Raw genomic sequence first — 72,089 nt, 5'->3', positions numbered from 1 at the left:
ATTTTTTACGAAAAACATTTTTTGCTAAAATGTCGTAAGGGGGACCCTGTCGTAAAAATGCCAAAAAACGGACTTGCTTCAGCAGTACAATTCTGGTGCTGTAGTTGTAGGAGATGTCTCAAAACGTCATCAGGAGTCCCTACAAAACCTAAAAAATGGCATAAAATGCTTTTTTTGGGAAAACTTTTTTTTTACAAAAAAAAATTCAAAAAACAGACTTGCTTCAGCAGCACAATTCTGGTGCTGTAGTTGTAGGAGATGTCTCAAAACGTCATCAGGAGTCCCGACTAAACCCGTAAATGTAAGAAAATGTAAGAAAATGCATTTTTTAAGAAAAACATTTTTTGTTAAAATGTCGTAAGGGGGGACCCTGTCGTAAAAATGCCAAAAAACGGACTTGCTTCAGCAGTACAATTCTGGTGCTGTAGTTGTAGGAAATGTCTCAAAACGTCATCAGGAGTCCCTACAAAACCTAAAAATGGCATAAAATGCTTTTTTTGGGAAAACTTTTTTTTTACAAAAAATTTTTCAAAAAACAGACTTGCTTCAGCAGCACAATTCTGGTGCTGTAGTTGTAGGAGATGTCTCAAAACGTCATCAGGAGTCCCGACTAAACCCGTAAATGTAAGAAAATGTAAGAAAATGCATTTTTTAAGAAAAACATGTTTTGCTAAAATGTCGTAAGGGGGGACCCTGTCGTAAAAATGCCAAAAAACTGACTTGCTTCAGCAGCACAATTCTGGTGCTGTAGTTGTAGGAGATGTCTTAAAACGTCATCAGGAGTCCCTACAAAACCTAAAAATGGCATAAAATGCTTATTTGGGAAAACTTTTTTTTTACAAAAAAAAATTCAAAAAACAGACTTGCTTCAGCAGCACAATTCTGGTGCTGTAGTTGTAGGAGATGTCTCAAAACGTCATCAGGAGTCCCGACTAAACCCGTAAATGTAAGAAAATGTAAGAAAATGCATTTTTTAAGAAAAACATGTTTTGCTAAAATGTCGTAAGGGGGACCCTGTCGTAAAAATGCCAAAAAACTGATTTGCTTCAGCAGTACAATTATGGTGCTGTAGTTGTAGGAGATGTCTCAAAACGTCATCAGGAGTCCCTACAAAACCTAAAAATGGCATAAAATGCTTTTTTTGGGAAAACTTTTTTTTTACAAATTTTTTTTCCAAAAAACGGACATGCTTCAGCAGCACAATTCTGGTGCTGTAGTTGTAGGAGATGTCTCAAAACGTCATCAGGAGTCCCTACAAAACCTAAAAATGGCATAAAATGCTTTTTTTGGGAAAACTTTTTTTTTACAAAAAAAAATTCAAAAATCAGACTTGCTTCAGCAGCACAATTCTGGTGCTGTAGTTGTAGGAGATGTCTCAAAACGTCATCAGGAGTCCCGACTAAACCCCTAAATGTAAGAAAATGTAAGAAAATGCATTTTTTACGAAAATTTTTTTTTGCTAAAACGTCGTAAGGGGGGACCCTGTCGTAAAAATGCCAAAAAACCGACTTGCTTCAGCAGTACAATTCTGGTGCTGTAGTTGTAGGAGTTGTCTCAAAACGTCATCAGGAGTCCCTACAAATCCTAAAAATGGCATAAAATGCTTTTTTTGGGAAAACTTTTTTTTTACAAAAATTTTTTCCAAAAAACGGACATGCTTCAGCAGCACAATTCTGGTGCTGTAGTTGTAGGAGATGTCTCAAAACGTCATCAGGAGTCCCGACTAAATCCGTAAATGTAAGAAAATGTAAGAAAATGCATTTTTTAAGAAAAACATTTTTTGCTAAAATGTCGTAAGGGGGGACCCTGTCGTAAAAATGACAAAAAACGGACTTGCTTCAGCAGTACAATTCTGGTGCTGTAGTTGTAGGAAATGTCTCAAAACGTCATCAGGAGTCCCTACAAAACCTAAAAATGGCATAAAATGCTTTTTTTGGGAAAACTTTTTTTTTGCAAAAAAAAATTCCAAAAAACGGACTTGCTTCAGCAGCACAATTCTGGTGCTGTAGTTGTAGGAGATGTCTCAAAACGTCATCAGGAGTCCCGACTAAACCCGTAAATGTAAGAAAATGCATTTTTTAAGAAAAACATTTTTTGCTAAAATGTCGTAAGGGGGGACCCTGTCGTAAAAATTCCAAAAAACTGACTTGCTTCAGCAGCACAATTCTGGTGCTGTAGTTGTAGGAGATGTCTCAAAACGTCATCAGGAGTCCCTACAAAACCTAAAAATGGCATAAAATGCTTTTTTTGGGAAAACTTTTTTTTTACAAAAAAAAATTCAAAAATCAGACTTGCTTCAGCAGCACAATTCTGGTGCTGTAGTTGTAGGAGATGCCTCAAAACGTCATCAGGAGTCCCGACTAAACCCCTAAATGTAAGAAAATGTAAGAAAATGCATTTTTTACGAAAAACATTTTTTGCTAAAACATCGTAAGGGGGGACCCTGTCGTAAAAATGCCAAAAAACCGACTTGCTTCAGCAGTACAATTCTGGTGCTGTAGTTGTAGGAGATGTCTCAAAACGTCATCAGGAGTCCCTACAAAACCTAATAATGGCATAAAATGCTTTTTTTGGGAAAACTTTTTTTTTACAAATTTTTTTTCCAAAAAACGGACATGCTTCAGCAGCACAATTCTGGTGCTGTAGTTGTAGGAGATGTCTCAAAACGTCATCAGGAGTCCCGACTAAATCCGTAAATGTAAGAAAATGTAAGAAAATGCATTTTTTAAGAAAAACATTTTTTGCTAAAATGTCGTAAGGGGGGACCCTGTCGTAAAAATTCCAAAAAACTGACTTGCTTCAGCAGCACAATTCTGGTGCTGTAGTTGTAGGAGATGTCTCAAAACGTCATCAGGAGTCCCGACTAAACCCGTAAATGTAAGAAAATGCATTTTTTAAGAAAAACATTTTTTGCTAAAATGTCGTAAGGTCAAAGTCAGGAGTCCCTACAAAACCTAAAAATGGCATGAAATGCTTTTTTTGGGAAAACTTTTTTTTTACAAAAAAAAATTCAAAAAACAGACTTGCTTCATTAGCACAATTCTGGTGCTGTAGTTGTAGGAGATGACTCAAAACGTCATCAGGAGTCCCGACTAAACCCGTAAATGTAAGAAAATGCATTTTTTACGAAAAACATTTTTTGCTAAAATGTCGTAAGGGGGGACCCTGTCGTAAAAATGCCAAAAAACCGACTTGCTTCAGCAGTACAATTCTGGTGCTGTAGTTGTAGGAGTTGTCTCAAAACGTCATCAGGAGTCCCTACAAATCCTAAAAATGGCATAAAATGCTTTTTTTGGGAAAACTTTTTTTTTACAATTTTTTTTTCCAAAAAACGGACATGCTTCAGCAGCACAATTCTGGTGCTGTAGTTGTAGGAGATGTCTCAAAACGTCATCAGGAGTCCCGACTAAATCCGTAAATGTAAGAAAATGTAAGAAAATGCATTTTTTAAGAAAAACATTTTTTGCTAAAATGTCGTAAGGGGGGACCCTGTCGTAAAAATGACAAAAAACGGACTTGCTTCAGCAGTACAATTCTGGTGCTGTAGTTGTAGGAAATGTCTCAAAACGTCATCAGGAGTCCCTACAAAACCTAAAAATGGCATAAAATGCTTTTTTTGGGAAAACTTTTTTTTTACAAAAAAAAATTCCAAAAAACGGACTTGCTTCAGCAGCACAATTCTGGTGCTGTAGTTGTAGGAGATGTCTCAAAACGTCATCAGGAGTCCCGACTAAACCCGTAAATGTAAGAAAATGCATTTTTTAAGAAAAACATTTTTTGCTAAAATGTCGTAAGGGGGGACCCTGTCGTAAAAATGCCAAAAAACGGACTTGCTTCAGCAGTACAATTCTGGTGCTGTAGTTGTAGGAGATGTCTCAAAACGTCATCAGGAGTCCCTACAAAACCTAAAAATGGCATAAAATGCTTTTTTTGGGAAAGCTTTTTTTTTACAAAAAAAATTTCCAAAAAACGGACTTGCTTCAGCAGCACAATTCTGGTGCTGTAGTTGTAGGAGATGTCTCAAAACGTCATCAGGAGTCCCGACTAAACCCGTAAATGTAAGAAAATGTAAGAAAATGCATTTTTTACGAAAAAGATTTTTTGCTAAAATGTCGTAAGGGGGACCCTGTCGTAAAAATTCCAAAAAACTGACTTGCTTCAGCAGCACAATTCTGGTGCTGTAGTTGTAGGAGATGTCTTAAAACGTCATCAGGAGTCCCTACAAAACCTAAAAATGGCATAAAATGCTTTTTTTGGGAAAACTTTTTTTTTACAAAAAAAAATTCAAAAAACAGACTTGCTTCAGCAGCACAATTCTGGTGCTGTAGTTGTAGGAGATGTCTCAAAACGTCATCAGGAGTCCCGACTAAACCCGTAAATGTAAGAAAATGTAAGAAAATGCATTTTTTAAGAAAAACATTTTTTGCTAAAATGTCGTAAAAATGCCAAAAAACGGACTTGCTTCAGCAGTACAATTCTGGTGCTGTAGTTGTAGGAAATGTCTCAAAACGTCATCAGGAGTCCCTACAAAACCTAAAAATGGCATAAAATGCTTTTTTTGGGAAAACTTTTTTTTTACAAAAAAAAATTCCAAAAAACGGACTTGCTTCAGCAGCACAATTCTGGTGCTGTAGTTGTAGGAGATGTCTCAAAACGTCATCAGGAGTCCCGACTAAACCCGTAAATGTAAGAAAATGCATTTTTTAAGAAAAACATTTTTTGCTAAAATGTCGTAAGGGGGACCCTGTCGTAAAAATGCCAAAAAACGGACTTGCTTCAGCAGTACAATTCTGGTGCTGTAGTTGTAGGAGATGTCTCAAAACGTCATCAGGAGTCCCTACAAAACCTAAAAATGGCATAAAATGCTTTTTTTGGGAAAACTTTTTTTTTACAAAAATGTTTTCAAAAAACAGACTTGCTTCAGCAGCACAATTCTGGTGCTGTAGTTGTAGGAGATGTCTCAAAACGTCATCAGGAGTCCCGACTAAACCCGTAAATGTAAGAAAATGCATTTTTTACGAAAAACATTTTTTGCTAAAATGTCGTAAAAATGCCAAAAAAACGACTTGCTTCAGCAGTACAATTCTGGTGCTGTAGTTGTAGGAGATGTCTCAAAACGTCATCAGGAGTCCCTACAAAACCTAAAAATGGCATAAAATGCTTTTTTTGGGAAAACTTTTTTTTTACAAAAAAAAATTCAAAAAACTGACTTGCTTCAGCAGCACAATTCTGGTGCTGTAGTTGTAGGAGATGTCTCAAAACGTCATCAGGAGTCCCGACTAAACCCGTAAATGTAAGAAAATGTAAGAAAATGCATTTTTTACGAAAAACATTTTTTGCTAAAATGTCGTAAGGGGGGACCCTGTCGTAAAAATGCCAAAAAAACGACTTGCTTCAGCAGTACAATTCTGGTGCTGTAGTTGTAGGAGATGTCTCAAAACGTCATCAGGAGTCCCTACAAAACCTAAAAATGGAATAAAATGCTTTTTTTGGGAAAACTTTTTTTTTACAAAAAAAAATTCAAAAAACAGACTTGCTTCAGCAGCACAATTCTGGTGCTGTAGTTGTAGGAGATGTCTCAAAACGTCATCAGGAGTCCCGACTAAACCCGTAAATGTAAGAAAATGTAAGAAAATGCATTTTTTACGAAAAACATTTTTTGCTAAAATGTCGTAAAAATGCCAAAAAAACGACTTGCTTCAGCAGTACAATTCTGGTGCTGTAGTTGAAGGAGATGTCTCAAAACGTCATCAGGAGTCCCTACAAAACCTAAAAATGGCATAAAATGCTTTTTTTGGGAAAACTTTTTTTTTACAAAAAAAAATTCAAAAAACTGACTTGCTTCAGCAGCACAATTCTGGTGCTGTAGTTGTAGGAGATGTCTCAAAACGTCATCAGGAGTCCCGACTAAACCCGTAAATGTAAGAAAATGTAAGAAAATGCATTTTTTACGAAAAACATTTTTTGCTAAAATGTCGTAAGGGGGGACCCTGTCGTAAAAATGCCAAAAAACCGACTTGCTTCAGCAGTACAATTCTGGTGCTGTAGTTGTAGGAGATGTCTCAAAACGTCATCAGGAGTCCCTACAAAACCTAAAAATGGCATAAAATGCTTTTTTTGGGAAAACTTTTTTTTTACAAAAAAAAATTCCAAAAAACGGACTTGCTTCAGCAGCACAATTCTGGTGCTGTAGTTGTAGGAGATGTCTCAAAACGTCATCAGGAGTCCCGACTAAACCCGTAAATGTAAGAAAATGTAAGAAAATGCATTTTTTAAGAAAAACATTTTTTGCTAAAATGTCGTGAAAATGCCAAAAAACTGACTTGCTTCAGCAGTACAATTCTGGTGCTGTAGTTGTAGGAGATGTCTCAAAACGTCATCAGGAGTCCCTACAAAACCTAATAATGGCATGAAATGCTTTTTTTGGGAAAACTTTTTTTTTACAAAAAAAAATTCAAAAAACAGACTTGCTTCAGCAGCACAATTCTGGTGCTGTAGTTGTAGGAGATGTCTCAAAACGTCATCAGGAGTCCCGACTAAACCCGTAAATGTAAGAAAATGCATTTTTTACGAAAAAAATTTTTTGCTAAAATGTCGTAAGGGGGGACCCTGTCGTAAAAATTCCAAAAAACTGACTTGCTTCAGCAGCACAATTCTGGTGCTGTAGTTGTAGGAGATGTCTTAAAACGTCATCAGGAGTCCCTACAAAACCTAAAAATGGCATAAAATGCTTTTTTTGGGAAAACTTTTTTTTTACAAAAAAAAATTCAAAAAACAGACTTGCTTCAGCAGCACAATTCTGGTGCTGTAGTTGTAGGAGATGTCTCAAAACGTCATCAGGAGTCCCGACTAAACCCGTAAATGTAAGAAAATGTAAGAAAATGCATTTTTCACGAAAAACATTTTTTGCTAAAATGTCGTAAAAATGCCAAAAAACCGACTTGCTTCAGCAGTACAATTCTGGTGCTGTAGTTGTAGGAGATGTCTCAAAACGTCATCAGGAGTCCCTACAAAACCTAAAAATGGCATAAAATGCTTTTTTTGGGAAAACTTTTTTTTTACAAAAAAAAATTCAAAAAACAGACTTGCTTCAGCAGCACAATTCTGGTGCTGTAGTTGTAGGAGATGTCTCAAAACGTCATCAGGAGTCCCGACTAAACCCGTAAATGTAAGAAAATGTAAGAAAATGCATTTTTTACGAAAAACATTTTTTGCTAAAATGTCGTAAGGGGGGACCCTGTCGTAAAAATGCCAAAAAACGGACTTGCTTCAGCAGTACAATTCTGGTGCTGTAGTTGTAGGAGATGTCTCAAAACGTCATCAGGAGTCCCTACAAAACCTAAAAATGGCATAAAATGCTTTTTTTGGGAAAACTTTTTTTTTACAAAAAAAATTTCAAAAATCAGACTTGCTTCAGCAGCACAATTCTGGTGCTGTAGTTGTAGGAGATGTCTCAAAACGTCATCAGGAGTCCCGACTAAACCCGTAAATGTAAGAAAATGCATTTTTTACGAAAAACATTTTTTGCTAAAATGTCGTAAGGGGGGACCCTGTCGTAAAAATGCCAAAAAACCGACTTGCTTCAGCAGTACAATTCTGGTGCTGTAGTTGTAGGAGATGTCTCAAAACGTCATCAGGAGTCCCTACAAAACCTAAAAATGGCATAAAATGCTTTTTTTGGGAAAACTTTTTTTTTACAAATTTTTTTTCCAAAAAACGGACATGCTTCAGCAGCACAATTCTGGTGCTGTAGTTGTAGGAGATGTCTCAAAACGTCATCAGGAGTCCCGACTAAACCCGTAAATGTAAGAAAATGCATTTTTTACGAAAAACATTTTTTGCTAAAATGTCGTAAGGGGGGACCCTGTCGTAAAAATGCCAAAAAACGGACTTGCTTCAGCAGTACAATTCTGGTGCTGTAGTTGTAGGAGATGTCTCAAAACGTCATCAGGAGTCCCTACAAAACCTAAAAATGGCATAAAATGCTTTTTTTGGGAAAACTTTTTTTTTACAAAAAAATTTTCAAAAAACAGACTTGCTTCAGCAGCACAATTCTGGTGCTGTAGTTGTAGGAGATGTCTCAAAAGGTCATCAGGAGTCCCGACTAAACCCGTAAATGTAAGAAAATGTAAGAAAATGCATTTTTTACGAAAAACATTTTTTGCTAAAATGTCGTAAGGGGGGACCCTGTCGTAAAAATTCCAAAAAACTGACTTGCTTCAGCAGCACAATTCTGGTGCTGTAGTTGTAGGAGATGTCTTAAAACGTCATCAGGAGTCCCTACAAAACCTAAAAATGGCATAAAATGCTTTTTTTGGGAAAACTTTTTTTTTACAAAAATTTTTTCAAAAAACAGACTTGCTTCAGCAGCACAATTCTGGTGCTGTAGTTGTAGGAGATGTCTCAAAACGTCATCAGGAGTCCCGACTAAACCCGTAAATGTAAGAAAATGTAAGAAAATGCATTTTTTAAGAAAAACATTTTTTGCTAAAATGTCGTAAGGGGGGACCCTGTCGTAAAAATGCCAAAAAACGGACTTGCTTCAGCAGTACAATTCTGGTGCTGTAGTTGTAGGAGATGTCTCAAAACGTCATCAGGAGTCCCTACAAAACCTAAAAATGGCATAAAATGCTTTTTTGGGAAAACTTTTTTTTTACAAAAAAAAATTCAAAAAACAGACTTGCTTCAGTAGCACAATTCTGGTGCTGTAGTTGTAGGAGATGTCTCAAAACGTCATCAGGAGTCCCGACTAAACCCGTAAATGTAAGAAAATGTAAGAAAATGCATTTTTTAAGAAAAACATTTTTTGCTAAAATGTCGTAAGGGGGGACCCTGTCGTAAAAATTCCAAAAAACTTACTTGCTTCAGCAGCACAATTCTGGTGCTGTAGTTGTAGGAGATGTCTTAAAACGTCATCAGGAGTCCCTACAAAACCTAAAAATGGCATAAAATGCTTTTTTTGGGAAAACTTTTTTTTTACAAAAAAAAATTCAAAAAACAGACTTGCTTCAGCAGCACAATTCTGGTGCTGTAGTTGTAGGAGATGTCTCAAAACGTCATCAGGAGTCCCGACTAAACCCGTAAATGTAAGAAAATGCATTTTTTAAGAAAACATTTTTTTGCTAAAATGTCGTAAGGGGGGACCCTGTCGTAAAAATTCCAAAAAACGGACTTGCTTCAGCAGCACAATTCTGGTGCTGTAGTTGTAGGAGATGTCTCAAAACGTCATCAGGAGTCCCAACTAAACCCGAAAATGGAAGAAATTAGAAGAAAATGCATATTTTACGGAAATAAAATATTTTGCAAAATGTCGTAAAAAAAATTCCAAAAAACGGACTTGCTTCAGCAGCACAATTCTGGTGCTGTAATTGTAGGAGATGTCTCAAAACGTCATCAGGAGTCCCGACTAAACCCGTAAATGTAAGAAAATGTAAGAAAATGCATTTTTTAAGAAAAACATTTTTTGCTAAAATGTCGTAAGGGGGGACCATGTCGTAAAAATGCCAAAAAACGGACTTGTTTCAGCAGTACAATTCTGGTGCTGTAGTTGTAGGAGATGTCTCAAAACGTCATCAGGAGTCCCGACTAAACCCGTAAATGTAAGAAAATGTAAGAAAATGCATTTTTTACGAAAAACATTTTTTGCTAAAATGTCGCAAGGGGACCCTGTCGTAAAAATTCCAAAAAACGGACTTGCTTCAGCAGCACAATTCTGGTGCTGTAGTTGTAGGAGATGTCTCAAAACGTCATCAGGAGTCCCGACTAAACCCGTAAATGTAAGAAAATGTAAGAAAATGCATTTTTTACGAAAAACATTCTTTGCTAAAATGTCGTAAAAATGCCAAAAAACCGACTTGCTTCAGCAGTACAATTCTGGTGCTGTAGTTGTAGGAGATGTCTCAAAACGTCATCAGGAGTCCCTACAAAACCTAAAAATGGCATAAAATGCTTTTTTTGGGAAAACTTTTTTTTTACAAAAAAAAATTCAAAAATCAGACTTGCTTCAGCAGCACAATTCTGGTGCTGTAGTTGTAGGAGATGTCTCAAAACGTCATCAGGAGTCCCGACTAAACCCGTAAATGTAAGAAAATGTAAGAAAATGCATTTTTTAAGAAAAACATGTTTTGCTAAAATGTCGTAAGGGGGGACCCTGTCGTAAAAATGCCAAAAAACTGACTTGCTTCAGCAGCACAATTCTGGTGCTGTAGTTGTAGGAGATGTCTCAAAACGTCATCAGGAGTCCCTACAAAACCTAAAAATGGCATAAAATGCTTTTTTGGGGAAAACTTTTTTTTTACAAATTTTTTTTCCAAAAAACGGACATGCTTCAGCAGCACAATTCTGGTGCTGTAGTTGTAGGAGATGTCTCAAAACGTCATCAGGAGTCCCGACTAAACCCGTAAATGTAAGAAAATGTAAGAAAATGCATTTTTTAAGAAAAACATTTTTTGCTAAAATGTCGTAAAAATGCCAAAAAACGGACTTGCTTCAGCAGTACAATTCTGGTGCTGTAGTTGTAGGAGATGTCTCAAAACGTCATCAGGAGTCCCTACAAAACCTAAAAATGGCATAAAATGCTTTTTTTGGGAAAACTTTTTTTTTACAAAAAAAAATTCAAAAATCAGACTTGCTTCAGCAGCACAATTCTGGTGCTGTAGTTGTAGGAGATGTCTCAAAACGTCATCAGGAGTCCCGACTAAACACGTAAATGTAAGAAAATGTAAGAAAATGCATTTTTTACGAAAAACATTTTTTGCTAAAATGTCGTAAGGGGGGACCCTGTCGTAAAAATGCCAAAAAACCGACTTGCTTCAGCAGTACAATTCTGGTGCTGTAGTTGTAGGAGATGTCTCAAAACGTCATCAGGAGTCCCTACAAAACCTGAAAATGGCATAAAATGCTTTTTTTGGGAAAACTTTTTTTTTATAAAAATTTTTTCAAAAAACAGACTTGCTTCAGCAGCACAATTCTGGTGCTGTAGTTGTAGGAGATGTCTCAAAACGTCATCAGGAGTCCCGACTAAACCCGTAAATGTAAGAAAATGTAAGAAAATGCATTTTTTACGAAAAACATTTTTTGCTAAAATGTCGTAAAAATGCCAAAAAACGGACTTGCTTCAGCAGTACAATTCTGGTGCTGTAGTTGTAGGAAATGTCTCAAAACGTCATCAGGAGTCCCTACAAAACCTAAAAATGGCATAAAATGCTTTTTTTGGGAAAACTTTTTTTTTACAAAAAAAAATTCCAAAAAACGGACTTGCTTCAGCAGCACAATTCTGGTGCTGTAGTTGTAGGAGATGTCTCAAAACGTCATCAGGAGTCCCTACTAAACCCGTAAATGTAAGAAAATGCATTTTTTAAGAAAAACATTTTTTGCTAAAATGTCGTAAGGGGGGACCCTGTCGTAAAAATGCCAAAAAACGGACTTGCTTCAGCAGTACAATTCTGGTGCTGTAGTTGTAGGAGATGTCTCAAAACGTCATCAGGAGTCCCTACAAAACCTAAAAATGGCATAAAATGCTTTTTTTGGGAAAACTTTTTTTTTACAAAAATTTTTTCAAAAAACAGACTTGCTTCAGCAGCACAATTCTGGTGCTGTAGTTGTAGGAGATGTCTCAAAACGTCATCAGGAGTCCCGACTAAACCCGTAAATGTAAGAAAATGTAAGAAAATGCATTTTTTACGAAAAACATTTTTTGCTAAAATGTCGTAAGGGGGGACCCTGTCGTAAAAATTCCAAAAAACTGACTTGCTTCAGCAGCACCATTCTGGTGCTGTAGTTGTAGGAGATGTCTTAAAACGTCATCAGGAGACCCTACAAAACCTAAAAATGGCATAAAATGCTTTTTTTGGGAAAACTTTTTTTTTACAAAATTTTTTTCAAAAAACAGACTTGCTTCAGCAGCACAATTCTGGTGCTGTAGTTGTAGGAGATGTCTCAAAACGTCATCAGGAGTCCCGACTAAACCCGTAAATGTAAGAAAATGCATTTTTTACGAAAAATTTTTTTTGCTAAAATGTCGTAAGGGGGGACCCTGTCGTAAAAATGCCAAAAAACGGACTTGCTTCAGCAGTACAATTCTGGTGCTGTAGTTGTAGGAGATGTCTCAAAACATCATCAGGAGTCCCTACAAAACCTAAAAATGACATAAAATGCTTTTTTTGGGAAAACTTTTTTTTTACAAAATTTTTTTTCCAAAAAACGGACTTGCTTCAGCAGCACAATTCTGGTGCTGTAGTTGTAGGAGATGTCTCAAAACGTCATCAGGAGTCCCGACTAAACCCGTAAATGTAAGAAAATGTAAGAAAATGCATTTTTTAAGAAAAACATTTTTTGCTAAAATGTCGTAAGGGGGGACCCTGTCGTAAAAATTCCAAAAAACTGACTTGCTTCAGCAGCACAATTCTGGTGCTGTAGTTGTAGGAGATGTCTTAAAACGTCATCAGGAGTCCCTACAAAACCTAAAAATGGCATAAAATGCTTTTTTTGGGAAAACTTTTTTTACAAAAAAAAATTCAAAAAACAGACTTGCTTCAGCAGCACAATTCTGGTGCTGTAGTTGTAGGAGATGTCTCAAAACGTCATCAGGAGTCCCGACTAAACCCGTAAATGTAAGAAAATGTAAGAAAATGCATTTTTTAAGAAAAACATTTTTTGCTAAAATGTCGTAAGGGGGGACCCTGTCGTAAAAATGCCAAAAAACGGACTTGCTTCAGCAGTACAATTCTGGTGCTGTAGTTGTAGGAAATGTCTCAAAACGTCATCAGGAGTCCCTACAAAACCTAAAAATGGCATAAAATGCTTTTTTTGGGAAAACTTTTTTTTTACAAAAAAAATTTCCAAAAAACGGACTTGCTTCAGCAGCACAATTCTGGTGCTGTAGTTGTAGGAGATGTCTCAAAACGTCATCAGGAGTCCCGACTAAACCCGTAAATGTAAGAAAATGCATTTTTTAAGAAAAAAATTTTTTGCTAAAATGTCGTAAGGGGGGACCCTGTCGTAAAAATTCCAAAAAACTGATTTGCTTCAGCAGCACAATTCTGGTGCTGTAGTTGTAGGAGATGTCTCAAAACGTCATCAGGAGTCCCGACTAAACCCGTAAATGTAAGAAAATGTAAGAAAATGCATTTTTTACGAAAAACATTTTTTGCTAAAATGTCGTAAGGGGGGACCCTGTCGTAAAAATTCCAAAAAACTGACTTGCTTCAGCAGCACAATTCTGGTGCTGTAGTTGTAGGAGATGTCTTAAAACGTCATCAGGAGACCCTACAAAACCTAAAAATGGCATAAAATGCTTTTTTTGGGAAAACTTTTTTTTTACAAAAATGTTTTCAAAAAACAGACTTGCTTCAGCAGCACAATTCTGGTGCTGTAGTTGTAGGAGATGTCTCAAAACGTCATCAGGAGTCCCGACTAAACCCGTAAATGTAAGAAAATGCATTTTTTACGAAAAACATTTTTTGCTAAAATGTCGTAAGGGGGGACCCTGTCGTAAAAATGCCAAAAAACGGACTTGCTTCAGCAGTACAATTCTGGTGCTGTAGTTGTAGGAGATGTCTCAAAACATCATCAGGAGTCCCTACAAAACCTAAAAATGGCATAAAATGCTTTTTTTGGGAAAACTTTTTTTTTACAAAAAAAAATTCCAAAAAACGGACTTGCTTCAGCAGCACAATTCTGGTGCTGTAGTTGTAGGAGATGTCTCAAAACGTCATCAGGAGTCCCGACTAAACCTGTAAATGTAAGAAAATGTAAGAAAATGCATTTTTTACGAAAAACATTTTTTGCTAAAATGTCGTAAGGGGGACCCTGTCGTAAAAATTCCAAAAAACTGACTTGCTTCAGCAGCACAATTCTGGTGCTGTAGTTGTAGGAGATGTCTTAAAACGTCATCAGGAGTCCCTACAAAACCTAAAAATGGCATAAAATGCTTTTTTTGGGAAAACTTTTTTTTTACAAAAAAAAATTCAAAAAACAGACTTGCTTCAGCAGCACAATTCTGGTGCTGTAGTTGTAGGAGATGTCTCAAAACGTCATCAGGAGTCCCGACTAAACCCGTAAATGTAAGAAAATGTAAGAAAATGCATTTTTTAAGAAAAACATGTTTTGCTAAAATGTCGTAAGGGGGGACCCTGTCGTAAAAATGCCAAAAAACTGACTTGCTTCAGCAGTACAATTCTGGTGCTGTAGTTGTAGGAGATGTCTCAAAACGTCATCAGGAGTCCCTACAAAACCTAAAAATGGCATGAAATGCTTTTTTTGGGAAAACTTTTTTTTTACAAAAAAAAAATTCCAAAAAACTGACTTGCTTCAGCAGCACAATTCTGGTGCTGTAGTTGTAGGAGATGTCTTAAAACGTCATCAGGAGTCCCTACAAAACCTAAAAATGGCATAAAATGCTTTTTTTGGGAAAACTTTTTTTTTACAAAAAAAATTTCCAAAAAACGGACTTGCTTCAGCAGCACAATTCTGGTGCTGTAGTTGTAGGAGATGTCTCAAAACGTCATCAGGAGTCCCGACTAAACCCGTAAATGTAAGAAAATGTAAGAAAATGCATTTTTTACGAAAAACATTTTTTGCTAAAACGTCGTAAGGGGGGACCCTGTCGTAAAAATGCCAAAAAAACGACTTGCTTCAGCAGTACAATTCTGGTGCTGTAGTTGTAGGAGATGTCTCAAAACGTCATCAGGAGTCCCTACAAAACCTAAAAATGGCATAAAATGCTTTTTTTGGGAAAACTTTTTTTTTATAAAAAATTTTTCAAAAAACAGACTTGCTTCAGCAGCACAATTCTGGTGCTGTAGTTGTAGGAGATGTCTCAAAACGTCATCAGGAGTCCCGACTAAACCCGTAAATGTAAGAAAATGTAAGAAAATGCATTTTTTACGAAAAAGATTTTTTGCTAAAATGTCGTAAGGGGGGACCCTGTCGTAAAAATTCCAAAAAACTGACTTGCTTCAGCAGCACAACTCTGGTGCTGTAGTTGTAGGAGATGTCTTAAAACGTCATCAGGAGTCCCTACAAAACCTAAAAATGGCATAAAATGCTTTTTTTGGGAAAACTTTTTTTTTACAAAAAAAAATTCAAAAAACAGACTTGCTTCAGCAGCACAATTCTGGTGCTGTAGTTGTAGGAGATGTCTCAAAACGTCATCAGGAGTCCCGACTAAACCCGTAAATGTAAGAAAATGCATTTTTTACGAAAAACATTTTTTGCTAAAATGTCGTAAGGGGGGACCCTGTCGTAAAAATGCCAAAAAACCGACTTGCTTCAGCAGTACAATTCTGGTGCTGTAGTTGTAGGAGATGTCTCAAAACGTCATCAGGAGTCCCTACAAAACCTAAAAATGGCATGAAATGCTTTTTTTTGGGAAAACTTTTTTTTTACAAAAAAAAAATTCAAAAAACAGACTTGCTTCAGCAGCACAATTCTGGTGCTGTAGTTGTAGGAGATGTCTCAAAACGTCATCAGGAGTCCCGACTAAACCCGTAAATGTAAGAAAATGCATTTTTTACGAAAAACATTTTTTGCTAAAATGTCGTAAGGGGGGACCCTGTCGTAAAAATGCCAAAAAACCGACTTGCTTCAGCAGTACAATTCTGGTGCTGTAGTTGTAGGAGATGTCTCAAAACGTCATCAGGAGTCCCTACAAAACCTAAAAATGGCATAAAATGCTTTTTTTGGCAAAACTTTTTTTTTACAAATTTTTTTTCCAAAAAACGGACATGCTTCAGCAGCACAATTCTGGTGCTGTAGTTGTAGGAGATGTCTCAAAACGTCATCAGGAGTCCCGACTAAACCCGTAAATGTAAGAAAATGTAAGAAAATGCATTTTTTAAGAAAAACATTTTTTGCTAAAATGTCGTAAGGGGGGACCCTGTCGTAAAAATGCCAAAAAACGGACTTGCTTCAGCAGTACAATTCTGGTGCTGTAGTTGTAGGAGATGTCTCAAAACGTCATCAGGAGTCCCTACAAAACCTAAAAATGGCATAAAATGCTTTTTTTGGGAAAACTTTTTTTACAAAAAAAAATTCAAAAAACAGACTTGCTTCAGCAGCACAATTCTGGTGCTGTAGTTGTAGGAGATGTCTCAAAACGTCATCAGGAGTCCCTACAAAACCTAAAAATGGCATGAAATGCTTTTTTTTGGGAAAACTTTTTTTTTACAAAAAAAAAATTCAAAAAACAGACTTGCTTCAGCAGCACAATTCTGGTGCTGTAGTTGTAGGAGATGTCTCAAAACGTCATCAGGAGTCCCGACTAAACCCGTAAATGTAAGAAAATGCATTTTTTACGAAAAACATTTTTTGCTAAAATGTCGTAAGGGGGGACCCTGTCGTAAAAATGCCAAAAAACCGACTTGCTTCAGCAGTACAATTCTGGTGCTGTAGTTGTAGGAGATGTCTCAAAACGTCATCAGGAGTCCCTACAAAACCTAAAAATGGCATAAAATGCTTTTTTTGGGAAAACTTTTTTTTTACAAATTTTTTTTCCAAAAAACGGACATGCTTCAGCAGCACAATTCTGGTGCTGTAGTTGTAGGAGATGTCTCAAAACGTCATCAGGAGTCCCGACTAAACCCGTAAATGTAAGAAAATGTAAGAAAATGCATTTTTTAAGAAAAACATTTTTTGCTAAAATGTCGTAAGGGGGGACCCTGTCGTAAAAATGCCAAAAAACGGACTTGCTTCAGCAGTACAATTCTGGTGCTGTAGTTGTAGGAGATGTCTCAAAACGTCATCAGGAGTCCCTACAAAACCTAAAAATGGCATAAAATGCTTTTTTTGGGAAAACTTTTTTTACAAAAAAAAATTCAAAAAACAGACTTGCTTCAGCAGCACAATTCTGGTGCTGTAGTTGTAGGAGATGTCTCAAAACGTCATCAGGAGTCCCTACAAAACCTAAAAATGGCATAAAATGCTTTTTTTGGGAAAACTTTTTTTACAAAAAAAAATTCAAAAAACAGACTTGCTTCAGCAGCACAATTCTGGTGCTGTAGTTGTAGGAGATGTCTCAAAACGTCATCAGGAGTCCCGACTAAACCCGTAAATGTAAGAAAATGTAAGAAAATGCATTTTTTAAGAAAAACATTTTTTGCTAAAATGTCGTAAGGGGGGACCCTGTCGTAAAAATGCCAAAAAACGGACTTGCTTCAGCAGTACAATTCTGGTGCTGTAGTTGTAGGAAATGTCTCAAAACGTCATCAGGAGTCCCTACAAAACCTAAAAATGGCATAAAATGCTTTTTTTGGGAAAACTTTTTTTTTACAAAAAAAAATTCCAAAAAACGGACTTGCTTCAGCAGCACAATTCTGGTGCTGTAGTTGTAGGAGATGTCTCAAAACGTCATCAGGAGTCCCGACTAAACCCGTAAATGTAAGAAAATGCATTTTTTAAGAAAAACATTTTTTGCTAAAATGTCGTAAGGGGGGACCCTGTCGTAAAAATTCCAAAAAACTGATTTGCTTCAGCAGCACAATTCTGGTGCTGTAGTTGTAGGAGATGTCTCAAAACGTCATCAGGAGTCCCTACAAAACCTAAAAATGGCATAAAATGCTTTTTTTGGGAAAACTTTTTTTTTACAAAAAAAAATTCAAAAAACAGACTTGCTTCAGCAGCACAATTTTGGTGCTGTAGTTGTAGGAGATGTCTCAAAACGTCATCAGGAGTCCCGACTAAACCCGTAAATGTAAGAAAATGTAAGAAAATGCATTTTTTACGAAAAACATTTTTTGCTAAAATGTCGTAAGGGGGGACCCTGTCGTAAAAATTCCAAAAAACTGACTTGCTTCAGCAACACAATTCTGGTGCTGTAGTTGTAGGAGATGTCTTAAAACGTCATCAGGAGACCCTACAAAACCTAAAAATGGCATAAAATGCTTTTTTTGGGAAAACTTTTTTTTTACAAAAATGTTTTCAAAAAACAGACTTGCTTCAGCAGCACAATTCTGGTGCTGTAGTTGTAGGAGATGTCTCAAAACGTCATCAGGAGTCCCGACTAAACCCGTAAATGTAAGAAAATGCATTTTTTACGAAAAACATTTTTTGCTAAAATGTCGTAAGGGGGGACCCTGTCGTAAAAATGCCAAAAAACGGACTTGCTTCAGCAGTACAATTCTGGTGCTGTAGTTGTAGGAGATGTCTCAAAACATCATCAGGAGTCCCTACAAAACCTAAAAATGGCATAAAATGCTTTTTTTGGGAAAACTTTTTTTTTACAAAAAAAAATTCCAAAAAACGGACTTGCTTCAGCAGCACAATTCTGGTGCTGTAGTTGTAGGAGATGTCTCAAAACGTCATCAGGAGTCCCGACTAAACCCGTAAATGTAAGAAAATGTAAGAAAATGCATTTTTTACGAAAAACATTTTTTGCTAAAACGTCGTAAGGGGGGACCCTGTCGTAAAAATGCCAAAAAAACGACTTGCTTCAGCAGTACAATTCTGGTGCTGTAGTTGTAGGAGATGTCTCAAAACGTCATCAGGAGTCCCTACAAAACCTAAAAATGGCATAAAATGCTTTTTTTGGGAAAACTTTTTTTTTATAAAAAAATTTTCAAAAAACAGACTTGCTTCAGCAGCACAATTCTGGTGCTGTAGTTGTAGGAGATGTCTCAAAACGTCATCAGGAGTCCCGACTAAACCTGTAAATGTAAGAAAATGTAAGAAAATGCATTTTTTACGAAAAACATTTTTTGCTAAAATGTCGTAAGGGGGACCCTGTCGTAAAAATTCCAAAAAACTGACTTGCTTCAGCAGCACAATTCTGGTGCTGTAGTTGTAGGAGATGTCTTAAAACGTCATCAGGAGTCCCTACAAAACCTAAAAATGGCATAAAATGCTTTTTTTGGGAAAACTTTTTTTTTACAAAAAAAAATTCCAAAAAACGGACTTGCTTCAGCAGCACAATTCTGGTGCTGTAGTTGTAGGAGATGTCTCAAAACGTCATCAGGAGTCCCGACTAAACCCGTAAATGTAAGAAAATGTAAGAAAATGCATTTTTTACGAAAAACATTTTTTGCTAAAACGTCGTAAGGGGGGACCCTGTCGTAAAAATGCCAAAAAAACGACTTGCTTCAGCAGTACAATTCTGGTGCTGTAGTTGTAGGAGATGTCTCAAAACGTCATCAGGAGTCCCTACAAAACCTAAAAATGGCATAAAATGCTTTTTTTGGGAAAACTTTTTTTTTATAAAAAATTTTTCAAAAAACAGACTTGCTTCAGCAGCACAATTCTGGTGCTGTAGTTGTAGGAGATGTCTCAAAACGTCATCAGGAGTCCCGACTAAACCCGTAAATGTAAGAAAATGCATTTTTTACGAAAAACATTTTTTGCTAAAATGTCGTAAGGGGGGACCCTGTCGTAAAAATGCCAAAAAACCGACTTGCTTCAGCAGTACAATTCTGGTGCTGTAGTTGTAGGAGATGTCTCAAAACGTCATCAGGAGTCCCTACAAAACCTAAAAATGGGATGAAATGCTTTTTTTTGGGAAAACTTTTTTTTTACAAAAAAAAATTCAAAAAACAGACTTGCTTCAGCAGCACAATTCTGGTGCTGTAGTTGTAGGAGATGTCTCAAAACGTCATCAGGAGTCCCGACTAAACCCGTAAATGTAAGAAAATGCATTTTTTACGAAAAACATTTTTTGCTAAAATGTCGTAAGGGGGGACCCTGTCGTAAAAATGCCAAAAAACCGACTTGCTTCAGCAGTACAATTCTGGTGCTGTAGTTGTAGGAGATGTCTCAAAACGTCATCAGGAGTCCCTACAAAACCTAAAAATGGCATAAAATGCTTTTTTTGGGAAAACTTTTTTTTTACAAATTTTTTTTCCAAAAAACGGACATGCTTCAGCAGCACAATTCTGGTGCTGTAGTTGTAGGAGATGTCTCAAAACGTCATCAGGAGTCCCGACTAAACCCGTAAATGTAAGAAAATGTAAGAAAATGCATTTTTTAAGAAAAACATTTTTTGCTAAAATGTCGTAAGGGGGGACCCTGTCGTAAAAATGCCAAAAAACGGACTTGCTTCAGCAGTACAATTCTGGTGCTGTAGTTGTAGGAGATGTCTCAAAACGTCATCAGGAGTCCCTACAAAACCTAAAAATGGCATGAAATGCTTTTTTTGGGAAAACTTTTTTTTTACAAAAAAAAATTCCAAAAAACGGACTTGCTTCAGCAGCACAATTCTGGTGCTGTAGTTGTAGGAGATGTCTCAAAACGTCATCAGGAGTCCCGACTAAACCCGTAAATGTAAGAAAATGCATTTTTTAAGAAAAACATTTTTTGCTAAAATGTCGTAAGGGGGGACCCTGTCGTAAAAATGCCAAAAAACGGACTTGCTTCAGCAGTACAATTCTGGTGCTGTAGTTGTAGGAGATGTCTCAAAACGTCATCAGGAGTCCCTACAAAACCTAAAAATGGCATAAAATGCTTTTTTTGGGAAAACTTTTTTTTTACAAAAAAAAATTCCAAAAAACGGACTTGCTTCAGCAGCACAATTCTGGTGCTGTAGTTGTAGGAGATGTCTCAAAACGTCATCAGGAGTCCCGACTAAACCCGTAAATGTAAGAAAATGTAAGAAAATGCATTTTTTAAGAAAAACATGTTTTGCTAAAATGTCGTAAGGGGGGACCCTGTCGTAAAAATGCCAAAAAACTGACTTGCTTCAGCAGTACAATTCTGGTGCTGTAGTTGTAGGAGATGTCTCAAAACGTCATCAGGAGTCCCTACAAAACCTAAAAATGGCATGAAATGCTTTTTTTGGGAAAACTTTTTTTTTACAAAAAAAAAATTCCAAAAAACTGACTTGCTTCAGCAGCACAATTCTGGTGCTGTAGTTGTAGGAGATGTCTTAAAACGTCATCAGGAGTCCCTACAAAACCTAAAAATGGCATAAAATGCTTTTTTTGGGAAAACTTTTTTTTTACAAAAAAAAATTCCAAAAAACGGACTTGCTTCAGCAGCACAATTCTGGTGCTGTAGTTGTAGGAGATGTCTCAAAACGTCATCAGGAGTCCCGACTAAACCCGTAAATGTAAGAAAATGTAAGAAAATGCATTTTTTACGAAAAACATTTTTTGCTAAAACGTCGTAAGGGGGGACCCTGTCGTAAAAATGCCAAAAAAACGACTTGCTTCAGCAGTACAATTCTGGTGCTGTAGTTGTAGGAGATGTCTCAAAACGTCATCAGGAGTCCCTACAAAACCTAAAAATGGCATAAAATGCTTTTTTTGGGAAAACTTTTTTTTTATAAAAAAATTTTCAAAAAACAGACTTGCTTCAGCAGCACAATTCTGGTGCTGTAGTTGTAGGAGATGTCTCAAAACGTCATCAGGAGTCCCGACTAAACCCGTAAATGTAAGAAAATGCATTTTTTACGAAAAACATTTTTTGCTAAAATGTCGTAAGGGGGGACCCTGTCGTAAAAATGCCAAAAAACCGACTTGCTTCAGCAGTACAATTCTGGTGCTGTAGTTGTAGGAGATGTCTCAAAACGTCATCAGGAGTCCCTACAAAACCTAAAAATGGGATGAAATGCTTTTTTTTGGGAAAACTTTTTTTTTACAAAAAAAAATTCAAAAAACAGACTTGCTTCAGCAGCACAATTCTGGTGCTGTAGTTGTAGGAGATGTCTCAAAACGTCATCAGGAGTCCCGACTAAACCCGTAAATGTAAGAAAATGTAAGAAAATGCATTTTTTAAGAAAAACATTTTTTGCTAAAATGTCGTAAGGGGGGACCCTGTCGTAAAAATGCCAAAAAACCGACTTGCTTCAGCAGTACAATTCTGGTGCTGTAGTTGTAGGAGATGTCTCAAAACGTCATCAGGAGTCCCTACAAAACCTAAAAATGGGATGAAATGCTTTTTTTTGGGAAAACTTTTTTTTTACAAAAAAAAATTCAAAAAACAGACTTGCTTCAGCAGCACAATTCTGGTGCTGTAGTTGTAGGAGATGTCTCAAAACGTCATCAGGAGTCCCGACTAAACCCGTAAATGTAAGAAAATGTAAGAAAATGCATTTTTTAAGAAAAACATGTTTTGCTAAAATGTCGTAAGGGGGGACCCTGTCGTAAAAATGCCAAAAAACTGACTTGCTTCAGCAGTACAATTCTGGTGCTGTAGTTGTAGGAGATGTCTCAAAACGTCATCAGGAGTCCCTACAAAACCTAAAAATGGCATGAAATGCTTTTTTTGGGAAAACTTTTTTTTTACAAAAAAAAAATTCCAAAAAACTGACTTGCTTCAGCAGCACAATTCTGGTGCTGTAGTTGTAGGAGATGTCTTAAAACGTCATCAGGAGTCCCTACAAAACCTAAAAATGGCATAAAATGCTTTTTTTGGGAAAACTTTTTTTTTACAAAAAAAAATTCCAAAAAACGGACTTGCTTCAGCAGCACAATTCTGGTGCTGTAGTTGTAGGAGATGTCTCAAAACGTCATCAGGAGTCCCGACTAAACCCGTAAATGTAAGAAAATGTAAGAAAATGCATTTTTTACGAAAAACATTTTTTGCTAAAACGTCGTAAGGGGGGACCCTGTCGTAAAAATGCCAAAAAAACGACTTGCTTCAGCAGTACAATTCTGGTGCTGTAGTTGTAGGAGATGTCTCAAAACGTCATCAGGAGTCCCGACTAAACCCGTAAATGTAAGAAAATGTAAGAAAATGCATTTTTTACGAAAAAGATTTTTTGCTAAAATGTCGTAAGGGGGGACCCTGTCGTAAAAATTCCAAAAAACTGACTTGCTTCAGCAGCACAACTCTGGTGCTGTAGTTGTAGGAGATGTCTTAAAACGTCATCAGGAGTCCCTACAAAACCTAAAAATGGCATAAAATGCTTTTTTTGGGAAAACTTTTTTTTTACAAAAAAAAATTCAAAAAACAGACTTGCTTCAGCAGCACAATTCTGGTGCTGTAGTTGTAGGAGATGTCTCAAAACGTCATCAGGAGTCCCGACTAAACCCGTAAATGTAAGAAAATGCATTTTTTACGAAAAACATTTTTTGCTAAAATGTCGTAAGGGGGGACCCTGTCGTAAAAATGCCAAAAAACCGACTTGCTTCAGCAGTACAATTCTGGTGCTGTAGTTGTAGGAGATGTCTCAAAACGTCATCAGGAGTCCCTACAAAACCTAAAAATGGGATGAAATGCTTTTTTTGGGGAAAACTTTTTTTTTACAAAAAAAAATTCAAAAAACAGACTTGCTTCAGCAGCACAATTCTGGTGCTGTAGTTGTAGGAGATGTCTCAAAACGTCATCAGGAGTCCCGACTAAACCCGTAAATGTAAGAAAATGCATTTTTTACGAAAAACATTTTTTGCTAAAATGTCGTAAGGGGGGACCCTGTCGTAAAAATGCCAAAAAACCGACTTGCTTCAGCAGTACAATTCTGGTGCTGTAGTTGTAGGAGATGTCTCAAAACGTCATCAGGAGTCCCTACAAAACCTAAAAATGGCATAAAATGCTTTTTTTGGGAAAACTTTTTTTTTACAAATTTTTTTTCCAAAAAACGGACATGCTTCAGCAGCACAATTCTGGTGCTGTAGTTGTAGGAGATGTCTCAAAACGTCATCAGGAGTCCCGACTAAACCCGTAAATGTAAGAAAATGTAAGAAAATGCATTTTTTAAGAAAAACATTTTTTGCTAAAATGTCGTAAGGGGGGACCCTGTCGTAAAAATGCCAAAAAACGGACTTGCTTCAGCAGTACAATTCTGGTGCTGTAGTTGTAGGAGATGTCTCAAAACGTCATCAGGAGTCCCTACAAAACCTAAAAATGGCATAAAATGCTTTTTTTGGGAAAACTTTTTTTTTACAAAAAAAAATTCAAAAATCAGACTTGCTTCAGCAGCACAATTCTGGTGCCGTAGTTGTATGAGATGTCTCAAAACGTCATCAGGAGTCCCGACTAAACACGTAAATGTAAGAAAATGTAAGAAAATGCATTTTTTACAAAAAACATTTTTTGCTAAAATGTCGTAAGGGGGGACCCTGTCGTAAAAATGCCAAAAAACGGACTTGCTTCAGCAGTACAATTCTGGTGCTGTAGTTGTAGGAGATGTCTCAAAACGTCATCAGGAGTCCCTACAAAACCTAAAAATGGCATGAAATGCTTTTTTTGGGAAAACTTTTTTTTTACAAAAAAAAATTCCAAAAAACGGACTTGCTTCAGCAGCACAATTCTGGTGCTGTAGTTGTAGGAGATGTCTCAAAACGTCATCAGGAGTCCCGACTAAACCCGTAAATGTAAGAAAATGCATTTTTTAAGAAAAACATTTTTTGCTAAAATGTCGTAAGGGGGGACCCTGTCGTAAAAATGCCAAAAAACGGACTTGCTTCAGCAGTACAATTCTGGTGCTGTAGTTGTAGGAGATGTCTCAAAACGTCATCAGGAGTCCCTACAAAACCTAAAAATGGCATAAAATGCTTTTTTTGGGAAAACTTTTTTTTTACAAAAAAAAATTCCAAAAAACGGACTTGCTTCAGCAGCACAATTCTGGTGCTGTAGTTGTAGGAGATGTCTCAAAACGTCATCAGGAGTCCCGACTAAACCCGTAAATGTAAGAAAATGCATTTTTTACGAAAAACATTTTTTGCTAAAATGTCGTAAGGGGGACCCTGTCGAAAAAATTCCAAAAAACTGACTTGCTTCAGCAGCACAATTCTGGTGCTGTAGTTGTAGGAGATGTCTTAAAACGTCATCAGGAGTCCCTACAAAACTTAAAAATGGCATAAAATGCTTTTTTTGGGAAAACTTTTTTTTTACAAAAAAAAATTCAAAAAACAGACTTGCTTCAGCAGCACAATTCTGGTGCTGTAGTTGTAGGAGATGTCTCAAAACGTCATCAGGAGTCCCGACTAAACCCGTAAATGTAAGAAAATGTAAGAAAATGCATTTTTTAAGAAAAACATTTTTTGCTAAAATGTCGTAAAAATGCCAAAAACACGGACTTGCTTCAGCAGTACAATTCTGGTGCTGTAGTTGTAGGAAATGTCTCAAAACGTCATCAGGAGTCCCTACAAAACCTAAAAATGGCATAAAATGCTTTTTTTGGGAAAACTTTTTTTTTACAAAAAAAAATTCCAAAAAACGGACTTGCTTCAGCAGCACAATTCTGGTGCTGTAGTTGTAGGAGATGTCTCAAAACGTCATCAGGAGTCCCGACTAAACCCGTAAATGTAAGAAAATGCATTTTTTAAGAAAAACATTTTTTGCTAAAATGTCGTAAGGGGGACCCTGTCGTAAAAATGCCAAAAAACGGACTTGCTTCAGCAGTACAATTCTGGTGCTGTAGTTGTAGGAGATGTCTCAAAACGTCATCAGGAGTCCCTACAAAACCTAAAAATGGCATAAAATGCTTTTTTTGGGAAAACTTTTTTTTTACAAAAAATTTTTCAAAAAACAGACTTGCTTCAGCAGCAAGATTCTGGTGCTGTAGTTGTAGGAGATGTCTCAAAACGTCATCAGGAGTCCCGACTAAACCCGTAAATGTAAGAAAATGTAAGAAAAAGCATTTTTTACGAAAACATTTTTTGCTAAAATGTCGTAAGGGGGGACCCTGTCGTAAAAATTCCAAAAAACTGACTTGCTTCAGCAGCACCATTCTGGTGCTGTAGTTGTAGGAGATGTCTTAAAACGTCATCAGGAGACCCTACAAAACCTAAAAATGGCATAAATTGCTTTTTTTGGGAAAACTTTTTTTTTACAAAATTTTTTTCAAAAAACAGACTTGCTTCAGCAGCACAATTCTGGTGCTGTAGTTGTAGGAGATGTCTCAAAACGTCATCAGGAGTCCCGACTAAACCCGTAAATGTAAGAAAATGCATTTTTTACGAAAAACATTTTTTGCTAAAATGTCGTAAGGGGGGACTCTGTCGTAAAAATGCCAAAAAACCGACTTGCTTCAGCAGTACAATTCTGGTGCTGTAGTTGTAGGAGATGTCTCAAAACATCATCAGGAGTCCCTACAAAACCTAAAAATGGCATAAAATGCTTTTTTTGGGAAAACTTTTTTTTTACAAAAATTTTTTCCAAAAAACGGACTTGCTTCAGCAGCACAATTCTGGTGCTGTAGTTGTAGGAGATGTCTCAAAACGTCATCAGGAGTCCCGACTAAACCCGTAAATGTAAGAAAATGTAAGAAAATGCATTTTTTACGAAAAACATTTTTTGCTAAAATGTCGTAAGGGGGGACCCTGTCGTAAAAATTCCAAAAAACTGACTTGCTTCAGCAGCACAATTCTGGTGCTGTAGTTGTAGGAGATGTCTTAAAACGTCATCAGGAGTCCCTACAAAACCTAAAAATGGCATAAAATGCTTTTTTTGGGAAAACTTTTTTTTTACAAAAAAAAATTCAAAAAACAGACTTGCTTCAGCAGCACAATTCTGGTGCTGTAGTTGTAGGAGATGTCTCAAAACGTCATCAGGAGTCCCGACTAAACCCATAAATGTAAGAAAATGTAAGAAAATGCATTTTTTAAGAAAAACATGTTTTGCTAAAATGTCGTAAGGGGGGACCCTGTCGTAAAAATGCCAAAAAACTGACTTGCTTCAGCAGTACAATTCTGGTGCTGTAGTTGTAGGAGATGTCTCAAAACGTCATCAGGAGTCCCTACAAAACCTAAAAATGGCATGAAATGCTTTTTTTTGGGAAAACTTTTTTTTTACAAAAAAAAATTCCAAAAAACTGACTTGCTTCAGCAGCACAATTCTGGTGCTGTAGTTGTAGGAGATGTCTTAAAACGTCATCAGGAGTCCCTACAAAACCTAAAAATGGCATGAAATGCTTTTTTTGGGAAAACTTTTTTTTTACAAAAAAAAATTCAAAAAACAGACTTGCTTCAGCAGCACAATTCTGGTGCTGTAGTTGTAGGAGATGTCTCAAAACGTCATCAGGAGTCCCTACAAAACCTAAAAATGGCATGAAATGCTTTTTTTGGGAAAACTTTTTTTTTACAAAAAAATTTTCAAAAAACAGACTTGCTTCAGCAGCACAATTCTGGTGCTGTAGTTGTAGGAGATGTCTCAAAACGTCATCAGGAGTCCCGACTAAACCCGTAAATGTAAGAAAATGTAAGAAAATGCATTTTTTAAGAAAAAAATGTTTTGCTAAAATGTCGTAAGGGGGGACCCTGTCGTAAAAATGCCAAAAAACGGACTTGCTTCAGCAGTACAATTCTGGTGCTGTAGTTGTAGGAGATGTCTCAAAACGTCATCAGGAGTCCCTACAAAACCTAAAAATGGCATAAAATGCTTTTTTTGGGAAAACTTTTTTTTTACAAAAAAAAATTCAAAAATCAGACTTGCTTCAGCAGCACAATTCTGGTGCTGTAGTTGTAGGAGATGTCTCAAAACGTCATCAGGAGTCCCGACTAAACCCGTAAATGTAAGAAAATGTAAGAAAATGCATTTTTTACAAAAAACATTTTTTGCTAAAATGTCGTAAGGGGGGACCCTGTCGTAACAATGCCAAAAAACCGACTTGCTTCGGCAGTACAATTCTGGTGCTGTAGTTGTAGGAGTTGTCTCAAAACGTCATCAGGAGTCCCTACAAAACCTAAAAATGGCATAAAATGCTTTTTTTGGGAAAACTTTTTTTTTACAAAAAAAAATTCCAAAAAACGGACTTGCTTCAGCAGCACAATTCTGGTGCTGTAGTTGTAGGAGATGTCTCAAAACGTCATCAGGAGTCCCGACTAAACCCGTAAATGTAAGAAAATGCATTTTTTAAGAAAAACATTTTTTGCTAAAATGTCGTAAGGGGGACCCTGTCGTAAAAATGCCAAAAAACGGACTTGCTTCAGCAGTACAATTCTGGTGCTGTAGTTGTAGGAGATGTCTCAAAACGTCATCAGGAGTCCCTACAAAACCTAAAAATGGCATAAAATGCTTTTTTTGGGAAAACTTTTTTTTTACAAAAATTTTTTCAAAAAACAGACTTGCTTCAGCAGCACAATTCTGGTGCTGTAGTTGTAGGAGATGTCTCAAAACGTCATCAGGAGTCCCGACTAAACCCGTAAATGTAAGAAAATGTAAGAAAAAGCATTTTTTACGAAAACATTTTTTGCTAAAATGTCGTAAGGGGGGACCCTGTCGTAAAAATTCCAAAAAACTGACTTGCTTCAGCAGCACCATTCTGGTGCTGTAGTTGTAGGAGATGTCTTAAAACGTCATCAGGAGACCCTACAAAACCTAAAAATGGCATAAATTGCTTTTTTTGGGAAAACTTTTTTTTTACAAAAATTTTTTCAAAAAACAGACTTGCTTCAGCAGCACAATTCTGGTGCTGTAGTTGTAGGAGATGTCTCAAAACGTCATCAGGAGTCCCGACTAAACCCGTAAATGTAAGAAAATGCATTTTTTACGAAAAACATTTTTTGCTAAAATGTCGTAAGGGGGGACTCTGTCGTAAAAATGCCAAAAAACCGACTTGCTTCAGCAGTACAATTCTGGTGCTGTAGTTGTAGGAGATGTCTCAAAACATCATCAGGAGTCCCTACAAAACCTAAAAATGGCATAAAATGCTTTTTTTGGGAAAACTTTTTTTTTACAAAAATTTTTTCCAAAAAACGGACTTGCTTCAGCAGCACAATTCTGGTGCTGTAGTTGTAGGAGATGTCTCAAAACGTCATCAGGAGTCCCGACTAAACCCGTAAATGTAAGAAAATGTAAGAAAATGCATTTTTTACGAAAAACATTTTTTGCTAAAATGTCGTAAGGGGGGACCCTGTCGTAAAAATTCCAAAAAACTGACTTGCTTCAGCAGCACAATTCTGGTGCTGTAGTTGTAGGAGATGTCTTAAAACGTCATCAGGAGTCCCTACAAAACCTAAAAATGGCATAAAATGCTTTTTTTGGGAAAACTTTTTTTTTACAAAAAAAAATTCAAAAAACAGACTTGCTTCAGCAGCACAATTCTGGTGCTGTAGTTGTAGGAGATGTCTCAAAACGTCATCAGGAGTCCCGACTAAACCCATAAATGTAAGAAAATGTAAGAAAATGCATTTTTTAAGAAAAACATGTTTTGCTAAAATGTCGTAAGGGGGGACCCTGTCGTAAAAATGCCAAAAAACTGACTTGCTTCAGCAGTACAATTCTGGTGCTGTAGTTGTAGGAGATGTCTCAAAACGTCATCAGGAGTCCCTACAAAACCTAAAAATGGCATGAAATGCTTTTTTTTGGGAAAACTTTTTTTTTACAAAAAAAAATTCCAAAAAACTGACTTGCTTCAGCAGCACAATTCTGGTGCTGTAGTTGTAGGAGATGTCTTAAAACGTCATCAGGAGTCCCTACAAAACCTAAAAATGGCATGAAATGCTTTTTTTGGGAAAACTTTTTTTTTACAAAAAAAAATTCAAAAAACAGACTTGCTTCAGCAGCACAATTCTGGTGCTGTAGTTGTAGGAGATGTCTCAAAACGTCATCAGGAGTCCCTACAAAACCTAAAAATGGCATGAAATGCTTTTTTTGGGAAAACTTTTTTTTTACAAAAAAATTTTCAAAAAACAGACTTGCTTCAGCAGCACAATTCTGGTGCTGTAGTTGTAGGAGATGTCTCAAAACGTCATCAGGAGTCCCGACTAAACCCGTAAATGTAAGAAAATGTAAGAAAATGCATTTTTTAAGAAAAAAATGTTTTGCTAAAATGTCGTAAGGGGGGACCCTGTCGTAAAAATGCCAAAAAACGGACTTGCTTCAGCAGTACAATTCTGGTGCTGTAGTTGTAGGAGATGTCTCAAAACGTCATCAGGAGTCCCTACAAAACCTAAAAATGGCATAAAATGCTTTTTTTGGGAAAACTTTTTTTTTACAAAAAAAAATTCAAAAATCAGACTTGCTTCAGCAGCACAATTCTGGTGCTGTAGTTGTAGGAGATGTCTCAAAACGTCATCAGGAGTCCCGACTAAACACGTAAATGTAAGAAAATGTAAGAAAATGCATTTTTTACAAAAAACATTTTTTGCTAAAATGTCGTAAGGGGGGACCCTGTCGTAACAATGCCAAAAAACCGACTTGCTTCGGCAGTACAATTCTGGTGCTGTAGTTGTAGGAGTTGTCTCAAAACGTCATCAGGAGTCCCTACAAAACCTAAAAATGGCATAAAATGCTTTTTTTGGGAAAACTTTTTTTTTATAAAAATTTTTTCAAAAAACAGACTTGCTTCAGCAGCACAATTCTGGTGCTGTAGTTGTAGGAGATGTCTCAAAACGTCATCAGGAGTCCCGACTAAACCCGTAAATGTAAGAAAATGCATTTTTTACGAAAAACATTTTTTGCTAAAATGTCGTAAGGGGGGACCCTGTCGTAAAAATGCCAAAAAACGGACTTGCTTCAGCAGTACAATTCTGGTGCTGTAGTTGTAGGAGATGTCTCAAAACGTCATCAGGAGTCCCTACAAAACCTAAAAATGGCATAAAATGCTTTTTTTGGGAAAACTTTTTTTTTACAAAAAAAAATTCCAAAAAACGGACTTGCTTCAGCAGCACAATTCTGGTGCTGTAGTTGTAGGAGATGTCTCAAAACGTCATCAGGAGTCCCGACTAAACCCGTAAATGTAAGAAAATGTAATAAAATGCATTTTTTAAGAAAAACATTTTTTGCTAAAATGTCGTAAGGGGGGACCCTGTCGTAAAAATGCCAAAAAACGGACTTGCTTCAGCAGTACAATTCTGGTGCTGTAGTTGTAGGAGATGTCTCAAAACGTCATCAGGAGTCCCTACAAAACCTAAAAATGGCATAAAATGCTTTTTTTGGGAAAACTTTTTTTTTTACAAAAAAAAATTCCAAAAAACGGACTTGCTTCAGCAGCACAATTCTGGTGCTGTAGTTGTAGGAGATGTCTCAAAACGTCATCAGGAGTCCCGACTAAACCCGTAAATGTAAGAAAATGCATTTTTTAAGAAAAACATTTTTTGCTAAAATGTCGTAAAAATGCCAAAAAACGGACTTGCTTCAGCAGTACAATTCTGGTGCTGTAGTTGTAGGAAATGTCTCAAAACGTCATCAGGAGTCCCTACAAAACCTAAAAATGGCATAAAATGCTTTTTTTGGGAAAACTTTTTTTTTACAAAAAAAAATTCCAAAAAACGGACTTGCTTCAGCAGCACAATTCTGGTGCTGTAGTTGTAGGAGATGTCTCAAAACGTCATCAGGAGTCCCGACTAAACCCGTAAATGTAAGAAAATGCATTTTTTAAGAAAAACATTTTTTGCTAAAATGTCGTAAGGGGGACCCTGTCGTAAAAATGCCAAAAAACGGACTTGCTTCAGCAGTACAATTCTGGTGCTGTAGTTGTAGGAGATGTCTCAAAACGTCATCAGGAGTCCCTACAAAACCTAAAAATGGCATAAAATGCTTTTTTTGGGAAAACTTTTTTTTTACAAAAAATTTTTCAAAAAACAGACTTGCTTCAGCAGCACAATTCTGGTGCTGTAGTTGTAGGAGATGTCTCAAAACGTCATCAGGAGTCCCGACTAAACCCGTAAATGTAAGAAAATGCATTTTTTACGAAAAACATTTTTTGCTAAAATGTCGTAAGGGGGACCCTGTCGTAAAAATTCCAAAAAACTGACTTGCTTCAGCAGCACCATTCTGGTGCTGTAGTTGTAGGAGATGTCTTAAAACGTCATCAGGAGACCCTACAAAACCTAAAAATGGCATAAAATGCTTTTTTTGGGAAAACTTTTTTTTTACAAAAATTTTTTCAAAAAACAGACTTGCTTCAGCAGCACAATTCTGGTGCTGTAGTTGTAGGAGATGTCTCAAAACGTCATCAGGAGTCCCGACTAAACCCGTAAATGTAAGAAAATGCATTTTTACGAAAAACATTTTTTGCTAAAATGTCGTAAGGGGGACCCTGTCGTAAAAATGCCAAAAAACCGACTTGCTTCAGCAGTACAATTCTGGTGCTGTAGTTGTAGGAGATGTCTCAAAACATCATCAGGAGTCCCTACAAAACCTAAAAATGGCATAAAATGCTTTTTTTGGGAAAACTTTTTTTTTACAAAATTTTTTTCCAAAAAACGGACTTGCTTCAGCAGCACAATTCTGGTGCTGTAGTTGTAGGAGATGTCTCAAAACGTCATCAGGAGTCCCGACTAAACCCGTAAATGTAAGAAAATGTAAGAAAATGCATTTTTTACGAAAAACATTTTTTGCTAAAATGTCGTAAGGGGGGACCCTGTCGTAAAAATTCCAAAAAACTGACTTGCTTCAGCAGCACAATTCTGGTGCTGTAGTTGTAGGAGATGTCTTAAAACGTCATCAGGAGTCCCTACAAAACCTAAAAATGGCATAAAATGCTTTTTTTGGGAAAACTTTTTTTTTACAAAAAAAAATTCAAAAAACAGACTTGCTTCAGCAGCACAATTCTGGTGCTGTAGTTGTAGGAGATGTCTCAAAACGTCATCAGGAGTCCCGACTAAACCCATAAATGTAAGAAAATGTAAGAAAATGCATTTTTTAAGAAAAACATGTTTTGCTAAAATGTCGTAAGGGGGGACCCTGTCGTAAAAATGCCAAAAAACTGACTTGCTTCAGCAGTACAATTCTGGTGCTGTAGTTGTAGGAGATGTCTCAAAACGTCATCAGGAGTCCCTACAAAACCTAAAAACTGCATGAAATGCTTTTTTTTGGGAAAACTTTTTTTTTTACAAAAAAAAATTCCAAAAAACGGAGGACTTGCTTCAGCAGCACAATTCTGGTGCTGTAGTTGTAGGAGATGTCTTAAAACGTCATCAGGAGTCCCTACAAAACCTAAAAATGGCATGAAATGCTTTTTTTGGGAAACTTTTTTTTTACAAAAAAAAATTCAAAAAACAGACTTGCTTCAGCAGCACAATTCTGGTGCTGTAGTTGTAGGAGATGTCTCAAAACGTCATCAGGAGTCCCGACTAAACCCGTAAATGTAAGAAAATGTAAGAAAATGCATTTTTTAAGAAAAACATGTTTTGCTAAAATGTCGTAAGGGGGACCCTTTCGTAAAAATGCCAAAAAACTGACTTGCTTCAGCAGTACAATTCTGGTGCTGTAGTTGTAGGAGATGTCTCAAAACGTCATCAGGAGTCCCTACAAAACCTAAAAATGGCATGAAATGCTTTTTTTGGGAAAACTTTTTTTTTACAAAAAAAATTTCAAAAAACAGACTTGCTTCAGCAGCACAATTCTGGTGCTGTAGTTGTAGGAGATGTCTCAAAACGTCATCAGGAGTCCCGACTAAACCCGTAAATGTAAGAAAATGTAAGAAAATGCATTTTTTAAGAAAAAATTTTTTTGCTAAAATGTCGTAAGGGGGGACCCTGTCGTAAAAATGCCAAAAAACGGACTTGCTTCAGCAGTACAATTCTGGTGCTGTAGTTGTAGGAAATGTCTCAAAACGTCATCAGGAGTCCCTACAAAACCTAAAAATGGCATAAAATGCTTTTTTTGGGAAAACTTTTTTTTTACAAAAAAAAATTCCAAAAAACGGACTTGCTTCAGCAGCACAATTCTGGTGCTGTAGTTGTAGGAGATGTCTCAAAACGTCATCAGGAGTCCCGACTAAACCCGTAAATGTAAGAAAATGCATTTTTTAAGAAAAACATTTTTTGCTAAAATGTCGTAAGGGGGGACCCTGTCGTAAAAATGCCAAAAACGGACTTGCTTCAGCAGTACAATTCTGGTGCTGTAGTTGTAGGAGATGTCTCAAAACGTCATCAGGAGTCCCTACAAAACCTAAAAATGGCATAAAATGCTTTTTTTGGGAAAACTTTTTTTTTACAAAAATGTTTTCAAAAAACAGACTTGCTTCAGCAGCACAATTCTGGTGCTGTAGTTGTAGGAGATGTCTCAAAACGTCATCAGGAGTCCCGACTAAACCCGTAAATGTAAGAAAATGCATTTTTTACGAAAAACATTTTTTGCTAAAATGTCGTAAGGGGGGACCCTGTCGTAAAAATGCCAAAAAACCGACTTGCTTCAGCAGTACAATTCTGGTGCTGTAGTTGTAGGAGATGTCTCAAAACGTCATCAGGAGTCCCTACAAAACCTAAAAATGGCATAAAATGCTTTTTTTGGGAAAACTTTTTTTTTACAAAATTTCTTTACAAAAAACGGACATGCTTCAGCAGCACAATTCTGGTGCTGTAGTTGTAGGAGATGTCTCAAAACGTCATCAGGAGTCCCGACTAAACCCGTAAATGTAAGAAAATGCATTTTTTAAGAAAAACATTTTTTGCTAAAATGTCGTAAAAATTCCAAAAAACTGACTTGCTTCAGCAGCACAATTCTGGTGCTGTAGTTGTAGGAGATGTCTCAAAACGTCATCAGGAGTCCCTACAAAACCTAAAAATGGCATAAAATGCTTTTTTTGGGAAAACTTTTTTTTTACAAAAAAAAATTCAAAAAACAGACTTGCTTCAGCAGCACAATTCTGGTGCTGTAGTTGTAGGAGATGTCTCAAAACGTCATCAGGAGTCCCGACTAAACCCGTAAATGTAAGAAAATGTAAGAAAATGCATTTTTTACGAAAAACATTTTTTGCTAAAATGTCGTAAGGGGGGACCCTGTCGTAAAAATGCCAAAAAACGGACTTGCTTCAGCAGTACAATTCTGGTGCTGTAGTTGTAGGAAATGTCTCAAAACATCATCAGGAGTCCCTACAAAACCTAAAAATGGCATAAAATGCTTTTTTTGGGAAAACTTTTTTTTTACAAAAAATTTTTCAAAAAACAGACTTGCTTCAGCAGCACAATTCTGGTGCTGTAGTTGTAGGAGATGTCTCAAAACGTCATCAGGAGTCCCGACTAAACCCGTAAATGTAAGAAAATGTAAGAAAATGCATTTTTTAAGAAAAACATGTTTTGCTAAAATGTCGTAAGGGGGGACCCTGTCGTAAAAATGCCAAAAAACTGACTTGCTTCAGCAGCACAATTCTGGTGCTGTAGTTGTAGGAGATGTCTTAAAACGTCATCAGGAGTCCCTACAAAACCTAAAAATGGCATAAAATGCTTATTTGGGAAAACTTTTTTTTACAAAAAAAAATTCAAAAAACAGACTTGCTTCAGCAGCACAATTCTGGTGCTGTAGTTGTAGGAGATGTCTCAAAACGTCATCAGGAGTCCCGACTAAACCCGTAAATGTAAGAAAATGCATTTTTTAAGAAAAACATTTTTTGCTAAAATGTCGTAAGGGGGACCCTGTCGTAAAAATGCCAAAAAACGGACTTGCTTCAGCAGTACAATTCTGGTGCTGTAGTTGTAGGAGATGTCTCAAAACGTCATCAGGAGTCCCTACAAAACCTAAAAATGGCATAAAATGCTTTTTTTGGGAAAACTTTTTTTTTACAAAAAATTTTTCAAAAAACAGACTTGCTTCAGCAGCACAATTCTGGTGCTGTAGTTGTAGGAGATGTCTCAAAACGTCATCAGGAGTCCCGACTAAACCCGTAAATGTAAGAAAATGCATTTTTTACGAAAAACATTTTTTGCTAAAATGTCGTAAGGGGGACCCTGTCGTAAAAATTCCAAAAAACTGACTTGCTTCAGCAGCACCATTCTGGTGCTGTAGTTGTAGGAGATGTCTTAAAACGTCATCAGGAGACCCTACAAAACCTAAAAATGGCATAAAATGCTTTTTTTGGGAAAACTTTTTTTTTACAAAAATTTTTTCAAAAAACAGACTTGCTTCAGCAGCACAATTCTGGTGCTGTAGTTGTAGGAGATGTCTCAAAACGTCATCAGGAGTCCCGACTAAACCCGTAAATGTAAGAAAATGCATTTTTTACGAAAAACATTTTTTGCTAAAATGTCGTAAGGGGGACCCTGTCGTAAAAATGCCAAAAAACCGACTTGCTTCAGCAGTACAATTCTGGTGCTGTAGTTGTAGGAGATGTCTCAAAACATCATCAGGAGTCCCTACAAAACCTAAAAATGGCATAAAATGCTTTTTTTGGGAAAACTTTTTTTTTACAAAAATTTTTTCCAAAAAACGGACTTGCTTCAGCAGCACAATTCTGGTGCTGTAGTTGTAGGAGATGTCTCAAAACGTCATCAGGAGTCCCGACTAAACCCGTAAATGTAAGAAAATGTAAGAAAATGCATTTTTTACGAAAAACATTTTTTGCTAAAATGTCGTAAGGGGGGACCCTGTCGTAAAAATTCCAAAAAACTGACTTGCTTCAGCAGCACAATTCTGGTGCTGTAGTTGTAGGAGATGTCTTAAAACGTCATCAGGAGTCCCTACAAAACCTAAAAATGGCATAAAATGCTTTTTTTGGGAAAACTTTTTTTTTACAAAAAAAAATTCAAAAAACAGACTTGCTTCAGCAGCACAATTCTGGTGCTGTAGTTGTAGGAGATGTCTCAAAACGTCATCAGGAGTCCCGACTAAACTCATAAATGTAAGAAAATGTAAGAAAATGCATTTTTTAAGAAAAACATGTTTTGCTAAAATGTCGTAAGGGGGGACCCTGTCGTAAAAATGCCAAAAAACTGACTTGCTTCAGCAGTACAATTCTGGTGCTGTAGTTGTAGGAGATGTCTCAAAACGTCATCAGGAGTCCCTACAAAACCTAAAAATGGCATGAAATGCTTTTTTTTGGGAAAACTTTTTTTTTACAAAAAAAAATTCCAAAAAACGGACTTGCTTCAGCAGCACAATTCTGGTGCTGTAGTTGTAGGAGATGTCTCAAAACGTCATCAGGAGTCCCGACTAAACCCGTAAATGTAAGAAAATGTAAGAAAATGCATTTTTTAAGAAAAACATGTTTTGCTAAAATGTCGTAAGGGGGGACCCTTTCGTAAAAATGCCAAAAAACTGACTTGCTTCAGCAGTACAATTCTGGTGCTGTAGTTGTAGGAGATGTCTCAAAACGTCATCAGGAGTCCCTACAAAACCTAAAAATGGCATGAAATGCTTTTTTTGGGAAAACTTTTTTTTTACAAAAAAAATTTCAAAAAACAGACTTGCTTCAGCAGCACAATTCTGGTGCTGTAGTTGTAGGAGATGTCTCAAAACGTCATCAGGAGTCCCGACTAAACCCCTAAATGTAAGAAAATGTAAGAAAATGCATTTTTTACGAAATTTTTTTTTTACTAAAACGTCATCAGGAGTCCCGACCAAACCCGTAAATGTAAGAAAATGCATTTTTTACGAAAAACATTTTTTGCTAAAATGTCGTAAGGGGGGACCCTGTCGTAAAAATGCCAAAAAACTGACTTGCTTCAGCTGTACAATTCTGGTGCTGTAGTTGTAGGAGATGTCTCAAAACGTCATCAGGAGTCCCTACAAATCCTAAAAATGGCATAAAATGCTTTTTTTGGGAAAACTTTTTTTTACAAAATTTTTTTCCAAAAAACGGACATGCTTCAGCAGCACAATTCTGGTGCTGTAGTTGTAGGAGATGTCTCAAAACGTCATCAGGAGTCCCGACTAAACCCGTAAATGTAAGAAAATGTGAGAAAATGCATTTTTTAAGAAAAACATTTTTTGCTAAAATGTCGTAAGGGGGGACCCTGTCCTAAAAATGACAAAAAACGGACTTGCTTCAGCAGTACAATTCTGGTGCTGTAGTTGTAGGAAATGTCTCAAAACGTCATCAGGAGTCCCTACAAAACCTAAAAATGGCATAAAATGCTTTTTTTGGGAAAACTTTTTTTTTGCAAAAAAAAATTCCAAAAAACGGACTTGCTTCAGCAGCACAATTCTGGTGCTGTAGTTGTAGGAGATGTCTCAAAACGTCATCAGGAGTCCCGACTAAACCCGTAAATGTAAGAAAATGCATTTTTTAAGAAAAACATTTTTTGCTAAAATGTCGTAAGGGGGGACCCTGTCGTAAAAATTCCAAAAAACTGACTTGCTTCAGCAGCACAATTCTGGTGCTGTAGTTGTAGGAGATGTCTCAAAACGTCATCAGGAGTCCCGACTAAACCCGTAAATGTAAGAAAATGCATTTTTTAAGAAAAACATTTTTTGCTAAAATGTCGTAAGGGGGGACCCTGTCGTAAAAATGCCAAAAAACCGACTTGCTTCAGCAGTACAATTCTGGTGCTGTAGTTGTAGGAGATGTCTCAAAACGTCATCAGGAGTCCCTACAAAACCTAAAAATGGCATGAAATGCTTTTTTTGGGAAAACTTTTTTTTTTACAAAAAAAAATTCAAAAAACAGACTTGCTTCATTAGCACAATTCTGGTGCTGTAGTTGTAGGAGATGTCTCAAAACGTCATCAGGAGTCCCGACTAAACCCGTAAATGTAAGAAAATGCATTTTTTACGAAAAACATTTTTTGCTAAAATGTCGTAAGGGGGGACCCTGTCGTAAAAATGCCAAAAAACCGACTTGCTTCAGCAGTACAATTCTGGTGCTATAGTTGTAGGAGTTGTCTCAAAACGTCATCAGGAGTCCCTACAAATCCTAAAAATGGCATAAAATGCTTTTTTTGGGAAAACTTTTTTTTTACAAAATTTTTTTCCAAAAAACGGACATGCTTCAGCAGCACAATTCTGGTGCTGTAGTTGTAGGAGATGTCTCAAAACGTCATCAGGAGTCCCGACTAAATCCGTAAATGTAAGAAAATGCATTTTTTAAGAAAAACATTTTTTGCTAAAATGTCGTAAGGGGGGACCCTGTCGTAAAAATTACAAAAAACGGACTTGCTTCAGCAGTACAATTCTGGTGCTGTAGTTGTAGGAAATGTCTCAAAACGTCATCAGGAGTCCCTACAAAACCTAAAAATGGCATAAAATGCTTTTTTTGGGAAAACTTTTTTTTTGCAAAAAAAAATTCCAAAAAACGGACTTGCTTCAGCAGCACAATTCTGGTGCTGTAGTTGTAGGAGATGTCTCAAAAAGTCATCAGGAGTCCCGACTAAACCCGTAAATGTAAGAAAATGCATTTTTTAAGAAAAACATTTTTTGCTAAAATGTCGTAAGGGGGGACCCTGTCGTAAAAATTCCAAAAAACTGACTTGCTTCAGCAGCACAATTCTGGTGCTGTAGTTGTAGGAGATGTCTCAAAACGTCATCAGGAGTCCCTACAAAACCTAAAAATGGAATAAAATGCTTTTTTTGGGAAAACTTTTTTTTTACAAAAAAAAATTCAAAAAACAGACTTGCTTCAGCAGCACAATTCTGGTGCTGTAGTTGTAGGAGATGTCTCAAAACGTCATCAGGAGTCCCGACTAAACCCGTAAATGTAAGAAAATGTAAGAAAATGCATTTTTTACGAAAAACATTTTTTGCTAAAATGTCGTAAGGGGGGACCCTGTCGTAAAAATGCCAAAAAACGGACTTGCTTCAGCAGTACAATTCTGGTGCTGTAGTTGTAGTAGATGTCTCAAAACGTCATCAGGAGTCCCTACAAAACCTAAAAATGGCATAAAATGCTTTTTTTGGGAAAACTTTTTTTTTACAAAAAAAAATTCAAAAAACAGACTTGCTTCAGCAGCACAATTCTGGTGCTGTAGTTGTAGGAGATGTCTCAAAACGTCATCAGGAGTCCCGACTAAACCCGTAAATGTAAGAAAATGTAAGAAAATGCATTTTTTAAGAAAAACATTTTTTGCTAAAATGTCGTAAGGGGGGACCCTGTCGTAAAAATGCCAAAAAACGGACTTGCTTCAGCAGTACAATTCTGGTGCTGTAGTTGTAGGAAATGTCTCAAAACGTCATCAGGAGTCCCTACAAAACCTAAAAATAGCATAAAATGCTTTTTTTGGGAAAACTTTTTTTTTACAAAAATTTTTTCAAAAAACAGACTTGCTTCAGCAGCACAATTCTGGTGCTGTAGTTGTAGGAGATGTCTCAAAACGTCATCAGGAGTCCCGACTAAACCCGTAAATGTAAGAAAATGTAAGAAAATGCATTTTTTAAGAAAAACATGTTTTGCTAAAATGTCGTAAGGGGGGACCCTGTCGTAAAAATGCCAAAAAACTGACTTGCTTCAGCAGCACAATTCTGGTGCTGTAGTTGTAGGAGATGTCTTAAAACGTCATCAGGAGTCCCTACAAAACCTAAAAATGGCATAAAATGCTTATTTGGGAAAACTTTTTTTTTACAAAAAAAAATTCAAAAAACAGACTTGCTTCAGCAGCACAATTCTGGTGCTGTAGTTGTAGGAGATGTCTCAAAACGTCATCAGGAGTCCCGACTAAACCCGTAAATGTAAGAAAATGTAAGAAAATGCATTTTTTAAGAAAAACATGTTTTGCTAAAATGTCGTAAGGGGGACCCTGTCGTAAAAATGCCAAAAAACTGACTTGCTTCAGCAGTACAATTCTGGTGCTGTAGTTGTAGGAGATGTCTCAAAACGTCATCAGGAGTCCCTACAAAACCTAAAAATGGCATAAAATGCTTTTTTTGGGAAAACTTTTTTTTTACAAATTTTTTTTCCAAAAAACGGACATGCTTCAGCAGCACAATTCTGGTGCTGTAGTTGTAGGAGATGTCTCAAAACGTCATCAGGAGTCCAGACTAAACCCGTAAATGTAAGAAAATGTAAGAAAATGCATTTTTTACGAAAAACATGTTTTGCTAAAATGTCGTAAGGGGGGACCCTGTCGTAAAAATGCCAAAAAACGGACTTGCTTCAGCAGTACAATTCTGGTGCTGTAGTTGTAGGAGATGTCTCAAAACGTCATCAGGAGTCCCTACAAAACCTAAAAATGGCATAAAATGCTTTTTTTGGGAAAACTTTTTTTTTACAAAAAAAAATTCAAAAATCAGACTTGCTTCAGCAGCACAATTCTGGTGCTGTAGTTGTAGGAGATGTCTCAAAACGTCATCAGGAGTCCCGACTAAACCCCTAAATGTAAGAAAATGTAAGAAAATGCATTTTTTACGAAAAACATTTTTTGCTAAAACATCGTAAGGGGGGACCCTGTCGTAAAAATGCCAAAAAACCGACTTGCTTCAGCAGTACAATTCTGGTGCTGTAGTTGTAGGAGATGTCTCAAAACGTCATCAGGAGTCCCTACAAAACCTAATAATGGCATAAAATGCTTTTTTTGGGAAAACTTTTTTTTTACAAAAATTTTTTCCAAAAAACGGACATGCTTCAGCAGCACAATTCTGGTGCTGTAGTTGTAGGAGATGTCTCAAAACGTCATCAGGAGTCCCGACTAAACCCGTAAATGTAAGAAAATGCATTTTTTAAGAAAAATATTTTTTGCTAAAATGTCGTAAGGGGGGACCCTGTCGTAAAAATTCCAAAAAACTGACTTGCTTCAGCAGCACAATTCTGGTGCTGTAGTTGTAGGAGATGTCTCAAAACGTCATCAGGAGTCCCGACTAAACCCGTAAATGTAAGAAAATGCATTTTTTAAGAAAAACATTTTTTGCTAAAATGTCGTAAGGGGGGACCCTGTCGTAAAAATGCCAAAAAACCGACTTGCTTCAGCAGTACAATTCTGGTGCTGTAGTTGTAGGAGATGTCTCAAAACGTCATCAGGAGTCCCTACAAAACCTAAAAATGGCATGAAATGCTTTTTTTGGGAAAACTTTTTTTTTACAAAAAAAAATTCAAAAAACAGACTTGCTTCAGCAGCACAATTCTGGTGCTGTAGTTGTAGGAGATGTCTCAAAACGTCATCAGGAGTCCCGACTAAACCCGTAAATGTAAGAAAATGTAAGAAAATGTAAGAAAATGCATTTTTTACGAAAAACATTTTTTGCTAAAATGTCGTAAGGGGGGACCCTGTCGTAAAAATGCCAAAAAACCGACTTGCTTCAGCAGTACAATTCTGGTGCTGTAGTTGTAGGAGATGTCTCAAAACGTCATCAGGAGTCCCTACAAAACCTAAAAATGGCATAAAATGCTTTTTTTGGGAAAACTTTTTTTTTACAAAAAAAAATTCCAAAAAACGGACTTGCTTCAGCAGCACAATTCTGGTGCTGTAGTTGTAGGAGATGTCTCAAAACGTCATCAGGAGTCCCGACTAAACCCGTAAATGTAAGAAAATGTAAGAAAATGCATTTTTTACGAAAAACATTTTTTGCTAAAATGTCGTAAAAATGCCAAAAAAACCGACTTGCTTCAGCAGTACAATTCTGGTGCTGTAGTTGTAGGAGATGTCTCAAAACGTCATCAGGAGTCCCGACTAAACCCGTAAATGTAAGAAAATGTAAGAAAATGCATTTTGTACGAAAAATATTTTTTGCTAAAATGTCGTAAGGGGGGACCCTGTCGTAAAAATTCCAAAAAACTGACTTGCTTCAGCAGCACAATTCTGGTGCTGTAGTTGTAGGAGATGTCTCAAAACGTCATCAGGAGTCCCTACAAAACCTAAAAATGGCATAAAATGCTTATTTGGGAAAACTTTTTTTTTACAAAAAAAAATTCAAAAAACAGACTTGCTTCAGCAGCACAATTCTGGTGCTGTAGTTGTAGGAGATGTCTCAAAACGTCATCAGGAGTCCCGACTAAACCCGTAAATGTAAGAAAATGTAAGAAAATGCATTTTTTAAGAAAAACATGTTTTGCTAAAATGTCGTAAGGGGGACCCTGTCGTAAAAATGCCAAAAAACTGACTTGCTTCAGCAGTACAATTCTGGTGCTGTAGTTGTAGGAGATGTCTCAAAACGTCATCAGGAGTCCCTACAAAACCTAAAAATGGCATAAAATGCTTTTTTTGGGAAAACTTTTTTTTTACAAATTTTTTTTCCAAAAAACGGACATGCTTCAGCAGCACAATTCTGGTGCTGTAGTTGTAGGAGATGTCTCAAAACGTCATCAGGAGTCCAGACTAAACCCGTAAATGTAAGAAAATGTAAGAAAATGCATTTTTTACGAAAAACATTTTTTGCTAAAATGTCGTAAGGGGGGACCCTGTCGTAAAAATGCCAAAAAACGGACTTGCTTCAGCAGTACAATTCTGGTGCTGTAGTTGTAGGAGATGTCTCAAAACGTCATCAGGAGTCCCTACAAAACCTAAAAATGGCATAAAATGCTTTTTTTGGGAAAACTTTTTTTTTACAAAAAAAAATTCAAAAATCAGACTTGCTTCAGCAGCACAATTCTGGTGCTGTAGTTGTAGGAGATGTCTCAAAACGTCATCAGGAGTCCCGACTAAACCCCTAAATGTAAGAAAATGTAAGAAAATGCATTTTTTACGAAAAACATTTTTTGCTAAAACATCGTAAGGGGGGACCCTGTCGTAAAAATGCCAAAAAACCGACTTGCTTCAGCAGTACAATTCTGGTGCTGTAGTTGTAGGAGATGTCTCAAAACGTCATCAGGAGTCCCTACAAAACCTAATAATGGCATAAAATGCTTTTTTTGGGAAAACTTTTTTTTTACAAAAATTTTTTCCAAAAAACGGACATGCTTCAGCAGCACAATTCTGGTGCTGTAGTTGTAGGAGATGTCTCAAAACGTCATCAGGAGTCCCGACTAAACCCGTAAATGTAAGAAAATGCATTTTTTAAGAAAAATATTTTTTGCTAAAATGTCGTAAGGGGGGACCCTGTCGTAAAAATTCCAAAAAACTGACTTGCTTCAGCAGCACAATTCTGGTGCTGTAGTTGTAGGAGATGTCTCAAAACGTCATCAGGAGTCCCGACTAAACCCGTAAATGTAAGAAAATGCATTTTTTAAGAAAAACATTTTTTGCTAAAATGTCGTAAGGGGGGACCCTGTCGTAAAAATGCCAAAAAACCGACTTGCTTCAGCAGTACAATTCTGGTGCTGTAGTTGTAGGAGATGTCTCAAAACGTCATCAGGAGTCCCTACAAAACCTAAAAATGGCATGAAATGCTTTTTTTGGGAAAACTTTTTTTTTACAAAAAAAAATTCAAAAAACAGACTTGCTTCAGCAGCACAATTCTGGTGCTGTAGTTGTAGGAGATGTCTCAAAACGTCATCAGGAGTCCCGACTAAACCCGTAAATGTAAGAAAATGTAAGAAAATGTAAGAAAATGCATTTTTTACGAAAAACATTTTTTGCTAAAATGTCGTAAGGGGGGACCCTGTCGTAAAAATGCCAAAAAACCGACTTGCTTCAGCAGTACAATTCTGGTGCTGTAGTTGTAGGAGATGTCTCAAAACGTCATCAGGAGTCCCTACAAAACCTAAAAATGGCATAAAATGCTTTTTTTGGGAAAACTTTTTTTTTACAAAAAAAAATTCCAAAAAACGGACTTGCTTCAGCAGCACAATTCTGGTGCTGTAGTTGTAGGAGATGTCTCAAAACGTCATCAGGAGTCCCGACTAAACCCGTAAATGTAAGAAAATGTAAGAAAATGCATTTTTTACGAAAAACATTTTTTGCTAAAATGTCGTAAAAATGCCAAAAAACCGACTTGCTTCAGCAGTACAATTCTGGTGCTGTAGTTGTAGGAGATGTCTCAAAACGTCATCAGGAGTCCCGACTAAACCCGTAAATGTAAGAAAATGTAAGAAAATGCATTTTGTACGAAAAATATTTTTTGCTAAAATGTCGTAAGGGGGGACCCTGTCGTAAAAATTCCAAAAAACTGACTTGCTTCAGCAGCACAATTCTGGTGCTGTAGTTGTAGGAGATGTCTCAAAACGTCATCAGGAGTCCCTACAAAACCTAAAAATGGCATGAAATGCTTTTTTTGGGAAAACTTTTTTTTTACAAAAAAAAATTCAAAAAACAGACTTGCTTCAGCAGCACAATTCTGGTGCTGTAGTTGTAGGAGATGTCTCAAAACGTCATCAGGAGTCCCGACTAAACCCGTAAATGTAAGAAAATGCATTTTTTACGAAAAACATTTTTTGCTAAAATGTCGTAAGGGGGGACCCTGTCGTAAAAATGCCAAAAAACCGACTTGCTTCAGCAGTACAATTCTGGTGCTGTAGTTGTAGGAGATGTCTCAAAACGTCATCAGGAGTCCCTACAAAACCTAAAAATGGCATAAAATGCTTTTTTTGGGAAAACTTTTTTTTTACAAAAAAAAATTCCAAAAAACGGACTTGCTTCAGCAGCACAATTCTGGTGCTGTAGTTGTAGGAGATGTCTCAAAACGTCATCAGGAGTCCCGACTAAACCCGTAAATGTAAGAAAATGTAAGAAAATGCATTTTTTACGAAAAACATTTTTTGCTAAAACGTCGTAAAGGGGGACCCTGTCGTAAAAATGCCAAAAAACCGACTTGCTTCAGCAGTACAATTCTGGTGCTGTAGTTGTAGGAGATGTCTCAAAACGTCATCAGGAGTCCCTACAAAACCTAAAAATGGCATAAAATGCTTTTTTTGGGAAAACTTTTTTTTTATAAAAAATTTTTCAAAAAACAGACTTGCTTCAGCAGCACAATTCTGGTGCTGTAGTTGTAGGAGATGTCTCAAAACGTCATCAGGAGTCCCGACTAAACCCGTAAATGTAAGAAAATGTAAGAAAATGCATTTTTTACGAAAAATATTTTTTGCTAAAATGTCGTAAGGGGGGACCCTGTTGTAAAAATTCCAAAAAACTGACTTGCTTCAGCAGCACAATTCTGGTGCTGTAGTTGTAGGAGATGTCTTAAAACGTCATCAGGAGTCCCTACAAAACCTAAAAATGGCATAAAATGCTTTTTTTGGGAAAACTTTTTTTTTACAAAAAAAAATTCAAAAAACAGACTTGCTTCAGCAGCACAATTCTGGTGCTGTAGTTGTAGGAGATGTCTCAAAACGTCATCAGGAGTCCCGACTAAACCCGTAAATGTAAGAAAATGTAAGAAAATGCATTTTTCACGAAAAACATTTTTTGCTAAAATGTCGTAAAAATGCCAAAAAACCGACTTGCTTCAGCAGTACAATTCTGGTGCTGTAGTTGTAGGAGATGTCTCAAAACGTCATCAGGAGTCCCTACAAAACCTAAAAATGGCATAAAATGCTTTTTTTGGGAAACTTTTTTTTTACAAAAAAAAATTCAAAAAACAGACTTGCTTCAGCAGCACAATTCTGGTGCTGTAGTTGTAGGAGATGTCTCAAAACGTCATCAGGAGTCCCGACTAAACCCGTAAATGTAAGAAAATGTAAGAAAATGCATTTTTTACAAAAAACATTTTTTGCTAAAATGTCGTAAGGGGGGACCCTGTCGTAAAAATGCCAAAAAACGGACTTGCTTCAGCAGTACAATTCTGGTGCTGTAGTTGTAGGAGATGTCTCAAAACGTCATCAGGAGTCCCTACAAAACCTAAAAATGGCATAAAATGCTTTTTTTGGGAAAACTTTTTTTTTACAAAAAAAATTTCAAAAATCAGACTTGCTTCAGCAGCACAATTCTGGTGCTGTAGTTGTAGGAGATGTCTCAAAACGTCATCAGGAGTCCCGACTAAACCCGTAAATGTAAGAAAATGCAAGAAAATGCATTTTTTACGAAAAACATTTTTTGCTAAAACGTCGTAAGGGGGGACCCTGTCGTAAAAATGCCAAAAAAACGACTTGCTTCAGCAGTACAATTCTGGTGCTGTAGTTGTAGGAGATGTCTCAAAACGTCATCAGGAGTCCCTACAAAACCTAAAAATGGCATAAAATGCTTTTTTTGGGAAAACTTTTTTTTTATAAAAAATTTTTCAAAAAACAGACTTGCTTCAGCAGCACAATTCTGGTGCTGTAGTTGTAGGAGATGTCTCAAAACGTCATCAGGAGTCCCGACTAAACCCGTAAATGTAAGAAAATGCATTTTTTACGAAAAAGATTTTTTGCTAAAATGTCGTAAGGGGGGACCCTGTCGTAAAAATTCCAAAAAACTGACTTGCTTCAGCAGCACAACTCTGGTGCTGTAGTTGTAGGAGATGTCTTAAAACGTCATCAGGAGTCCCTACAAAACCTAAAAATGGCATAAAATGCTTTTTTTGGGAAAACTTTTTTTTTACAAAAAAAAATTCAAAAAACAGACTTGCTTCAGCAGCACAATTCTGGTGCTGTAGTTGTAGGAGATGTCTCAAAACGTCATCAGGAGTCCCTACAAAACCTAAAAATGGCATGAAATACTTTTTTTGGGAAAACTTTTTTTTTACAAAAAAAAATTCAAAAAACAGACTTGCTTCAGCAGCACAATTCTGGTGCTGTAGTTGTAGGAGATGTCTCAAAACGTCATCAGGAGTCCCGACTAAACCCGTAAATGTAAGAAAATGCATTTTTTACGAAAAACATTTTTTGCTAAAATGTCGTAAGGGGGGACCCTGTCGTAAAAATGCCAAAAAACCGACTTGCTTCAGCAGTACAATTCTGGTGCTGTAGTTGTAGGAGATGTCTCAAAACGTCATCAGGAGTCCCTACAAAACCTAAAAATGGCATAAAATGCTTTTTTTGGGAAAACTTTTTTTTTACAAATTTTTTTTCCAAAAAACGGACATGCTTCAGCAGCACAATTCTGGTGCTGTAGTTGTAGGAGATGTCTCAAAACGTCATCAGGAGTCCCGACTAAACCCGTAAATGTAAGAAAATGTAAGAAAATGCATTTTTTAAGAAAAACATTTTTTGCTAAAATGTCGTAAGGGGGGACCCTGTCGTAAAAATGCCAAAAAACGGACTTGCTTCAGCAGTACAATTCTGGTGCTGTAGTTGTAGGAAATGTCTCAAAACGTCATTAGGAGTCCCTACAAAACCTAAAAATGGCATAAAATGCTTTTTTTGGGAAAACTTTTTTTTTACAAAAAAAAATTCCAAAAAACGGACTTGCTTCAGCAGCACAATTCTGGTGCTGTAGTTGTAGGAGATGTCTCAAAACGTCATCAGGAGTCCCGACTAAACCCGTAAATGTAAGAAAATGCATTTTTTAAGAAAAACATTTTTTGCTAAAATGTCGTAAAAATTCCAAAAAACTGACTTGCTTCAGCAGCACAATTCTTTTTGGTGCTGTAGTTGTAGGAGATGTCTCAAAACGTCATCAGGAGTCCCTACAAAACCTAAAAATGGCATAAAATGCTTTTTTTGGGAAAACTTTTTTTTTACAAAAAAAAATTCAAAAAACAGACTTGCTTCAGCAGCACAATTCTGGTGCTGTAGTTGTAGGAGATGTCTCAAAACGTCATCAGGAGTCCCGACTAAACCCGTAAATGTAAGAAAATGTAAGAAAATGCATTTTTTACGAAAAACATTTTTTGCTAAAATGTCGTAAAAATGCCAAAAAACGGACTTGCTTCAGCAGTACAATTCTGGTGCTGTAGTTGTAGGAGATGTCTCAAAACATCATCAGGAGTCCCTACAAAACCTAAAAATGGCATAAAATGCTTTTTTTGGGAAAACTTTTTTTTTACAAAAAAAAATTCAAAAAACAGACTTGCTTCAGCAGCACAATTCTGGTGCTGTAGTTGTAGGAGATGTCTCAAAACGTCATCAGGAGTCCCGACTAAACCCGTAAATGTAAGAAAATGTAAGAAAATGCATTTTTTACGAAAAACATTTTTTGCTAAAACGTCGTAAGGGGGGACCCTGTCGTAAAAATGCCAAAAAAACGACTTGCTTCAGCAGTACAATTCTGGTGCTGTAGTTGTAGGAGATGTCTCAAAACGTCATCAGGAGTCCCTACAAAACCTAAAAATGGCATAAAATGCTTTTTTTGGGAAAACTTTTTTTTTATAAAAAAAATTTCAAAAAACAGACTTGCTTCAGCAGCACAATTCTGGTGCTGTAGTTGTAGGAGATGTCTTAAAATGTCATCAGGAGTCCCTACAAAACCTAAAAATGGCATAAAATGCTTTTTTTGGGAAAACTTTTTCTTTACAAAAAAAAATTCAAAAAACAGACTTGCTTCAGCAGCACAATTCTGGTGCTGTAGTTGTAGGAAAGTTCTCAAAACGTCATCAGGAGTCCCTACAAAACCTAAAAATGGCATAAAATGCTTTTTTTGGGAAAACTTTTTTTTTACAAAATTTTTTTCCAAAAAACGGACTTGCTTCAGCAGCACAATTCTGGTGCTGTAGTTGTAGGAGATGTCTTAAAACGTCATCAGGAGACCCTACAAAACCTAAAAATGGCATAAAATGCTTTTTTTGGGAAAACTTTTTTTTTACAAAATTTTTTTCAAAAAACAGATTTGCTTCAGCAGCACAATTCTGGTGCTGTAGTTGTAGGAGATGTCTTAAAACGTCATCAGGAGTCCCGACTAAACCCGTAAATGTAAGAAAATGCATTTTTTACGAAAAACATTTTTTGCTAAAATGTCGTAAGGGGGGACCCTGTCGTAAAAATGCCAAAAAAACGACTTGCTTCAGCAGTACAATTCTGGTGCTGTAGTTGTAGGAGATGTCTCAAAACATCATCAGGAGTCCCTACAAAACCTAAAAATGGCATAAAATGCTTTTTTTGGGAAAACTTTTTTTTTACAAAAAAAATTTCCAAAAAACGGACTTGCTTCAGCAGCACAATTCTGGTGCTGTAGTTGTAGGAGATGTCTTAAAACGTCATCAGGAGTCCCTACAAAACCTAAAAATGGCATAAAATGCTTTTTTTGGGAAAACTTTTTTTTTACAAAAAAAAATTCAAAAAACAGACTTGATTCAGCAGCACAATTCTGGTGCTGTAGTTGTAGGAGATGTCTCAAAACGTCATCAGGAGTCCCGACTAAACCCGTAAATGTAAGAAAATGTAAGAAAATGCATTTTTTAAGAAAAACATGTTTTGCTAAAATGTCGTAAGGGGGGACCCTGTCGTAAAAATGCCAAAAAACCGACTTGCTTCAGCAGTACAATTCTGGTGCTGTAGTTGTAGGAGATGTCTCAAAACATCATCAGGAGTCCCTACAAAACCTAAAAATGGCATAAAATGCTTTTTTTGGGAAAACTTTTTTTTTACAAAAAAAATTTCAAAAAACAGACTTGCTTCAGCAGCACAATTCTGGTGCTGTAGTTGTAGGAGATGTCTCAAAACGTCATCAGGAGTCCCGACTAAACCCGTAAATGTAAGAAAATGTAAGAAAATGCATTTTTTACGAAAACATTTTTTGCTAAAATGTCGTAAGGGGGGACCCTGTCGTAAAAATGCCAAAAAACCGACTTGCTTCAGCAGTACAATTCTGGTGCTGTAGTTGTAGGAAATGTCTCAAAACGTCATCAGGAGTCCCTACAAAACCTAAAAATGGCATAAAATGCTTTTTTTGGGAAAACTTTTTTTTTACAAAAAAAAATTCCAAAAAACGGACTTGCTTCAGCAGCACAATTCTGGTGCTGTAGTTGTAGGAGATGTCTCAAAACGTCATCAGGAGTCCCGACTAAACCCGTAAATGTAAGAAAATGTAAGAAAATGCATTTTTTACGAAAAACATTTTTTGCTAAAATGTCGTAAAAATGCCAAAAAAACGACTTGCTTCAGCAGCACAATTCTGGTGCTGTAGTTGTAGGAGATGTCTCAAAACGTCATCAGGAGTCCCTACAAAACCTAAAAATGGCATAAAATGCTTTTTTTGGGAAAACTTTTTTTTTACAAAAAAAAATTCAAAAAAAAGACTTGCTTCAGCAGCACAATTCTGGTGCTGTAGTTGTAGGAGATGTCTCAAAACGTCATCAGGAGTCCCTACAAAACCTAAAAATGGCATAAAATGCTTTTTTTGGGAAAACTTTTTTTTTACAAAAAAAAATTCAAAAAAAAGACTTGCTTCAGCAGCACAATTCTGGTGCTGTAGTTGTAGGAGATGTCTCAAAACGTCATCAGGAGTCCCGACTAAACCCGTAAATGTAAGAAAATGTAAGAAAATGCATTTTTTACGAAAAACATTTTTTGCTAAAATGTCGTAAGGGGGGACCCTGTCGTAAAAATGCCAAAAAACCGACTTGCTTCAGCAGTACAATTCTGGTGCTGTAGTTGTAGGAGATGTCTCAAAACGTCATCAGGAGTCCCTACAAAACCTAAAAATGGCATAAAATGCTTTTTTTGGGAAAACTTTTTTTTTACAAAAATTTTTTCCAAAAAACGGACTTGCTTCAGCAGCACAATTCTGGTGCTGTAGTTGTAGGAGATGTCTCAAAACGTCATCAGGAGTCCCGACTAAACCCGTAAATGTAAGAAAATGTAAGAAAATGCATTTTTTACGAAAAACATATTTTGCTAAAGTGTCGTAAGGGGGGACCCTGTCGTAAAAATGCCAAAAAACTGACTTGCTTCAGCAGCACAATTCTGGTGCTGTAGTTGTAGGAGATGTCTTAAAACGTCATCAGGAGTCCCTACAAAACCTAAAAATGGCATAAAATGCTTTTTTTGGGAAAACTTTTTTTTTACAAAAAAAAATTCAAAAAACAGACTTGCTTCAGCAGCACAATTCTGGTGCTGTAGTTGTAGGAGATGTCTCAAAACGTCATCAGGAGTCCCGACTAAACCCGTAAATGTAAGAAAATGTAAGAAAATGCATTTTTTAAGAAAAACATTTTTTGCTAAAATGTCGTAAGGGGGGACCCTGTCGTAAAAATGCCAAAAAACGGACTTGCTTCAGCAGTACAATTCTGGTGCTGTAGTTGTAGGAAATGTCTCAAAACGTCATCAGGAGTCCCTACAAAACCTAAAAATGGCATAAAATGCTTTTTTTGGGAAAACTTTTTTTTTACAAAAAAAATTTCCAAAAAACGGACTTGCTTCAGCAGCACAATTCTGGTGCTGTAGTTGTAGGAGATGTCTTAAAACGTCATCAGGAGTCCCTACAAAACCTAAAAATGGCATAAAATGCTTTTTTTGGGAAAACTTTTTTTTTACAAAAAAAAATTCAAAAAACAGACTTGATTCAGCAGCACAATTCTGGTGCTGTAGTTGTAGGAGATGTCTCAAAACGTCATCAGGAGTCCCGACTAAACCCGTAAATGTAAGAAAATGTAAGAAAATGCATTTTTTAAGAAAAACATGTTTTGCTAAAATGTCGTAAGGGGGGACCCTGTCGTAAAAATGCCAAAAAAACGACTTGCTTCAGCAGTACAATTCTGGTGCTGTAGTTGTAGGAGATGTCTCAAAACATCATCAGGAGTCCCTACAAAACCTAAAAATGGCATAAAATGCTTTTTTTGGGAAAACTTTTTTTTTACAAAAAAAATTTCAAAAAACAGACTTGCTTCAGCAGCACAATTCTGGTGCTGTAGTTGTAGGAGATGTCTCAAAACGTCATCAGGAGTCCCGACTAAACCCGTAAATGTAAGAAAATGTAAGAAAATGCATTTTTTACGAAAAACATTTTTTGCTAAAATGTCGTAAGGGGGGACCCTGTCGTAAAAATGCCAAAAAACCGACTTGCTTCAGCAGTACAATTCTGGTGCTGTAGTTGTAGGAAATGTCTCAAAACGTCATCAGGAGTCCCTACAAAACCTAAAAATGGCATAAAATGCTTTTTTTGGGAAAACTTTTTTTTTACAAAAAAAAATTCCAAAAAACGGACTTGCTTCAGCAGCACAATTCTGGTGCTGTAGTTGTAGGAGATGTCTCAAAACGTCATCAGGAGTCCCGACTAAACCCGTAAATGTAAGAAAATGTAAGAAAATGCATTTTTTACGAAAAACATTTTTTGCTAAAATGTCGTAAAAATGCCAAAAAAACGACTTGCTTCAGCAGTACAATTCTGGTGCTGTAGTTGTAGGAGATGTCTCAAAACGTCATCAGGAGTCCCTACAAAACCTAAAAATGGCATAAAATGCTTTTTTTGGGAAAACTTTTTTTTTACAAAAAAAAATTCAAAAAAAAGACTTGCTTCAGCAGCACAATTCTGGTGCTGTAGTTGTAGGAGATGTCTCAAAACGTCATCAGGAGTCCCGACTAAACCCGTAAATGTAAGAAAATGTAAGAAAATGCATTTTTTACGAAAAACATTTTTTGCTAAAATGTCGTAAGGGGGGACCCTGTCGTAAAAATGCCAAAAAACCGACTTGCTTCAGCAGTACAATTCTGGTGCTGTAGTTGTAGGAGATGTCTCAAAACGTCATCAGGAGTCCCTACAAAACCTAAAAATGGCATAAAATGCTTTTTTTGGGAAAACTTTTTTTTTACAAAAAAAATTTCCAAAAAACGGACTTGCTTCAGCAGCACAATTCTGGTGCTGTAGTTGTAGGAGATGTCTCAAAACGTCATCAGGAGTCCCGACTAAACCCGTAAATGTAAGAAAATGTAAAAAAATGCATTTTTTACGAAAAACATATTTTGCTAAAGTGTCGTAAGGGGGGACCCTGTCGTAAAAATGCCAAAAAACTGACTTGCTTCAGCAGCACAATTCTGGTGCTGTAGTTGTAGGAGATGTCTTAAAACGTCATCAGGAGTCCCTACAAAACCTAAAAATGGCATAAAATGCTTTTTTTGGGAAAACTTTTTTTTTACAAAAAAAAATTCAAAAAACAGACTTGCTTCAGCAGCACAATTCTGGTGCTGTAGTTGTAGGAGATGTCTCAAAACGTCATCAGGAGTCCCGACTAAACCCGTAAATGTAAGAAAATGTAAGAAAATGCATTTTTTAAGAAAAACATTTTTTGCTAAAATGTCGTAAGGGGGGACCCTGTCGTAAAAATGCCAAAAAACGGACTTGCTTCAGCAGTACAATTCTGGTGCTGTAGTTGTAGGAAATGTCTCAAAACGTCATCAGGAGTCCCTACAAAACCTAAAAATGGCATAAAATGCTTTTTTTGGGAAAACTTTTTTTTTACAAAAAAAAATTCCAAAAAACGGACTTGCTTCAGCAGCACAATTCTGGTGCTGTAGTTGTAGGAGATGTCTCAAAACGTCATCAGGAGTCCCGACTAAACCCGTAAATGTAAGAAAATGTAAGAAAATGCATTTTTTACGAAAAACATTTTTTGCTAAAATGTCGTAAAAATGCCAAAAAAACGACTTGCTTCAGCAGTACAATTCTGGTGCTGTAGTTGTAGGAGATGTCTCAAAACGTCATCAGGAGTCCCTACAAAACCTAAAAATGGCATAAAATGCTTTTTTTGGGAAAACTTTTTTTTTACAAAAAAAAATTCAAAAAACAGACTTGCTTCAGCAGCACAATTCTGGTGCTGTAGTTGTAGGAGATGTCTCAAAACGTCATCAGGAGTCCCGACTAAACCCGTAAATGTAAGAAAATGTAAGAAAATGTAAGAAAATGCATTTTTTACGAAAAACATTTTTTGCTAAAATGTCGTAAGGGGGGACCCTGTCGTAAAAATGCCAAAAAACCGACTTGCTTCAGCAGTACAATTCTGGTGCTGTAGTTGTAGGAGATGTCTCAAAACGTCATCAGGAGTCCCTACAAAACCTAAAAATGGCATAAAATGCTTTTTTTGGGAAAACTTTTTTTTTACAAAAAAAAATTCCAAAAAACGGACTTGCTTCAGCAGCACAATTCTGGTGCTGTAGTTGTAGGAGATGTCTCAAAACGTCATCAGGAGTCCCGACTAAACCCGTAAATGTAAGAAAATGTAAGAAAATGCATTTTTTACGAAAAACATTTTTTGCTAAAATGTCGTAAAAATGCCAAAAAACCGACTTGCTTCAGCAGTACAATTCTGGTGCTGTAGTTGTAGGAGATGTCTCAAAACGTCATCAGGAGTCCCGACTAAACCCGTAAATGTAAGAAAATGTAAGAAAATGCATTTTGTACGAAAAATATTTTTTGCTAAAATGTCGTAAGGGGGGACCCTGTCGTAAAAATTCCAAAAAACTGACTTTCTTCAGCAGCACAATTCTGGTGCTGTAGTTGTAGGAGATGTCTTAAAACGTCATCAGGAGTCCCTACAAAACCTAAAAACGGCATAAAATGCTTTTTTGGGGAAAACTTTTTTTTTACAAAAAAAAATTCAAAAAACAGACTTGCTTCAGCAGCACAATTCTGGTGCTGTAGTTGTAGGAGATGTCTCAAAACGTCATCAGGAGTCCCGACTAAACCCGTAAATGTAAGAAAATGTAAGAAAATGCATTTTTTAAGAAAAACATTTTTTGCTAAAATGTCGTAAGGGGGGACCCTGTCGTGAAAATGCCAAAAAACTGACTTGCTTCAGCAGTACAATTCTGGTGCTGTAGTTGTAGGAGATGTCTCAAAACGTCATCAGGAGTCCCTACAAAACCTAAAAATGGCATGAAATGCTTTTTTTGGGAAAACTTTTTTTTTGCAAAAAAAATTTCAAAAAACAGACTTGCTTCAGCAGCACAATTCTGGTGCTGTAGTTGTAGGAGATGTCTCAAAACGTCATCAGGAGTCCCGACTAAACCCGTAAATGTAAGAAAATGCATTTTTTACGAAAAACATTTTTTGCTAAAATGTCGTAAGGGGGGACCCTGTCGTAAAAATGCCAAAAAACCGACTTGCTTCAGCAGTACAATTCTGGTGCTGTAGTTGTAGGAGATGTCTCAAAACGTCATCAGGAGTCCCTACAAAACCTAAAAATGGCATAAAATGCTTTTTTTGGGAAAACTTTTTTTTTACAAAAAAAATTTCCAAAAAACGGACTTGCTTCAGCAGCACAATTCTGGTGCTGTAGTTGTAGGAGATGTCTCAAAACGTCATCAGGAGTCCCGACTAAACCCGTAAATGTAAGAAAATGTAAGAAAATGCATTTTTTACGAAAAACATTTTTTGCTAAAACGTCGTAAAGGGGGACCCTGTCGTAAAAATGCCAAAAAACCGACTTGCTTCAGCAGTACAATTCTGGTGCTGTAGTTGTAGGAGATGTCTCAAAACGTCATCAGGAGTCCCTACAAAACCTAAAAATGGCATAAAATGCTTTTTTTGGGAAAACTTTTTTTTTATAAAAATGTTTTCAAAAAACAGACTTGCTTCAGCAGCACAATTCTGGTGCTGTAGTTGTAGGAGATGTCTCAAAACGTCATCAGGAGTCCCTACAAAACCTAAAAATGGCATAAAATGCTTTTTTTGGGAAAACTTTTTTTTTACAAAAAAAAATTCAAAAAAAAGACTTGCTTCAGCAGCACAATTCTGGTGCTGTAGTTGTAGGAGATGTCTCAAAACGTCATCAGGAGTCCCGACTAAACCCGTAAATGTAAGAAAATGTAAGAAAATGCATTTTTTACGAAAAACATTTTTTGCTAAAATGTCGTAAGGGGGGACCCTGTCGTAAAAATGCCAAAAAACCGACTTGCTTCAGCAGTACAATTCTGGTGCTGTAGTTGTAGGAGATGTCTCAAAACGTCATCAGGAGTCCCTACAAAACCTAAAAATGGCATAAAATGCTTTTTTTGGGAAAACTTTTTTTTTACAAAAAAAATTTCCAAAAAACGGACTTGCTTCAGCAGCACAATTCTGGTGCTGTAGTTGTAGGAGATGTCTCAAAACGTCATCAGGAGTCCCGACTAAACCCGTAAATGTAAGAAAATGTAAGAAAATGCATTTTTTACGAAAAACATATTTTGCTAAAGTGTCGTAAGGGGGGACCCTGTCGTAAAAATGCCAAAAAACTGACTTGCTTCAGCAGCACAATTCTGGTGCTGTAGTTGTAGGAGATGTCTTAAAACGTCATCAGGAGTCCCTACAAAACCTAAAAATGGCATAAAATGCTTTTTTTGGGAAAACTTTTTTTTTACAAAAAAAAATTCAAAAAACAGACTTGCTTCAGCAGCACAATTCTGGTGCTGTAGTTGTAGGAGATGTCTCAAAACGTCATCAGGAGTCCCGACTAAACCCGTAAATGTAAGAAAATGTAAGAAAATGCATTTTTTAAGAAAAACATTTTTTGCTAAAATGTCGTAAGGGGGGACCCTGTCGTAAAAATGCCAAAAAACGGACTTGCTTCAGCAGTACAATTCTGGTGCTGTAGTTGTAGGAAATGTCTCAAAACGTCATCAGGAGTCCCTACAAAACCTAAAAATGGCATAAAATGCTTTTTTTGGGAAAACTTTTTTTTTACAAAAAAAAATTCCAAAAAACGGACTTGCTTCAGCAGCACAATTCTGGTGCTGTAGTTGTAGGAGATGTCTCAAAACGTCATCAGGAGTCCCGACTAAACCCGTAAATGTAAGAAAATGTAAGAAAATGCATTTTTTACGAAAAACATTTTTTGCTAAAATGTCGTAAAAATGCCAAAAAAACGACTTGCTTCAGCAGTACAATTCTGGTGCTGTAGTTGTAGGAGATGTCTCAAAACGTCATCAGGAGTCCCTACAAAACCTAAAAATGGCATAAAATGCTTTTTTTGGGAAAACTTTTTTTTTACAAAAAAAAATTCAAAAAACAGACTTGCTTCAGCAGCACAATTCTGGTGCTGTAGTTGTAGGAGATGTCTCAAAACGTCATCAGGAGTCCCGACTAAACCCGTAAATGTAAGAAAATGTAAGAAAATGTAAGAAAATGCATTTTTTACGAAAAACATTTTTTGCTAAAATGTCGTAAGGGGGGACCCTGTCGTAAAAATGCCAAAAAACCGACTTGCTTCAGCAGTACAATTCTGGTGCTGTAGTTGTAGGAGATGTCTCAAAACGTCATCAGGAGTCCCTACAAAACCTAAAAATGGCATAAAATGCTTTTTTTGGGAAAACTTTTTTTTTACAAAAAAAAATTCCAAAAAACGGACTTGCTTCAGCAGCACAATTCTGGTGCTGTAGTTGTAGGAGATGTCTCAAAACGTCATCAGGAGTCCCGACTAAACCCGTAAATGTAAGAAAATGTAAGAAAATGCATTTTTTACGAAAAACATTTTTTGCTAAAATGTCGTAAAAATGCCAAAAAACCGACTTGCTTCAGCAGTACAATTCTGGTGCTGTAGTTGTAGGAGATGTCTCAAAACGTCATCAGGAGTCCCGACTAAACCCGTAAATGTAAGAAAATGTAAGAAAATGCATTTTGTACGAAAAATATTTTTTGCTAAAATGTCGTAAGGGGGGACCCTGTCGTAAAAATTCCAAAAAACTGACTTTCTTCAGCAGCACAATTCTGGTGCTGTAGTTGTAGGAGATGTCTTAAAACGTCATCAGGAGTCCCTACAAAACCTAAAAACGGCATAAAATGCTTTTTTGGGGAAAACTTTTTTTTTACAAAAAAAAATTCAAAAAACAGACTTGCTTCAGCAGCACAATTCTGGTGCTGTAGTTGTAGGAGATGTCTCAAAACGTCATCAGGAGTCCCGACTAAACCCGTAAATGTAAGAAAATGTAAGAAAATGCATTTTTTAAGAAAAACATTTTTTGCTAAAATGTCGTAAGGGGGGACCCTGTCGTGAAAATGCCAAAAAACTGACTTGCTTCAGCAGTACAATTCTGGTGCTGTAGTTGTAGGAGATGTCTCAAAACGTCATCAGGAGTCCCTACAAAACCTAAAAATGGCATGAAATGCTTTTTTTGGGAAAACTTTTTTTTTGCAAAAAAAAATTCAAAAAACAGACTTGCTTCAGCAGCACAATTCTGGTGCTGTAGTTGTAGGAGATGTCTCAAAACGTCATCAGGAGTCCCGACTAAACCCGTAAATGTAAGAAAATGCATTTTTTACGAAAAACATTTTTTGCTAAAATGTCGTAAGGGGGGACCCTGTCGTAAAAATGCCAAAAAACCGACTTGCTTCAGCAGTACAATTCTGGTGCTGTAGTTGTAGGAGATGTCTCAAAACGTCATCAGGAGTCCCTACAAAACCTAAAAATGGCATAAAATGCTTTTTTTGGGAAAACTTTTTTTTTACAAAAAAAATTTCCAAAAAACGGACTTGCTTCAGCAGCACAATTCTGGTGCTGTAGTTGTAGGAGATGTCTCAAAACGTCATCAGGAGTCCCGACTAAACCCGTAAATGTAAGAAAATGTAAGAAAATGCATTTTTTACGAAAAACATTTTTTGCTAAAACGTCGTAAAGGGGGACCCTGTCGTAAAAATGCCAAAAAACCGACTTGCTTCAGCAGTACAATTCTGGTGCTGTAGTTGTAGGAGATGTCTCAAAACGTCATCAGGAGTCCCTACAAAACCTAAAAATGGCATAAAATGCTTTTTTTGGGAAAACTTTTTTTTTATAAAAATGTTTTCAAAAAACAGACTTGCTTCAGCAGCACAATTCTGGTGCTGTAGTTGTAGGAGATGTCTCAAAACGTCATCAGGAGTCCCGACTAAACCCGTAAATGTAAGAAAATGTAAGAAAATGCATTTTTTACGAAAAATATTTTTTGTTAAAATGTCGTAAGGGGGGACCCTGTTGTAAAAATTCCAAAAAACTGACTTGCTTCAGCAGCACAATTCTGGTGCTGTAGTTGTAGGAGATGTCTCAAAACGTCATCAGGAGTCCCTACAAAACCTAAAAATGGCATAAAATGCTTTTTTTGGGAAAACTTTTTTTTTACAAAAAAAAATTCAAAAAACAGACTTGCTTCAGCAGCACAATTCTGGTGCTGTAGTTGTAGGAGATGTCTCAAAACGTCATCAGGAGTCCCGACTAAACCCGTAAATGTAAGAAAATGTAAGAAAATGCATTTTTCACGAAAAACATTTTTTGCTAAAATGTCGTAAAAATGCCAAAAAACCGACTTGCTTCAGCAGTACAATTCTGGTGCTGTAGTTGTAGGAGATGTCTCAAAACGTCATCAGGAGTCCCTACAAAACCTAAAAATGGCATAAAATGCTTTTTTTGGGAAACTTTTTTTTTACAAAAAAAAATTCAAAAAACAGACTTGCTTCAGCAGCACAATTCTGGTGCTGTAGTTGTAGGAGATGTCTCAAAACGTCATCAGGAGTCCCGACTAAACCCGTAAATGTAAGAAAATGTAAGAAAATGCATTTTTTACGAAAAACATTTTTTGCTAAAATGTCGTAAGGGGGGACCCTGTCGTAAAAATGCCAAAAAACGGACTTGCTTCAGCAGTACAATTCTGGTGCTGTAGTTGTAGGAGATGTCTCAAAACGTCATCAGGAGTCCCTACAAAACCTAAAAATGGCATAAAATGCTTTTTTTGGGAAAACTTTTTTTTTACAAAAAAAATTTCAAAAATCAGACTTGCTTCAGCAGCACAATTCTGGTGCTGTAGTTGTAGGAGATGTCTCAAAACGTCATCAGGAGTCCCGACTAAACCCGTAAATGTAAGAAAATGCAAGAAAATGCATTTTTTACGAAAAACATTTTTTGCTAAAACGTCGTAAGGGGGGACCCTGTCGTAAAAATGCCAAAAAAACGACTTGCTTCAGCAGTACAATTCTGGTGCTGTAGTTGTAGGAGATGTCTCAAAACGTCATCAGGAGTCCCTACAAAACCTAAAAATGGCATAAAATGCTTTTTTTGGGAAAACTTTTTTTTTACAAAAAAAAATTCAAAAAACAGACTTGCTTCAGCAGCACAATTCTGGTGCTGTAGTTGTAGGAGATGTCTCAAAACGTCATCAGGAGTCCCGACTAAACCCGTAAATGTAAGAAAATGTAAGAAAATGCATTTTTTACGAAAAACATTTTTTGCTATAATGTCGTAAAAATGCCAAAAAACGGACTTGCTTCAGCAGTACAATTCTGGTGCTGTAGTTGTAGGAGATGTCTCAAAACATCATCAGGAGTCCCTACAAAACCTAAAAATGGCATAAAATGCTTTTTTTGGGAAAACTTTTTTTTTACAAAAAAAAATTCAAAAAACAGACTTGCTTCAGCAGCACAATTCTGGTGCTGTAGTTGTAGGAGATGTCTCAAAACGTCATCAGGAGTCCCGACTAAACCCGTAAATGTAAGAAAATGTAAGAAAATGCATTTTTTACGAAAAACATTTTTTGCTAAAACGTCGTAAGGGGGGACCCTGTCGTAAAAATGCCAAAAAAACGACTTGCTTCAGCAGTACAATTCTGGTGCTGTAGTTGTAGGAGATGTCTCAAAACGTCATCAGGAGTCCCTACAAAACCTAAAAATGGCATAAAATGCTTTTTTTGGGAAAACTTTTTTTTTATAAAAATTTTTTCAAAAAACAGACTTGCTTCAGCAGCACAATTCTGGTGCTGTAGTTGTAGGAGATGTCTTAAAACGTCATCAGGAGTCCCTACAAAACCTAAAAATGGCATAAAATGCTTTTTTTGGGAAAACTTTTTCTTTACAAAAAAAAATTCAAAAAACAGACTTGCTTCAGCAGCACAATTCTGGTGCTGTAGTTGTAGGAAAGTTCTCAAAACGTCATCAGGAGTCCCTACAAAACCTAAAAATGGCATAAAATGCTTTTTTTGGGAAAACTTTTTTTTTACAAAATTTTTTTCCAAAAAACGGACTTGCTTCAGCAGCACAATTCTGGTGCTGTAGTTGTAGGAGATGTCTTAAAACGTCATCAGGAGACCCTACAAAACCTAAAAATGGCATAAAATGCTTTTTTTGGGAAAACTTTTTTTTTACAAAATTTTTTTCAAAAAACAGATTTGCTTCAGCAGCACAATTCTGGTGCTGTAGTTGTAGGAGATGTCTTAAAACGTCATCAGGAGTCCCGACTAAACCCGTAAATGTAAGAAAATGCATTTTTTACGAAAAACATTTTTTGCTAAAATGTCGTAAGGGGGGACCCTGTCGTAAAAATGCCAAAAAAACGACTTGCTTCAGCAGTACAATTCTGGTGCTGTAGTTGTAGGAGATGTCTCAAAACATCATCAGGAGTCCCTACAAAACCTAAAAATGGCATAAAATGCTTTTTTTGGGAAAACTTTTTTTTTACAAAAAAAATTTCCAAAAAACGGACTTGCTTCAGCAGCACAATTCTGGTGCTGTAGTTGTAGGAGATGTCTCAAAATGTCATCAGGAGTCCCTACAAAACCTAAAAATGGCATAAAATGCTTTTTTTGGGAAAACTTTTTTTTTACAAAAAAAATTTCAAAAAACAGACTTGCTTCAGCAGCACAATTCTGGTGCTGTAGTTGTAGGAGATGTCTTAAAACGTCATCAGGAGTCCCTACAAAACCTAAAAATGGCATAAAATGCTTTTTTTGGGAAAACTTTTTTTTTACAAAAAAAAATTCAAAAAACAGACTTGATTCAGCAGCACAATTCTGGTGCTGTAGTTGTAGGAGATGTCTCAAAACGTCATCAGGAGTCCCGACTAAACCCGTAAATGTAAGAAAATGCATTTTTTAAGAAAAACATGTTTTGCTAAAATGTCGTAAGGGGGGACCCTGTCGTAAAAATGCCAAAAAACGGACTTGCTTCAGCAGTACAATTCTGGTGCTGTAGTTGTAGGAGATGTCTCAAAACATCATCAGGAGTCCCTACAAAACCTAAAAATGGCATAAAATGCTTTTTTTGGGAAAACTTTTTTTTTACAAAAAAAATTTCAAAAAACAGACTTGCTTCAGCAGCACAATTCTGGTGCTGTAGTTGTAGGAGATGTCTCAAAACGTCATCAGGAGTCCCGACTAAACCCGTAAATGTAAGAAAATGTAAGAAAATGCATTTTTTAAGAAAAATTTTTTTTGCTAAAATGTCGTAAGGGGGGACCCTGTCGTAAAAATGCCAAAAAACGGACTTGCTTCAGCAGTACAATTCTGGTGCTGTAGTTGTAGGAAATGTCTCAAAACGTCATCAGGAGTCCCTACAAAACCTAAAAATGGCATAAAATGCTTTTTTTGGGAAAACTTTTTTTTTACAAAAAAAAATTCCAAAAAACGGACTTGCTTCAGCAGCACAATTCTGGTGCTGTAGTTGTAGGAGATGTCTCAAAACGTCATCAGGAGTCCCGACTAAACCCGTAAATGTAAGAAAATGTAAGAAAATGCATTTTTTACGAAAAACATTTTTTGCTAAAATGTCGTAAAAATGCCAAAAAAACGACTTGCTTCAGCAGTACAATTCTGGTGCTGTAGTTGTAGGAGATGTCTCAAAACGTCATCAGGAGTCCCTACAAAACCTAAAAATGGCATAAAATGCTTTTTTTGGGAAAACTTTTTTTTTACAAAAAAAAATTCAAAAAAAAGACTTGCTTCAGCAGCACAATTCTGGTGCTGTAGTTGTAGGAGATGTCTCAAAACGTCATCAGGAGTCCCGACTAAACCCGTAAATGTAAGAAAATGTAAGAAAATGCATTTTTTACGTAAAACATTTTTTGCTAAAATGTCGTAAGGGGGGACCCTGTCGTAAAAATGCCAAAAAACCGACTTGCTTCAGCAGTACAATTCTGGTGCTGTAGTTGTAGGAGATGTCTCAAAACGTCATCAGGAGTCCCTACAAAACCTAAAAATGGCATAAAATGCTTTTTTTGGGAAAACTTTTTTTTTACAAAAAAAATTTCCAAAAAACGGACTTGCTTCAGCAGCACAATTCTGGTGCTGTAGTTGTAGGAGATGTCTCAAAACGTCATCAGGAGTCCCGACTAAACCCGTAAATGTAAGAAAATGTAAGAAAATGCATTTTTTACGAAAAACATATTTTGCTAAAGTGTCGTAAGGGGGGACCCTGTCGTAAAAATGCCAAAAAACTGACTTGCTTCAGCAGCACAATTCTGGTGCTGTAGTTGTAGGAGATGTCTTAAAACGTCATCAGGAGTCCCTACAAAACCTAAAAATGGCATAAAATGCTTTTTTTGGGAAAACTTTTTTTTTACAAAAAAAAATTCAAAAAACAGACTTGCTTCAGCAGCACAATTCTGGTGCTGTAGTTGTAGGAGATGTCTCAAAACGTCATCAGGAGTCCCGACTAAACCCGTAAATGTAAGAAAATGTAAGAAAATGCATTTTTTAAGAAAAACATTTTTTGCTAAAATGTCGTAAGGGGGGACCCTGTCGTAAAAATGCCAAAAAACGGACTTGCTTCAGCAGTACAATTCTGGTGCTGTAGTTGTAGGAAATGTCTCAAAACGTCATCAGGAGTCCCTACAAAACCTAAAAATGGCATAAAATGCTTTTTTTGGGAAAACTTTTTTTTTACAAAAAAAAATTCCAAAAAACGGACTTGCTTCAGCAGCACAATTCTGGTGCTGTAGTTGTAGGAGATGTCTCAAAACGTCATCAGGAGTCCCGACTAAACCCGTAAATGTAAGAAAATGTAAGAAAATGCATTTTTTACGAAAAACATTTTTTGCTAAAATGTCGTAAAAATGCCAAAAAAACGACTTGCTTCAGCAGTACAATTCTGGTGCTGTAGTTGTAGGAGATGTCTCAAAACGTCATCAGGAGTCCCTACAAAACCTAAAAATGGCATAAAATGCTTTTTTTGGGAAAACTTTTTTTTTACAAAAAAAAATTCAAAAAACAGACTTGCTTCAGCAGCACAATTCTGGTGCTGTAGTTGTAGGAGATGTCTCAAAACGTCATCAGGAGTCCCGACTAAACCCGTAAATGTAAGAAAATGTAAGAAAATGTAAGAAAATGCATTTTTTACGAAAAACATTTTTTGCTAAAATGTCGTAAGGGGGGACCCTGTCGTAAAAATGCCAAAAAACCGACTTGCTTCAGCAGTACAATTCTGGTGCTGTAGTTGTAGGAGATGTCTCAAAACGTCATCAGGAGTCCCTACAAAACCTAAAAATGGCATAAAATGCTTTTTTTGGGAAAACTTTTTTTTTACAAAAAAAAATTCCAAAAAACGGACTTGCTTCAGCAGCACAATTCTGGTGCTGTAGTTGTAGGAGATGTCTCAAAACGTCATCAGGAGTCCCGACTAAACCCGTAAATGTAAGAAAATGTAAGAAAATGCATTTTTTACGAAAAACATTTTTTGCTAAAATGTCGTAAAAATGCCAAAAAACCGACTTGCTTCAGCAGTACAATTCTGGTGCTGTAGTTGTAGGAGATGTCTCAAAACGTCATCAGGAGTCCCGACTAAACCCGTAAATGTAAGAAAATGTAAGAAAATGCATTTTGTACGAAAAATATTTTTTGCTAAAATGTCGTAAGGGGGGACCCTGTCGTAAAAATTCCAAAAAACTGACTTTCTTCAGCAGCACAATTCTGGTGCTGTAGTTGTAGGAGATGTCTTAAAACGTCATCAGGAGTCCCTACAAAACCTAAAAACGGCATAAAATGCTTTTTTGGGGAAAACTTTTTTTTTACAAAAAAAAATTCAAAAAACAGACTTGCTTCAGCAGCACAATTCTGGTGCTGTAGTTGTAGGAGATGTCTCAAAACGTCATCAGGAGTCCCGACTAAACCCGTAAATGTAAGAAAATGTAAGAAAATGCATTTTTTAAGAAAAACATTTTTTGCTAAAATGTCGTAAGGGGGGACCCTGTCGTGAAAATGCCAAAAAACTGACTTGCTTCAGCAGTACAATTCTGGTGCTGTAGTTGTAGGAGATGTCTCAAAACGTCATCAGGAGTCCCTACAAAACCTAAAAATGGCATGAAATGCTTTTTTTGGGAAAACTTTTTTTTTGCAAAAAAAATTTCAAAAAACAGACTTGCTTCAGCAGCACAATTCTGGTGCTGTAGTTGTAGGAGATGTCTCAAAACGTCATCAGGAGTCCCGACTAAACCCGTAAATGTAAGAAAATGCATTTTTTACGAAAAACATTTTTTGCTAAAATGTCGTAAGGGGGGACCCTGTCGTAAAAATGCCAAAAAACCGACTTGCTTCAGCAGTACAATTCTGGTGCTGTAGTTGTAGGAGATGTCTCAAAACGTCATCAGGAGTCCCTACAAAACCTAAAAATGGCATAAAATGCTTTTTTTGGGAAAACTTTTTTTTTACAAAAAAAATTTCCAAAAAACGGACTTGCTTCAGCAGCACAATTCTGGTGCTGTAGTTGTAGGAGATGTCTCAAAACGTCATCAGGAGTCCCGACTAAACCCGTAAATGTAAGAAAATGTAAGAAAATGCATTTTTTACGAAAAACATTTTTTGCTAAAACGTCGTAAAGGGGGACCCTGTCGTAAAAATGCCAAAAAACCGACTTGCTTCAGCAGTACAATTCTGGTGCTGTAGTTGTAGGAGATGTCTCAAAACGTCATCAGGAGTCCCTACAAAACCTAAAAATGGCATAAAATGCTTTTTTTGGGAAAACTTTTTTTTTATAAAAATGTTTTCAAAAAACAGACTTGCTTCAGCAGCACAATTCTGGTGCTGTAGTTGTAGGAGATGTCTCAAAACGTCATCAGGAGTCCCTACAAAACCTAAAAATGGCATAAAATGCTTTTTTTGGGAAAACTTTTTTTTTACAAAAAAAAATTCAAAAAAAAGACTTGCTTCAGCAGCACAATTCTGGTGCTGTAGTTGTAGGAGATGTCTCAAAACGTCATCAGGAGTCCCGACTAAACCCGTAAATGTAAGAAAATGTAAGAAAATGCATTTTTTACGAAAAACATTTTTTGCTAAAATGTCGTAAGGGGGGACCCTGTCGTAAAAATGCCAAAAAACCGACTTGCTTCAGCAGTACAATTCTGGTGCTGTAGTTGTAGGAGATGTCTCAAAACGTCATCAGGAGTCCCTACAAAACCTAAAAATGGCATAAAATGCTTTTTTTGGGAAAACTTTTTTTTTACAAAAAAAATTTCCAAAAAACGGACTTGCTTCAGCAGCACAATTCTGGTGCTGTAGTTGTAGGAGATGTCTCAAAACGTCATCAGGAGTCCCGACTAAACCCGTAAATGTAAGAAAATGTAAGAAAATGCATTTTTTACGAAAAACATATTTTGCTAAAGTGTCGTAAGGGGGGACCCTGTCGTAAAAATGCCAAAAAACGGACTTGCTTCAGCAGTACAATTCTGGTGCTGTAGTTGTAGGAAATGTCTCAAAACGTCATCAGGAGTCCCTACAAAACCTAAAAATGGCATAAAATGCTTTTTTTGGGAAAACTTTTTTTTTACAAAAAAAAATTCCAAAAAACGGACTTGCTTCAGCAGCACAATTCTGGTGCTGTAGTTGTAGGAGATGTCTCAAAACGTCATCAGGAGTCCCGACTAAACCCGTAAATGTAAGAAAATGTAAGAAAATGCATTTTTTACGAAAAACATTTTTTGCTAAAATGTCGTAAAAATGCCAAAAAAACGACTTGCTTCAGCAGTACAATTCTGGTGCTGTAGTTGTAGGAGATGTCTCAAAACGTCATCAGGAGTCCCTACAAAACCTAAAAATGGCATAAAATGCTTTTTTTGGGAAAACTTTTTTTTTACAAAAAAAAATTCAAAAAACAGACTTGCTTCAGCAGCACAATTCTGGTGCTGTAGTTGTAGGAGATGTCTCAAAACGTCATCAGGAGTCCCGACTAAACCCGTAAATGTAAGAAAATGTAAGAAAATGTAAGAAAATGCATTTTTTACGAAAAACATTTTTTGCTAAAATGTCGTAAGGGGGGACCCTGTCGTAAAAATGCCAAAAAACCGACTTGCTTCAGCAGTACAATTCTGGTGCTGTAGTTGTAGGAGATGTCTCAAAACGTCATCAGGAGTCCCTACAAAACCTAAAAATGGCATAAAATGCTTTTTTTGGGAAAACTTTTTTTTTACAAAAAAAAATTCCAAAAAACGGACTTGCTTCAGCAGCACAATTCTGGTGCTGTAGTTGTAGGAGATGTCTCAAAACGTCATCAGGAGTCCCGACTAAACCCGTAAATGTAAGAAAATGTAAGAAAATGCATTTTTTACGAAAAACATTTTTTGCTAAAATGTCGTAAAAATGCCAAAAAACCGACTTGCTTCAGCAGTACAATTCTGGTGCTGTAGTTGTAGGAGATGTCTCAAAACGTCATCAGGAGTCCCGACTAAACCCGTAAATGTAAGAAAATGTAAGAAAATGCATTTTGTACGAAAAATATTTTTTGCTAAAATGTCGTAAGGGGGGACCCTGTCGTAAAAATTCCAAAAAACTGACTTTCTTCAGCAGCACAATTCTGGTGCTGTAGTTGTAGGAGATGTCTTAAAACGTCATCAGGAGTCCCTACAAAACCTAAAAACGGCATAAAATGCTTTTTTGGGGAAAACTTTTTTTTTACAAAAAAAAATTCAAAAAACAGACTTGCTTCAGCAGCACAATTCTGGTGCTGTAGTTGTAGGAGATGTCTCAAAACGTCATCAGGAGTCCCGACTAAACCCGTAAATGTAAGAAAATGTAAGAAAATGCATTTTTTAAGAAAAACATTTTTTGCTAAAATGTCGTAAGGGGGGACCCTGTCGTGAAAATGCCAAAAAACTGACTTGCTTCAGCAGTACAATTCTGGTGCTGTAGTTGTAGGAGATGTCTCAAAACGTCATCAGGAGTCCCTACAAAACCTAAAAATGGCATGAAATGCTTTTTTTGGGAAAACTTTTTTTTTGCAAAAAAAAATTCAAAAAACAGACTTGCTTCAGCAGCACAATTCTGGTGCTGTAGTTGTAGGAGATGTCTCAAAACGTCATCAGGAGTCCCGACTAAACCCGTAAATGTAAGAAAATGCATTTTTTACGAAAAACATTTTTTGCTAAAATGTCGTAAGGGGGGACCCTGTCGTAAAAATGCCAAAAAACCGACTTGCTTCAGCAGTACAATTCTGGTGCTGTAGTTGTAGGAGATGTCTCAAAACGTCATCAGGAGTCCCTACAAAACCTAAAAATGGCATAAAATGCTTTTTTTGGGAAAACTTTTTTTTTACAAAAAAAATTTCCAAAAAACGGACTTGCTTCAGCAGCACAATTCTGGTGCTGTAGTTGTAGGAGATGTCTCAAAACGTCATCAGGAGTCCCGACTAAACCCGTAAATGTAAGAAAATGTAAGAAAATGCATTTTTTACGAAAAACATTTTTTGCTAAAACGTCGTAAAGGGGGACCCTGTCGTAAAAATGCCAAAAAACCGACTTGCTTCAGCAGTACAATTCTGGTGCTGTAGTTGTAGGAGATGTCTCAAAACGTCATCAGGAGTCCCTACAAAACCTAAAAATGGCATAAAATGCTTTTTTTGGGAAAACTTTTTTTTTATAAAAATGTTTTCAAAAAACAGACTTGCTTCAGCAGCACAATTCTGGTGCTGTAGTTGTAGGAGATGTCTCAAAACGTCATCAGGAGTCCCGACTAAACCCGTAAATGTAAGAAAATGTAAGAAAATGCATTTTTTACGAAAAATATTTTTTGTTAAAATGTCGTAAGGGGGGACCCTGTTGTAAAAATTCCAAAAAACTGACTTGCTTCAGCAGCACAATTCTGGTGCTGTAGTTGTAGGAGATGTCTCAAAACGTCATCAGGAGTCCCTACAAAACCTAAAAATGGCATAAAATGCTTTTTTTGGGAAAACTTTTTTTTTACAAAAAAAAATTCAAAAAACAGACTTGCTTCAGCAGCACAATTCTGGTGCTGTAGTTGTAGGAGATGTCTCAAAACGTCATCAGGAGTCCCGACTAAACCCGTAAATGTAAGAAAATGTAAGAAAATGCATTTTTCACGAAAAACATTTTTTGCTAAAATGTCGTAAAAATGCCAAAAAACCGACTTGCTTCAGCAGTACAATTCTGGTGCTGTAGTTGTAGGAGATGTCTCAAAACGTCATCAGGAGTCCCTACAAAACCTAAAAATGGCATAAAATGCTTTTTTTGGGAAACTTTTTTTTTACAAAAAAAAATTCAAAAAACAGACTTGCTTCAGCAGCACAATTCTGGTGCTGTAGTTGTAGGAGATGTCTCAAAACGTCATCAGGAGTCCCGACTAAACCCGTAAATGTAAGAAAATGTAAGAAAATGCATTTTTTACGAAAAACATTTTTTGCTAAAATGTCGTAAGGGGGGACCCTGTCGTAAAAATGCCAAAAAACGGACTTGCTTCAGCAGTACAATTCTGGTGCTGTAGTTGTAGGAGATGTCTCAAAACGTCATCAGGAGTCCCTACAAAACCTAAAAATGGCATAAAATGCTTTTTTTGGGAAAACTTTTTTTTTACAAAAAAAATTTCAAAAATCAGACTTGCTTCAGCAGCACAATTCTGGTGCTGTAGTTGTAGGAGATGTCTCAAAACGTCATCAGGAGTCCCGACTAAACCCGTAAATGTAAGAAAATGCAAGAAAATGCATTTTTTACGAAAAACATTTTTTGCTAAAACGTCGTAAGGGGGGACCCTGTCGTAAAAATGCCAAAAAAACGACTTGCTTCAGCAGTACAATTCTGGTGCTGTAGTTGTAGGAGATGTCTCAAAACGTCATCAGGAGTCCCTACAAAACCTAAAAATGGCATAAAATGCTTTTTTTGGGAAAACTTTTTTTTTACAAAAAAAAATTCAAAAAACAGACTTGCTTCAGCAGCACAATTCTGGTGCTGTAGTTGTAGGAGATGTCTCAAAACGTCATCAGGAGTCCCGACTAAACCCGTAAATGTAAGAAAATGTAAGAAAATGCATTTTTTACGAAAAACATTTTTTGCTATAATGTCGTAAAAATGCCAAAAAACGGACTTGCTTCAGCAGTACAATTCTGGTGCTGTAGTTGTAGGAGATGTCTCAAAACATCATCAGGAGTCCCTACAAAACCTAAAAATGGCATAAAATGCTTTTTTTGGGAAAACTTTTTTTTTACAAAAAAAAATTCAAAAAACAGACTTGCTTCAGCAGCACAATTCTGGTGCTGTAGTTGTAGGAGATGTCTCAAAACGTCATCAGGAGTCCCGACTAAACCCGTAAATGTAAGAAAATGTAAGAAAATGCATTTTTTACGAAAAACATTTTTTGCTAAAACGTCGTAAGGGGGGACCCTGTCGTAAAAATGCCAAAAAAACGACTTGCTTCAGCAGTACAATTCTGGTGCTGTAGTTGTAGGAGATGTCTCAAAACGTCATCAGGAGTCCCTACAAAACCTAAAAATGGCATAAAATGCTTTTTTTGGGAAAACTTTTTTTTTATAAAAATTTTTTCAAAAAACAGACTTGCTTCAGCAGCACAATTCTGGTGCTGTAGTTGTAGGAGATGTCTTAAAACGTCATCAGGAGTCCCTACAAAACCTAAAAATGGCATAAAATGCTTTTTTTGGGAAAACTTTTTCTTTACAAAAAAAAATTCAAAAAACAGACTTGCTTCAGCAGCACAATTCTGGTGCTGTAGTTGTAGGAAAGTTCTCAAAACGTCATCAGGAGTCCCTACAAAACCTAAAAATGGCATAAAATGCTTTTTTTGGGAAAACTTTTTTTTTACAAAATTTTTTTCCAAAAAACGGACTTGCTTCAGCAGCACAATTCTGGTGCTGTAGTTGTAGGAGATGTCTTAAAACGTCATCAGGAGACCCTACAAAACCTAAAAATGGCATAAAATGCTTTTTTTGGGAAAACTTTTTTTTTACAAAATTTTTTTCAAAAAACAGATTTGCTTCAGCAGCACAATTCTGGTGCTGTAGTTGTAGGAGATGTCTTAAAACGTCATCAGGAGTCCCGACTAAACCCGTAAATGTAAGAAAATGCATTTTTTACGAAAAACATTTTTTGCTAAAATGTCGTAAGGGGGGACCCTGTCGTAAAAATGCCAAAAAAACGACTTGCTTCAGCAGTACAATTCTGGTGCTGTAGTTGTAGGAGATGTCTCAAAACATCATCAGGAGTCCCTACAAAACCTAAAAATGGCATAAAATGCTTTTTTTGGGAAAACTTTTTTTTTACAAAAAAAATTTCCAAAAAACGGACTTGCTTCAGCAGCACAATTCTGGTGCTGTAGTTGTAGGAGATGTCTCAAAATGTCATCAGGAGTCCCTACAAAACCTAAAAATGGCATAAAATGCTTTTTTTGGGAAAACTTTTTTTTTACAAAAAAAATTTCAAAAAACAGACTTGCTTCAGCAGCACAATTCTGGTGCTGTAGTTGTAGGAGATGTCTTAAAACGTCATCAGGAGTCCCTACAAAACCTAAAAATGGCATAAAATGCTTTTTTTGGGAAAACTTTTTTTTTACAAAAAAAAATTCAAAAAACAGACTTGATTCAGCAGCACAATTCTGGTGCTGTAGTTGTAGGAGATGTCTCAAAACGTCATCAGGAGTCCCGACTAAACCCGTAAATGTAAGAAAATGCATTTTTTAAGAAAAACATGTTTTGCTAAAATGTCGTAAGGGGGGACCCTGTCGTAAAAATGCCAAAAAACGGACTTGCTTCAGCAGTACAATTCTGGTGCTGTAGTTGTAGGAGATGTCTCAAAACATCATCAGGAGTCCCTACAAAACCTAAAAATGGCATAAAATGCTTTTTTTGGGAAAACTTTTTTTTTACAAAAAAAATTTCAAAAAACAGACTTGCTTCAGCAGCACAATTCTGGTGCTGTAGTTGTAGGAGATGTCTCAAAACGTCATCAGGAGTCCCGACTAAACCCGTAAATGTAAGAAAATGTAAGAAAATGCATTTTTTAAGAAAAATTTTTTTTGCTAAAATGTCGTAAGGGGGGACCCTGTCGTAAAAATGCCAAAAAACGGACTTGCTTCAGCAGTACAATTCTGGTGCTGT

Source organism: Entelurus aequoreus, unplaced genomic scaffold (genome assembly GCF_033978785.1).
Source record: "Entelurus aequoreus isolate RoL-2023_Sb unplaced genomic scaffold, RoL_Eaeq_v1.1 HiC_scaffold_37, whole genome shotgun sequence".
Lineage (NCBI taxonomy): Eukaryota > Metazoa > Chordata > Actinopteri > Syngnathiformes > Syngnathidae > Entelurus > Entelurus aequoreus.
This window is presented reverse-complemented; position numbering follows the sequence as displayed.